Source organism: Melanerpes formicivorus, unplaced genomic scaffold (genome assembly GCF_026170545.1).
Source record: "Melanerpes formicivorus ecotype bairdi unplaced genomic scaffold, bMelFor1.0.p_v2 SCAF_55, whole genome shotgun sequence".
NCBI lineage: Eukaryota > Metazoa > Chordata > Aves > Piciformes > Picidae > Melanerpes > Melanerpes formicivorus.
In genome coordinates, this window is record NW_027142407.1 from 4,772,041 (window position 1) to 4,844,129 (window position 72,089).

General features: G+C 41.4%; 1 protein-coding gene across 2 annotated transcripts; it reads right to left on the reverse strand.

The window, feature by feature from the left end:
* Positions 1-7,631: 7,631 nt before the first annotated feature.
* On the reverse strand, positions 7,632-27,832 carry SLC35B3 (solute carrier family 35 member B3). Of its 2 annotated transcripts, none has more exons than XM_068161023.1 (10): positions 27,716-27,832; positions 24,540-24,803; positions 23,597-23,718; positions 22,446-22,600; positions 20,956-21,063; positions 16,918-17,015; positions 14,124-14,216; positions 13,585-13,696; positions 9,556-9,625; positions 7,632-8,305 (listed from the first exon to the last, which is right to left on the reverse strand). In XM_068161023.1, exons 2-10 carry the CDS (start codon positions 24,738-24,740, stop codon positions 8,155-8,157), a joined length of 1,110 nt encoding a protein of 369 aa, XP_068017124.1. In that variant the 5' UTR covers positions 24,741-24,803; positions 27,716-27,832; the 3' UTR covers positions 7,632-8,154. The 2 variants fall into 2 exon arrangements, with proteins under 2 accessions (XP_068017124.1, XP_068017123.1); XM_068161022.1 differs by having other exon boundaries at positions 27,608-27,832.
* Positions 27,833-72,089: the final 44,257 nt, after the last annotated feature.

The following is a 72,089-nucleotide window of genomic DNA, read 5'->3' on the forward strand; positions in this document are numbered from 1 at the left end:
AATGAGTTTAAATCGCTGAAACTCAGCCCCAGGGGAGAGCTGGTTGATCTCCTTTGGCAGTGATTTGTGTTTTAGCTTTTCAAGGATTTCTGCAAACCTCCATTTGTATTCACAGTTTCTTTTGAAATGATTAATTGTTCTTAGTTATGCTGTATAAACACTCAATTTCATGCTAATTAAGCATAGGAGCTTATGGTAGTGCCCTGTCCTTCACTTAAAAGGAAAGGTCTCCAATACTTCCTTTTTCTTCAGGGAAGATGCTCTGTTTTGGCAGAACAGAAGGATCAGCTCCTCTGTTTCAATGAGAAATCCCCAAGAGATGTGATTCTGTTATTCTGAGGTTTCTGCTTTCCTCTGAAACCCAGGTAGCAGTTACAGTCTTCTTGCAGTGAAATACCAATAGGTCTGTGGTTGGTGCTGCTCACATGTCCACAGGCTGAGGCTGCTGAGAGTTCTTGAGCACAAGCCCTATGAGGAGAGGCTGAGGAAGCTGGGGTTGTTTAGCCTGGAGAAGAGGAAACTCAGGGGAGACCTTATTGCCGTCTACAACTGCCTGAACAGTGATCATAGCCAGGTGGGGGTTGGTCTCTTTTGTCCAGGCAACCAGAAACGTATCAAGAGGACACAGTCTCAAGCTGTGCAGGGGGAAGTTTAGACATGATCTTCACAGAGAAAGTGATTGCCCATTGGAATGGGCTGCCCAGGGAGGTGGTGTGGTCAGCATCCCTGGAGGTGTTTAAGAAGAGACTGGATGAGGCACTTAGTGCCATGGTCTAGTTGATTAGATAGGGTTGGGTGAGCGGGTGGACTTGATGATCTTGGAGGTCTCCCAACCTGGTCGATTCTGTGTGTAATATCCAGGGATGACCAGGTCCATCCCTTAGGACTCTCTATCTTTTTGAAGACTTTGTGGTCTTCTTAAAGGTACCTGAACCTCAAACCACCATGCTCACACTAAGGGTTAGCTACTTTTTGATCAGTTAGAATAGAATAGAATAACCTTTAGAATAAACCAAACCAGGTTGGAAGAGACCTTCAAGATCATTGCATCCAACCTACCAACCAATCCAACCCACCTAAACAACTGAACCATGGCACCAAGCACCCCATCAAGTCTCCTCCTGAAAACCTCCAATGATGGCGACTCCATCACCTCCCCGGGCAGCCCATTCCAGTGGGCAATCACTCTCTCTGTGTAGAACTTCTTCCTAACATCCAACCTGAACCTCCCCTGGCACAGCCTGAGACTGTGTCCTCTTGTTCTGGTGCTGGCTGCCTGGGAGAAGAGACCATCATCCGCCTGTCTACAACCTCCCTTCAGGTAGTTGTAGAAGAGTGATAAGGTCACCCCTGAGTCTCCTCCAGGCTGAGGAACCCCAGCTCCCTCAGTCTTTCCTCATAGTTGTTACCTGGGTAGTGATGTAGAATTTGATTATTTTTTTTTTTTGCTACAATCAAGGGGGGTGATATGACCTAATGTCATGAACAGTGTTCATTTGAAGAGGCCACGCACTCAGGTTTCACTTAACAGCTGCTCTGCACAGGGTGGTGTAAACCAGGGATAGAACAGTACCAGCTGTTAACTTGAACTGCTTCTTAAGGGCAGTTTTTATTTCATTCCTCGCTAAAATGATTTTCTGGTACCAAAATTTGGGTAGTACACAAAATAAATAATCCTAAATTTGGGCTAGAGCAACAAAAGATTAAAGGGATGTTAAAGCCTAAAGAGCTTAAATTCTGCTTAGCCACTGCCTGAAGGTTGTATGAACTCTGCTTTATGCATCAAAGCCTTTCAGGGACTTCAAATACTCTTCGTGGACAGAGAAACATAAACCATTTGGGTTGGAAGGGACCTTTAAAGGTCATCCAGTCCAGCTCCCACTACACCAAGCAGGAATGGGACATCAATTGGATCAGGTTGCTCAAAGCCCCATCCAACCTGACCTGGAATATTTCTAGAGAGGGGGCATCTACCACCTCTCTGGTCAGCATCTTACCACATTCAGTGTAAGCAATTTCTTCCTTTGATCTAGTTTAAATCTCCCCTCTTTTAGTTCAAAATCATCACCCCTTGTCCTGTTGCAACAGGCCCTGCTAAAAAGTCTGTCCCCATCTTTCTCATAGTCCCCCTTTAATTACTGAAGGGGTGTAATAAAGTCTCCCTGGAGCTGTCTCTTCTCCAGGTTGAACACTCCCAGTTCTTAACAGCTCTTCCTCCTAGGAGAGATGCTTCAGGCCCTTCACCATCTTTGTGTCCCTTTGCTGGGCTCTCTCCCCTAGCCCCATATCTCTCTTGCCCAGAGGAACCCAGAACTAGACATGGCACTACATGTGTAATGAAAATTCCAAGGTAGAACTTTACACACACACACAAAAAAAAAGGAGAAGAGGAAGCACAGAACTGAGAAAGTGAAGACAGAAATGAGTATTTAACTATCCAAAAGTGGAGAGAAGCAATACATGACTATCACACCTCAAGGTAAAACAGCAGAAATTGGTGCAGGTATGGAAAAGCAGCATGAAGTCAGCATTGTATTGTAAACTCAGTGTTTGTGCAGGAATGTTCTTTATTGTGTCACTGATTTTGCTTCTCTACAAGTGAGTGGCAAAAACACAGATCTAGCACACCACCATTACGCACAGTTCCTCACAGTTTCCCCAGTGGTGGCAGCTTTGGACCAGTAGCAAGGTGAACTTCAATTTGGACCAGTCACCTGCACCTGAAGGACATTATGGATCTCTTATGACTGCTGCTCTCTCTGGCTTGTTTCCACAACAGTGTTCACAGAGAACAGACCAAATCTGGGCAGTGCACACACAGCAAAGATGCTTCACACAAAATGCAGGAAGCCCAGTATATGGCTGTCTCAATTTCACTTTTAAATTATGCTAGGATAAAACACAAAACAGTAATTACAATTTAACAGCTCTCATACTGGGCTAGAAGAAAATTGAGCTTACATTGCTACCTCTTCGTTTCAGCTACAGAAAGGCTCTGATGGACTTGAGGCACAGAATATTTGACAGTATTAACATCTCCTTGCTTATCAGACTTACTAAGCCAACTTTGGTGAAGTTACCATCTCTGCTTCATCAGTGAAATGGAGAGAGGATTTTTCTGCCTCATAGGCAAGGCTAAAATTAATCTCTGTAAGCTGCCTGAATAGTCAGGAGTTTTATATTAAATATTAAAATTAATATAAAGATTTTTAAAGAGGTAAAATGTAAAAGGAAAAAAAAAAACCACCACCTTCTGCTAACAAATTCAGAGCTATTACCTAAACCATATATAAAATCCCTCCAGGAGAAAAAAGGAAAAGTGTGAATACATTTAGTTATTTCTCTAACTTATCATTTCCTGCTCTTCAGAGCACACACACAATTCCATACCTCTTTTCAGAACAGTAAATAACCCCAAAAGTTTCTGTGACTGAACAAGCAGTGGTGAAACACGAGACAAGGGCTTGTTTGTGCCTGGCAGCATGGGAAGCAGAAAGAAGAGAAATGATTAAGACAAACCAGGTTAGTAAGGAAGGCACTTATTAAAATAAAAAAAGAGCACTTGCAATAATTTATTTCCTCTTCCTTTTAGTTCTCAAAGGCAAAAAAAAGGAGAAGAGAGATTTTCTTGGAAGATGGAATGAGGTCAAGGAGTTAACTCATACATGCACTCATCAAGACCTTGCCAAAAATAATGGAAAGTATAAAAGGGAAGATTTTTTTTTTCTCCCATGGAGAAAAAAGGATTTAAAAGAATCACTCAGTCGTAAGTGATAGGAAGCAGAAAATACAGAACGTGGCCGATCTGGAACAGCAAGATGTGAGCCCTTATATGCAGGTATAGAAACATGAAATGATCCACAGTGCATCAAGAGAGCACATTAAGAAGGAGTCAGCATCCAAAAGTAACACAGACAAGTAAGGAAATAAGGAGGGCAAGTAGGAATAATGTTTGTCTGCTCAGCACTGGTGAGGCCACACCTTGAGTACCGTGTTCAGTTTTGGGCACCTTACTACAACACACCGAGGTGCTGACGCGGGTCCACAGAGGGGCAATGAATCTGGTGAAGGATCTGGAGAACAGGTCTTCTGAGAATAGAATAGAATAGACCAGACCAGGTTGGAAAAGACCTTTGAGATCATGAAGTCCAACCTATCACCCAACACCATCTAATCAACTAAACTATGGCACCATGGATGTGCTGAGGGAACTGAGGTTGTTTAGTATGAAGAAAAGGAGGTTGAGGGGAATCATAGAATCAATAAGGTTGGAAAAGACCTCAGAGATCATCAAGTCCAACCTGTCACCCAAGACCTGATGACTGCTAAACCATGGCACCAAGTGCCACGACCAATCCTCTCTTGAAAACCTCCAGGGATGGTGACTCAACCACTTCCCTGGGCAGCCCATTGCAACAGCTAACAACTCACTCTGTGAAGACCTTTCTCCTCACCTCAAGCCTAACCTTCCCCTGGTGCAGTTTGAGACTGTGTCCTCTTGTTCTGGTACTGGTTGCCTGGGAGAAGACACCAAACCCCTCCTAGCTACAACCTCCCTTCAGATAGTTGTAGAGAGCAATAAGGTCTCCACTAAGCCTCTTCTCCAGGTTAAACAACCCCAGCTCCCTCAGCCTCTCTTCATAGGGCTCTCAACAGCCTCATTGCCCTTCTCTGGACATGGTCAAGACCTTCGTGCTCTCTATTCTAAATGCACAAATTGAGGAAAGCAGAGCTGCTTCCATTCTCCAAAGGATGAAATAAGAAAGGGTGTCATAGAGGTAGGTCACTGACGTCAAGGGAGACCTTGAGCAGCCTTAATTTTTAGTGTGAACTTAAATCCCATCACAACTAACTCGTATCATAGTTTTTCTGTAGAGAGGAGGAAGTTGTGTAGCACAAGAATAAGAAGCAACTCATTGACTTTGTATCAAGATAATCAATTTTATGGTGACAGAATGAATGCTGTTTCTGTAGTTTCATGGTGCTTAGTGTTGAACCCAGGAGCCAAGAAGTATAAATTGCAACAGTTATTACAGTCAGCCTACACAGCAGCAGTAGTAAGGGTTAACACCCTCATATAAGTGCTCTTACAGGTAAAATGAAGAATGTAGTCACTTTTTGGCAAAGCCCTTATTCATATTTCTCAGACAACACAAACCCAAAGCAAATATACAGTACAAAACATTCTATACCAAGATTTTGTAGGAAGAACTCTTGGAGGTTTGTAAGGTTCTCCTGCATGCACTAGAAAAGAACCCAAACCATGCACAGCAATTCACTGAAATGAAGGTTTTCTTAGTGCCTGAATGAAGCATGAAAGTGTGCAGGTCATGAACTACTCTCTCTTGTGTGTACATCCTCTTTAACACACTTAGGTGTTGTTAGCTTGTGCTAGACTCACAGCTATGAAAACAAAAATGTGGCTCTTAAGTTAATGCTATTCACACTAAACCTACAGTCGGTGTATAAAAATATATTTTGAAGTATACCTGTAACCCAAAACATTCATCTCTACAGTTAAAAAACTTAATTAAAAACTAATTCCAAACTTCCCTATAGGAGTGCTCCATTAATTCAGACTTGTGTACAGCAGAGAATAAATTAAAAGGTAAATTATTGTGAATGCTACACTCTCCAAAGAGAGAAAACAGAGAACTGGATTATAGAATGAATTCATCAACCTACATACTGTGCCTGAATTCTAGTCAGAAGCTTTGGAAGCAACCTCTCATTTCTTTATATAACACAGACATCAAATGAATTGTATTTACTATGGATGTAGAGTAGCTGTCACATAATTTGGCTTCCTGAAGTTTGACAAAGTTTAGCAACAGAGTTTACGGATGGCAAAAGTGAGACTGAAAGGCTCTCCAGGGAGGTGGTTGAATCACCATTTCTGGAGGTGTTTAGAAGAGACAGGGTGCTGAGGGACGTGGTTTAGCAGTTAGATAATGGTTGGACTTGATGATCTTAAAGGTCTTTTCCAACTGAAACAGTTCTAAGATTCTATGAAAAAATGTCCAAATGATGCTCAAATGCCAATTATCAAGTTCCATCAAATTAATGAAGAGAGCAATGAATGTTCTGTAATTGCTTTCTTTTCAGTGGTTCCAAAACTGTCCCTCTGCTAATCTTGATGCATAACTTAACCTCACTGGAAAGAGCAACTTCATTTCACAGAATCCCAGCATGGTGACGGTTAGAAGGAATGTCTGGAGATCATCCAGGCCAACCCCCTTGCTAAAGTGGGGTCATCCAGAGCAGGTTGCTCAGGTTCAAATCCAGGTGGGTTTGGAATCTCTCAAGGAGGAGAGTCCAAAACCCCTCTGGGCAGCCTGTCCCAGTGCTCCATGAAGAAGTATGCCTCTCTAGTGAAAAGGATGCAAGGGAATAGAGAAGTTGATAAATAATACGGGGAAAAAATGTGCATCAACCCCCTTGAACTGGGCAGATGCCATCTGGCATGAAATTTTAAATTGTAACCCTTTCTCCTAACTTATTACAAAACTCTACTGGAACATGAAAATGAATAACCTTGGATAACCGTGGCAGGCCATCCTTCTCTTTCAAGGTGTATCTGTTACATTCACATCCACTTTACCCAGGACACAACCACTCAGGATGCAGCTTGGAATTTAGAAGCCAAAACTGTCACATGCAATAATTTCTCCTAACTTGGGTGTAGGTGGGTTGAAAGGCTTTGCTGGCATATCAGAGCAGACTGACTGCTGGAAATGGTGTGATTATATGAGTGCACCTTTCCCCTCCTCTCATTTTGCCATCATGCTGAGATGCCTACACTTTTCTATGTTCTATTTGATAGCATATTTAAATGGCATATGCTGGCTACCAACTCAATAAACAAATGTAAGGCACATTGTGTGTCTGTGCTTTGATCACAAGAATAGGAATTCTTCCTAAATGCCGGCAAACCACTTTGCACCTTTTGAATACTTTCAAATACTTTATCCAATTTGCTTTTGTCTAAGCTGAACAAACACACACCAAGATGCACAACAACAAAAACCTCATGGCCACAGGACAATGAGCTTTAAGGTGATTAGTACTTTTAAAGTGCTATTGTTAGAGATATAAAGTGAAGGAGATTGCAAGCGATTTGAAAGCAAGTTGACCATGAAAGCAAGAAAGATAAATGCACTTAGTCTGTCTAAATTCATGATGAAAAAGACAGATGGATGTTATGTTGTCTTCTCCTCTCATTAAATAAGGAAAATGGTAATCTGTGCTCTAATCCTCTTAAATTAACACAAAGACTGATACAATATACCCTCCAAATTCATCAGCAGATGCTGTTACTCTTTACTCAAATACTGAAGTTTTGATTTGAGGATACTATTCAGAAGGCTTCCACGTCTCTTTACACTACAGTATGGAGAGCCACTACAATTCTGTATCTCACCACAGAATAAGCAAGGAACTTCTTGCTTCACTGTTCCCATTTCATTCTGTGCTCTCACCCTGTCCAGTGCTAAACCTTCCCACCTTGAAAGAGCAAGAGTGTTAACTGCATAACTCAATCTCATTTTTGCAAGCAATAATTGAAGAGTAACACCCAAAGGTTTCCACAAAATCAATGGCTACAATAAATACCAAGGTCTGTGATGATCTAATCAATAATTTAAAAATAAAATAACAAACCAACATTTTTATTTAAAATTAAAAAGAGTGACAACACACCACATTGCAAACCTTCCACCTTTAAAACTGCAGTTTGGTCAATCAACCAGTTGTTGATTAGGTCCCGTTAAATGCTGATATAGTATCACATTGAAATTACCCCTCCTAGACAGTTAACAAAGAACCACTAACCTCAGATCAGCCACATGGCCAGTATTATCAAAATGCCCAAATTAGTCTTCTACAGTGTCCCACTTGTGCAGCTTCTCAGCAGCTTGCCAGGAGCTGCAGTCCTTCATAAAGCCATCTGACAATGGCCTATACCACCTTTAACGATGAATTCAAGTGCTCTGAAGAAAGGGCTCACAAAAATGTGCACTTGTCGCAATCTGCAAGCAGACAATATGTCTTCAGCTCCTTTGGTTTTGATAATGTTCCCTTTGGAAAATGTGACTCAGTTGAAGGCTGTTCCAATAAAATTCTAAGTCATAGTCCAGCCAAGGCAGAAACTGCTCTCTACACAGTTTGTGACAACGTCCTTGTTTTTCGCTCTTCAACCCTTTTTTTCCAAAACCCTTGCAGTGAAGGCAGTTTGATTTTATCCATATTCTTACTGTAAACATTAAGAAATATACCAAGGACGACCAGCAAGCCTGACCACACGTACCTAAAAGGGAGAGAATGGGGGAAAAAAAGGTTACCATTAGCCCTTTATAGCAATTCCATAAAGTAGTTATAGATCAAATCAAAATAAAGTTCTCGCATTAAGAGGAGGGAAGATTTTTAAGGAGAAAACCCCTACATAACCAGAGAAACCCCTACAAATCAGACTCTGAGGAAGAATTTGTTTGAATCTTTATTGTTACTATCACAGAAACATAGAATTGTTTCAGTTGAAAAAGACCTTTAAGATCAAGTCCAACATTATATAACTCTTCCAACTGTGGTGCTAAACCACATCCCTGAGCATTACAGCTGTACATCTTTTCAACACCTTCAGGGATGGGGATTCAACCACCTCCCTGTGGAGCCTTCTTCCCTTCATTTTCCTGTCCTGTCTGGAAAGCTTGTTAAAATGCATTTATAGTTAAATAATAACTAAACAGTAGCTCTTCTTTCTCACATGAATTGGCCAGTCCCGAGGGGATTTATCTTTCCTTCGTATGGTTATGGCAGCAAAGCTCTATTACTGGTCTCAAATGTATTCTCTCACTCAGTTCCTTATAGCCATACTTCCCAGAGTAAGCATATTTTTGTTTCATCTCTCTATCATTTTAAGCCTTGAGATCATTAGCTGCAGCAAATTCCATTTGCTGTCTACTTTGTTCTTTAATCTCCAGTAAATTTATACAGAGAAATAAATGTTAATACTATTTTTGTTTCAAACCAGAAGCAATTAGGCAGAAGCAATTAGGATCAACATAGCTGAGTTTTTCAGTGTTAAGTTCTTCCTTAAAATTAAAAACAAAAGGGAAGAAACCTGAGCTCAAAAATCTTGCAATTTAGTATCTCAAGGTAATGCAAGCTAGGAACTCAGACCTGAGTTTATAAAAGGAGAAACAATAATGTAATGAAGGAAATACCTTCCCTAAGCCAAATCTTCCTCCACAGAGAAATAATTTAAGTATCATAAGCACTAGATATAAGATTTTTCTTGAAAGCACAACAAAAAAAATGCCAACATATTGAATAGTTTATCCTCCAGACCTTTAGTAAAATAAAAACTAGTTTCCCTATAGCATGATTAGCATCAACAAGCTGGTCAATACTTAGAGCAGATTGGTAACATTTGCAGAAGAGAGAAAATGAAAGCCAGTAAAGCCTGAATATGATTAATTACTGTTGTGATGTTTCCATGATCAGACCATGGTTTTTAATAAAGTATATAAAAGTGTGTTTAAAACTAGAAATACTTACTGTAACGTGAAGGGCTTTGCAAAGAACAAGAAAGAAAGTACAATGGTCATTGCTTTTCTTCCTGTGGTAACTGGAGGAGACAACAGATATTTACTTCTTTAAGAATTCACTTACATAGGAACATAACACAGGCTTCAGAATTAGTAATGACCTCATTACATAATTAAGTGCCTGGCTAAAACAATGGTCGTCCTTGGTACAAACACACACTGTAGATCATAATTGCTTTGGGTTGGAAGAGACCTTTGAAGGTCACCTAGTCCAACCCCCTGCAGTCAGCAGGGGCATCTTCAACCATATCTGGTTGCCCAGAGCCCCATCCAACCTAACCTGGAATATTTCCACTGATGGTGAACCTACTACCTCTCTGTGCAATCTGGGCCTGTGTTTCACCACAGTCAGTGTAAAAACTTTCTTCTATCTAGTCTGAATCTCCCTTTATTTAGTTTTAAACCATCACCCTTTGTCCTGTCTCAACAGGCCCTGATAAAGTCTGTGGCCATCTTTCTCCTAACCCCCCTTTAAATACTGAAAGGCCACCATAAGGTTTCCCTGGAGCCTTCTCTTCTTCAGGCTGCACAACCCCAGCTCTCTCAGTCTGTCTTCATGGATGTGCTCTGGATGCACCAGTCCAGGGCAGAACAGTGTTAGAACCACATGCTTTTTGAAACAAATACAGTGCATCAGTACTATCAGCTCTACTATTACAGCAGAGAAACTTACAGAACAAGACCTGCTATTTAATAACTTCACACCAATCAATTCCCAATATCTGAAAGCCATGAACAATGCTTGAAATTAACTGCTGGTAGAGATGTTAAAGGAGAAAATAGTGGCATTGCTATTTGGATACACCAAGTCTCCTGGCATTTCTACCTCAGGTTATTACAGTGTAGCACAGTTTTGGGCTTTATAAGAGGAATGGGATCATCATGTTGTCACTCCTTTGAAGGTACTGAAGATTTATATCTCAGTGCAGAGAAACACAATTTTGATTAGAAACCTAAGAGACCAAAGATGTCTGATTCCAATGATTTAATTAGGAAGTTTTCATCAAAGCCATTAAGAGACCTTCTATGTGTGATCTTATCAATCAAGGTAGTAAGAACTGCTCAGAACACAATCCTGTGATCAAAATGGAAGGAAACTGTTTGGATTAGGTTCAAATTAACTAAAGCTCCAATCGTTATTTCCAAAATGTCAGTGCTATCTGCTTTACACTCTCCTACACTGGGACTCCTTACTTGGATCACTACATCCGCATCATAGTATCAGTCAGGATTGGAAGGGACCACAAGGATCATCTAGTTCCAAGCCCCCTGCCATGGGCAGGGACACCCCACACTAGAGCAGGCTGGCCAGAGCCTCATCCAGCCTGGTCTTAAACACCTCCAGGGATGGGGCCTCAACCACCCTGGACAACCCATTCCAGGGCTTCACCACTCTCATGGGGAAGAACCTCCTCCTCACATGTAGCCTGAATCTCCCCACCTCCAGCTTCATTCCATTCCCCCTAGTCCTATCACTACCTGAGATCCTGTGAAGTCCTTCCCCAGCCTTCCTGTAGGCCCCCTTCAGATACTGGAAGGCCACAATTAGGTCACCTGGGAGCCTTCTCTTCTGCAGACTGAACAGCCCCAACTCCTTCAGTCTATCCTCATAGGAGAGGTGCTCCAGCCCTCTGATCATCCTCGTGGCCCTTCTCTGGACACCTTCCAGCACGTCCATATCCCTCTTGTAATAGGGGCTCCAGAACTGGAGGCAGTACTCCAGGTGGGGTCTCACCAGATCTGAGTAGAGGGGGAGAATCACCTCCCTTGACCTGCTGGCCACACTTCTCCTGATGCAGCCCAGGATCTGATTGGCTTTGCGGGCTGCAAGTGCACACTGAGAGCTCATGTTGAGCTTTTTGTCCACCAGCACCCCCAAGTCTCTCTCCTCAGGGCTACTTTCCAGCCAGTCACTGCCCAGCCTGTATTTGTGCCTGGCACTGCCTCGACCCAGATGCAGGACCCTGCACATGCTCTTATTGAACCTCATGAGGTTGGCCTGTGCCCACCTCTCCAGCCTGTCAAGGTCCCTCTGGATGGATCAGCCTTACTGTAACACACTGCCAACAGAAACCAGCGCCTACCGATGGATTTTCACGCTGTTATGGTTGGAAAAGGAAGTTTCATTCTCCTCAACCCTTCCCACAAGCAAATATTTACTTAAAAGCACGTTTGTTAGTGGAAGAAAGCCTTCACACCATTGCTTCATCTGCCCCAGTCCCATCTTTTTAGTATCCATTTTCGTTGCATTTTAAGAAATCTATGCACGAATTATTTTCTATTACATGAAAAATTAAAGGGGAATGAAAAAGAAAATTGAGTTTTAATTAGAAAACAGTTTACAGATGAATAATTTAAAAATAGGGTTGCATTACTTCAGTTTTTCTAATTATGATTATTTCTGTTCTTTCAAATCAGTTATTAATTAAAATATTTATGTAACCATTCCCTCCTAAATTAAGTGCCTTTTCTTCTTTTCCCAATTAAGTCTGATAATTTCTCATTCTGCTAATAGAAATACAATTTTCATTAAACTCTTTCACCCCACTCCCTCCCCAACCCCGAAGAAGGGGGAGGTTGGATGGGGGGTGGGAGGGCCAGTAATGAATGTGGTGTTCTTTCAAGGCACAATAAACATTTCCACATTGCTGAAGGCAAGAAAGGGCTCAAGTGGTAGGATTGTCAAGGTCAGACAGAAGAAAACCTGGGAAGGGTTTGCTATTCTATAGCATCATGAAATGGTTTTTATCACTTTTATTTTATGAAGTGCAATTTAATAGATTGACCAACCCTCCCATCTGGGCCAACATCCAGGAGATGTGTTGAGCTTTGTTAAAAACAAATGGGAAACAGAAGAGCTGCTGAGGAAATAATTAACAGGAAAGCAGAGCGTTAAAAATTGTCAGGTCAGAATACCTTTGTCTTCCTCTTGCCTGTTACCAGTGATGTAGGGTAGCACATGATAGAAAACAGCTTTTAGGAGTAGAGGGAAGAGAAGAAAAGTATCTCAATGACACTTTCCCCCACCAGGTCCTTGGGACTGTTTGTAGTTTTAAGAAGAGGTATCCTGAGGAAGGCATGAGCCTAATGTAACTGTGTCTTGACATGGTAATGACTCTAGAAAAGGCAGAAGGAGCTAAACAGGCAATGACTGGTTTTTGAGAACTATGCTTCTATGTTTTTAGTTTGGAAGCAACCATTTTCTACAGACAAAATAATTTTACCTTCTATGACAGTTGTATATATTGAAGAGCAATGAATTTAGGGACAACCTGAAACAGGCGTGTAGGAAGCTGGTGAAAAATGAAGGAGAAAAGCCTGGCTCCATCTTCTTGATGCTCACCATTTAGCTATTGATAAGCATTAATAAGATCCCCTCTCTGTCTGCTCTACTCCAGGCTGAACAGTCCCAGGTCTCTTTGCCTTTCTTCTAAGAGAGATGCTTCATCATCTCTGTAGCCTCTGTTGGACTCTCTCTTAAAGTTCCCCATCTCTCTTGAACTAGGCAGCCCAGAGCCCAGATGGGGCCTCACTAGGACAGAGTAGAGGGGGATGAGAACCTCCCTCAACCTGCTGGCCACACTATTCTCAATGCACCCCAAGATACCATTGGCGTTCCTGGCCACATGAGCACACTGCTGGCTCATGGTGAACTACTTGTCCACTGGGAGTCCCAGGACATTTATACTGCAATTGCTCTGTTTAGAAGAGTGTAGTTTCTCCAGTGAAGCACAGCACAGGCTATATGCAGGATACTTAACAAGCTCTTCAAGGTTGGAACTGTGGCAGAGAAAGAACTAGGGAGCTCTCAAACACCACTAGTGCGATCCACTTCTACTAGTGACAATCCACAAAACATATTGAATCAGAGCAAGGAACAAAAGGCCACAGTAAGAACATTTATCAAAACCTCTGTCCTAAATTATTACTACTTGATGTTTTTACACCAAAAAGCAGTGAAGCTATGATTTGTTCATACCTGTTACAGCAAGAAGGGCACCAAATATTTTGATCAACGCTAGAACAAAGGATATGCCAAAATACCCAGTCAGGGAGAAGAGGAATGCATAACCGTATGTCTGAACTGGATGCTGCAACAACAACAACAACAAAAAGCCTGTTCAGAAAATGTAAAACAAACCCTGAGGTATTGTAAAATGACAGAAAACTACAGACTTTAATCAAGTTGGGCAATAATAAGCTGCTCAACAATGCATTCATGCAAAGATCCTTATTTAATTCTAGTTAAAGAAAGGAAAAGTAATAATGAAATTATAAGCTCGTAAGCCTGATCCTGTGATTTCGGCTTGTGCTTTAGAACATCACCCTGTTTTATACATCAAAGACTGAAACAACTTGCTTCCTGTGTGAATTAGACAAGTTAACCAGTTTACACAATGCAAATGTAAATCTAGAGAAGTGGTGAATGTTCTAAGCCCCACAGAGCAATGATTTCCAATGAGGTTCTTCAGAGAAAAGAGAAGATAAAGAGAAAAAAAAGGAAATCTTTATACCTACCTTGGAGCAAAATGTGACAGCAGGGCTCAATCCACTAGTGCACGTTAATCCAAACAAAATATACACAAACCCTATTGAATAGGAATACAAAACCTAGAATGGTTTAGAAGAAAACAATTACCAGGTGGTACTGTACAGAAGGATAAAGTTAAATCCTTTCAAATGCCTGGCCCTGTTAAAACATTCAACTTCTCGGAGCTGACTTTGCAGTGTTTGAAGATATTTTAACTAGGACATCCAGACAAGCTGATGTGCAGTGTCAAGTGAATCCTAAGTGTTAGAGACATTCTTTCTACCCACAGCTACACAGATATTTTGTAATCTGGTCAGTCTGTGATACCTTGAGGTCAATGCTGACTGTGGTTGAATTGTTCAATTCAGGATTTCACAGCATAAATAGAATAACAAACCAGGTTGGAAGAGACCTTCAAGATCATCGTGTCCAACCCATCAACCAATCCAACCCACCCAAACAACTAAACCATGGCATCAAGCACCCCATCAAATCTCCTCCTGAACACCTCCAATGATGGTGACTCCACCACCTCCCCGGGCAGCCCATTCCAATGGGCAATCATAAAAACAAAACTTTGCACAAGTATATACTGTAATAGTTTGAATACTATGTTAAACTGATTTTGTTTTCTGCTACTTCTGTTGCCAAGGGAAGATCCACGTTACATGAAACGTGCAAAGGGGAGCACACAATCAATCACCATGAAGTGCCAGAAGTAATGTGTGTGTCATCTGTGTCACTTCATGTACATGCCACACCTGCACTATCGATACAAGATACAAGATTCTCACACAGGACCATCTCTCAGCAGTCAGAACAGACTGTAACAGGTAAGATCTTTGTTTTGTCTGCACTCTTATTTAATTCATAGCTTCCACCGGTAACAAAAGAATCTTCATCTTGTGCTTTACAAAGTAGAGGCAGCAAGAGAAGCTGAACTGCCCATCCATACACCCTCCAATGCTGCTGGAGTAATTCAGCTATTTGGGCAATATTTATTGGCCTTTTCTTGGGTAAAAGGAGAGAGTGAGCAGAACTATTCTAAACATTTCTACCTAGAACACCCTGATCAGCAGATCACTTTCAAGACTCAGTGTCAATTACAGGCTACTTATTTTGACACAGGTTTCATTGATTGTTTTCTTGTTATGCTATCTCAACTATTTGCAGAAAGAAATCTATTAATGATTAATAACAATGTCAGGAGACAAAAGAACACTTAGGACTACTCTACAGGATGAATATACATAATGGATAGATTTGGTGATCTTATAGGTCTTTTCCATCTGAAATGATTCTATGATTCTACATTTCAAGAGCAGAATTGCTTTTAAACCCTTAAACCCCAATGGCCTGATCTTCAGAGCTTTTATTTTACAGGGTTTATACACACAGAAGTCTCTAGTTCTTAAATTTGCCTCTGCATCCAGCTTTTTTCCTGAACTACCCACAGACCTCACTTTTCACAACCAAGAATGAGCACCACATTGCCACTTCCTTGTTAGGCAGTGTGACGTAAATCACATACAAGGCAGACCCAGGTATAACCTTCCAAAGCAGTGGTTGCTATTTCAGACACAAAACATTGTTCCTCTTTTCATAATTGCTTAATCCAGGAAAAGTTCCAAATATGGCAACAAAACAGTGACCTTGTGGGTGGCAGGTCCCTTTTGCTATTCAATTTTCTTTCCAGATCACTGTCCACTAAACATGATCTCTGATTCTGAAGACCTCTTAAATTTTCACCCACAGTCTCATGTCTAGAAAAATTACTTCTGAAATCCTACACTGAATTCTCTGAACAAAATCCTGGAGTGTAATATCTAGGCCTCAAACTGACAAAACCTTTATATCCTTAATCACTATTCTCTACAAGTAGTACAAGTACAGAATATGAAGACTAACATTTGGCAGATTAACACAGAGTAGAAACCAAAATTCTGGAGACAACAGGAGCTCTGTAGGTAAGGCACTTCCCAACTGTCAGATTACTGCATGATGCAAACTGGGCAAGAAAACAAATACAGATTGTATGTTCATCTGAATTTCAGAGATTACAGCTACAGAAGGCTACACTGAGTCAAGTGAGGTTCACCTACCTAAAATGTCTGCCTCCAGCAGCAATCAACAGTGAACACTAAGAAAAGGACAAAAATAAACCCAAGAATACAGTGACTTTTCGGGTATATTCTTCCACTTCCCAGAAAATGACAGCTCAAACCTCTTGAGCAAACCTAAATCACTTTCAGCCTTAAATGAAGCTCCCTTCTAACTAGTTTCTTCTTCATTTCTGAAGCTTTTCTCACAAATGAGAAACTAGACCTTCTAGTTAAATGCCAACTATATTTAACCACCCTAAAAGTCAGAGTTTTATGATTTCAAACATCTTAAGGCTGCCTCTCAGGTGCCAGCACTCTAGAACTGGAAATTGAACAAGGAAAGCCACATGTTCCATGTAACACATGCTCATCTACACCAGAGGAAGAGTATATATTTTTCAGAGATCAAATACCATACAGAGACCATACAGAGAACACTGTTGATTTTGGGCCTGCAGGGTAGAAGTGAGTGTTTCTGTAGCTGCAATACACATTGGAAGTTTCACACAGAAAGCAGCACCCTTGAAAGGTTAAAAACCAAAAGCAAACCACAGAAAGCCCCCAAACAAACAAAAAGACCCCAAGAACAGTATGCTCAAGAGGCCTCTTTTACATATGCAGCTTAAGTTTTGTATTTGGATGGAACATGGGCTTTGAAAATTGTAGATCTGGTACTTACCATTTCTGAGTTAGAGCCATTGTGCAGCTTCATAGCTTTCTCCTGCACGTTTCCTATCACTGCATCCGCGCAGAGGGCAAGGGATATCAGCACCACACCTAATGTCAGAAGAAAACCCAAGCAATAAAAAAAACCTGTTCAGAAGATTTGTCAGCAGAGTAGTGATGGAAACCACTCTGCACTTGTCCTGAAATAAAATAAATCTCAGAAATATAAAAAGAAATAATTAAGCCTGCCTCTACATCATATTCTACATAGGAGAATCCCTTGGGAAACAGCCCTTAAAAACAAAGGGGTCCAGGAAGGTTGGTCCTACTTCAAGAAAGAAATCTTGAAGGTGCAGGCACAGGCTGTGCCAATGTGCTGGAAGATGGCTGGCATGGATGGGCAAGGAACTTTTGAAGGAATTAAAGGAAAAAAAAGAGGCCTTCTGAGCTGGTAGATGGGGTCAGGGAGCAGTGCAGCCCCCCTGTAATCCAGGAGGAAGCAGTTAGACCTGCTGACCTACTCAGATCCTCACAAGTCTATGGGACCAGATGGGATCCATCCTAGGGTGCTGAGAGCTGGCAGATGAGCTGGCCAAGCTGCTCTCCATCATTTTTCAACAGTCCTGGCTCACTGGAGAGGTCCCAGATGACTGGAAGCTGGCCAACGTGATGCCCATCCACAAGAAGGGCCAGAAGGAGGAGCCAGGGAATTGCAGGCTGTCAGCCTGCCCTCAGTGCCAGGCAAGATTATGGAACAGTTCTGTAGCTGTAATCTCTGATGAGGCACTTAGTGCCATGGTTTAGTTGATAAGATGGTGTTACCTAATTGGCTGGGCTCGATGATCTTAAAGGTCTTCTCCAACCTGGTTAATTCTGTGATTCTGTAACTTCCTCCAAATGGTCATACTCTGAGCTTCAATACATACAGACTTGTTTAAGTGTGCAAAAGAAGTTAATAATCAAGGACAACCCTGTTGATTCCCTGAAGACATGTAAAAGTTTATCTGGTACAAGTCTTCCAGATCTTTGCTGCACTTTTACCTTATCCCATTCAGCTGAAGAATCAATGTTCCAAATCTTTATAGAAGAAAGTCATGGCAGAGTTTTAAAAGAATTCCAGTTTTACAAAAGGAATATAGTAATATGTGAATGTGCTTAGAGGCTGTAATAAAAACAGCTCTAATGGTAACATATATCTATACATTACAGAAAATCACAGAATCCCACAGGGGTGGGTGTTGGAAGGGACCTCTGGAGACCATCTGACAAACTCCCTTGCAGAAGTGGAGTCACCCAGAGTAGGCTGCACAGGATCGCAATGTCCAGGTGGGTTTGGATTCTCTCCAGAGGAGACTCCACATCTCTGGGAATCCTGGTGCAGGGCTCCTGTGTCCTTACAGGAAAGAAGTTTCCTCTCATGTTGAGGTGGAACCTCCTGGGTTCCCGTTTGTGCTTGCTGTCCCTCATTCTCTCACTGTGCACCACTGAAAAGAGTCTGGCCCCATTCTCTTGACACTTGCCCTTTAGATACGGATAAGCATTCATAAGATCTCCTCTCAGTCTTCTCTTCTCCAGGCTAAACAGTCCCAGGCCTCTCAGCCTTTCCTGCTAAGAGAGATGCTGCAGCCCCCTCATCTTTGTAGCTCTTCATTGGACTCTCTCTGGTAGTTCTCTGTTTCTTTTGAACTGGGGAGCCCAGAACTGGATGCGGTACTGCAGATGTGGCCTTACTTGGGCAGAGCAGAGGGGGAGGAGGAAAGACATCAGGAACACCAGACTCTCATTGCATGTTTACCAATGTCACCCTGCACTCAAAATGTTTTTCAAATAGCCACTCAGTTACACCACACATCAACACATTAAATGCACAGCAGGTTGTATAATTCACAGCTTATTCTAATTTCTTAAACTACCACTAGCACTGAAATGACATTAAAAATAATAACAATTAATTTATGAGCAAGGCTAAAGATACACAGAGTTTAGAGCTGATCAACAAATTGATCATTACTAACACTAAATAATAATATCTTGGAGGACTAAAAGTCTTTCCCTTAAGAGTGAGGACTTACTCTTATTTTTACCATCAGTACCATCTTTAAGAGATAAAGGTTTCAGCCACGTCATAGGAATTGTTGTATCACAGTATCGCCAAGGTTGGAAGAGACCTCAAGGATCATGGAGTCCAACCTGTCACCACAGACCTCATGACTAGACCATAGCACCAAGTGCCACATCCCACCTCCAGGGATGGTGACTCCACCACCTCCCTGGGCAGCACATTCCAATGACAAACAACTCGCTCGATGAAGAATTTTCTCCTCACCTCGAGCCTAAACTTCCCCTGGCACAGCTTGAGACTGTGTCCCCTTGTTCTGGTGCTGAGTGCCTGGGAGAAGAGACCAACCCCTTCCTGGCTACAACCACTTTTCAGGTAGTTGTAGAGGGCAATGAGGTCACCCCTGAGCCTCCTCTTCTCCAGGCTAAACAATCCCAGCTCCCTCAGCCTCTCCTCATAGGGCTTGTGCTCAAGGCCTCTCCCCAGCCTTGTTGCCCTTCTCTGGACACGTTCAAGTGTTTCGATGTCCTTCTTAAACTGAGGGGCCCAGAACTGGACACAGTATTCAAGGTGCAGCCTAACCAATTCAAGAGTACAGGGGCACAATGACCTCCCTGCTCCTGCTGGCCACACTATTCCTAACACAGGCCAGGATGCCATTGGCCCATCTCAGCCCATCTCAGAATCTTAGCAAACACACTGCAAGTTGAATATCAGAAGTTTTTCAAGGTTCAGTATTAATCCAAACACTGGCCAAATAAATAACATGGATTGTTGTCCCTTATCATTTGAGAAATAAATGCAACTGCTTTTAAATCCAAGGGTAACTCCTCCCCTTTTTTGTTTTCTTTCTGATTTTACACAGTACAGAGAAGTTTGGACTTTACAGAAGACTAAAAAGTACAACAAATTTGAGACTGGTAGTTAATATAAAGCACATCCTTCTGAAATGAGAAAAGACTAATGTTTTGAAGTGTTAAAGTTATCAGATTGGGTTTTATCATACTCATTTTAACATATCTACTGGGGAGCAAGTATTTCTGGAGAACAAGCATGAGGCATTTTAACCTAATACGTGGGTCAGGGCAATCCCAAGTACAAATAAAGGCCAGATGGAAGAATGGCTTGAGAGCAGTCATGAGGAGGAGTTGGGAGTGTCAGCTGATGAAAAACTCAGCATGACCTAGCAATGTGTACTTGCAGCCCAGAAAGCCAACTGTGTCCTGGGCTGCATCAAAAGAAGTGTGACCAGCAGGACGAGGGAGGCGATTCTCCTCCTCTGCTTCTATGAGATCCCACCTGGAATGATATGTCCAGTTCTGGGGCCCCCAACAGAAGAAGGACATCAATCTGTTGGAGCAAGTCCAGAGGAGGCCATGAGGGTGATCAAAAGGCTGAAGCACCTTCCCTATGGGGACAGGCTGAGAGAGCTGGAGCTGTTCAGCCTGCAGAAGGCTCTGGGGAGGGCTTATAGCAGCCCTGCAGAACCTGAAAGGGGACTACAAAAAAGCTGGGAAGGGACTTTTACAAGGGCTTGTAGTGGTAGGATGAAGGGGAATGGACTGAAGCTTGAGGAGTGCAAATTTAGACTAGGTATTAGGAAGCAATTCTTTACAGTGAGGGTAGTGAGACACTGGGACAGGTTGCACAAGGAGGTCGTGGATGCCCCCTTCCTGGAGGCGCTCCAGGCTGGTTTGGATGAGACCTTGAGCAGCCTGGTTTAGTGGAAGATGCCCCTGCCAATGCCAGGGGGGTTGGAACTAGATGATCTTTAAGGTCCCTACCAACCCAAACCATTCTATGAATCTATGAATTTCCAGACATTTTAAGAGCCTAAAAACTAACACTTAGAATAAAGGTCTCTAACTCTGCTACTGCACAGCCCCAATGAAACCTGCATTTTCATATGACACCTGAAGAACTCTAAGAACCCCTATGGAATGTTTGTTGTAGGCAAACCCAAGCATTTTGTTAAACTCTACAATACTTTACCTGTCAAGTTGAAGTTTGGTGCAACTGTGCTGTCAGCTAAAGTAAACCATATTAATCCAAGACTCATGCAGAGGGCAGCAGACACATCTGCAATGTTATAACGTTTTCCTACAAAGGCAATACAAACAACACATGTGGACTATTAACATCTTCAGCATTCCATGATTATCCTGTTTAGTAGACTAGAAGGCAAAGAGAGAACTGTTCCAACATCATTCTTTTACTTAAGGAAGATTTAATGCTCTGGCCTTTCAGGACTGGAATTAGTTTCTTTTACAGCAGCAGTTACTAAGATGGAGGAGGATCTTAATAGGTAGCATCTGAATCTTGTGGTCAGTTTTACTTTCATAGAGCACATTCTCAATGACTTAAAGCACATCCTCCCTGACAAAGCACTATCTCAGCAACTTCAGGACAGCTTAGATGTGTTTTTAAGACTTCTCCCTCATGCAAGACATTTTGAGTGTTCTTACTGATTAGCGGGAAGGCATTGCTCAACACTAACAGACAATTTGACTACTTTAAACCCCTAGATTTGCCTTTTCTTTTGGGAAAGACGGGATGTGGAGTGAGGTGGAAAAAGCAGAGAAGTGAGAAGACAGGAGGTGGTATATCTTGTTTGAAATAACAGGTTCCTTTCCCAAAAGCTGTACTTCTGGGAAAGTTTCCTTCCAAGGGAAGATGCGAGCTTTCAAGGAAACTTTTTAAAGCCAGTAATTGTAACTGAAAAGTAGTTTCTGTTTCAATTAGGAGCCCAGAATTAAGTACAGAAACAAGCAAAAAAAAAGCATTTCTAGAGTCCACTCCATAGCACTTGCCCACACAGACCTTTATTGATTTAATCTATCCTGGTGTAATGATGCAATCCTTGTGTGATGTTTTAAACTTTGATAGCAGCCTTCTAAATTCAGAAATACTGTCCAATGTTTATTTGCACAACTCCAACCTTCATCTGCTCTCTAGAACCCTTATTTTGTCCTTGGAATAGGAACTATGACTTTAGGACTAACCAACGACATGTAAAGCCTCACTGTTTAATCAAAATATAGGAATTTTAGTTAAAATTTAGGAATCAAGCTTTTCAGTCAAGAAGAGTCAGGTATTGCTTCACAAACTCTGGCTGGATTGTGATTTATTTTTCCTGTTTCCTTTATGAATTGATTTGGCTTAGAAAGCAAAATTGCATTACTTGGATCTTGAAGGTCTCTTCCAACCTGTTTTTTTATTATTATTATAAAGATTGCATTAAAAAAAAAAAAGAGAAGTTTTGCAAGTGATCTAAACAACTTCTCTTTCTCAATGTTTTCTGTTCATCTAAATTTCTGAGAAGATGATTCTGAGGGTCATATTTTCCCTTTTAGAGGAAAAAAAAATCCCTCTCTCTCCAAGAGCCTCAGTGGAATTTACTAGCATACAGAATTCCACACAGGACTGCCTGCCTCCCAAAGAAACAACAAAAAGTCGTCTACCAGGAAGACTAACACACTTACCTTGTATAAAAACCCCGCCTATCATAACTGGGATCAGCTTACAGCACTTGAAGATGACTTGAGTGGGGTAATTCAGATATCCTAAGGAGGTATTTGACAAACCCATAGTTCCCACTGTTAAAAACGCTATTATCATGTAGGTTTTGCCAGGAATTCTACAAAATATAAACATATGAATCTTGGTATTACAGACTCATCCAGAGGAGATTTAGCTTGGAAAATTTAGATGAAGGAATGTGTTTGCAATACAACTTGATCATCTTTCTCATTGATTTTCATTCTGCAATAGAAATTTAAAATGGCACTTAAAGGATTGATTTCAAATTTCATTTCTTTCAATTACTACTGAAAAAAAAAACAAAACAGCATTCAAATACAAGACAAGAAAAAAAATGTTGGCTCATGAAGTATTCAAGCAGTAATTCTTTAACCTCCTTCTGAGGAGGTCTATTATTTACAGAAGAATCAAGGCAAAGGCTTTGGGTTGTTTGTCAAAGGGAACATAGAATTCTGGTCAGTATGCCAACATACTCTGAATCTTAGCTCTGTCATGCTGACTGTGAAGTTTTTGCATTAACACTGACACTTTTGGAATAAAGAATCCCAGAATCCCAGCACAGTAAGGAGTTGGAAGAGGCTTCTGGGAATCATCCAGTCCAACCTCCTGCTAAAGTAGGGTCACCTACAACAGGATTGCAATATCCAGGTGGGTTTGGAATCTCTCTAGAGGAGACTCTACAACCTCTCTGGGCAGCCTGGGCCAGTACTCCATCATCCTCAGAGGAAATAAGTTCCCGTGTTCTAGTTTGTGCCTGTTCCCCTTGTACTATAACTGTGTGAATTGTTGTGAAATGTAGTTTACCCTATTCTAGATGTGATAATCTCAAGCAACACATACATGAATTGCTCTGTATCAGCTACCTTAAGGATAATGCTCTGTTAAGCAGGACAAGGTGACAGCAGACAAGAAGACAGCTCTGAAATCTAAGTGGGTGCTTATGAAACATTTTCTAACATCATTCAGTAAATTCACATTATTTCAAGTAGCAAACTGCTTTCACATTTTCAAGCAACAGAACTTAAATTTCCCATAAATGTGAACTGCTTCTTATTTTATAGACAGTGGATAAAATGCTTGGAAAAACACATACCTTCTTCTTTTGTCCTGAATTAACTGCAGCTCTATTAGTCCAAAAATGGAATAAAATCCAAATTGCACTAACGTGAGGTACCAGCCAAAAGGTTTAAAACCTTCCACTGAAAATATCAATTCCTAGAAAAAACAGAAATCCACCGAGGTCACACACATACATCAAAATGTTAAATCAAAACAGGAGCAACAGGGGGGTTGCCTTTATATACAGCAAATCCGGGTTTGCAGCTGCCAGTTACTAGCCAGGATTTACCTGTCATGTGGAACTTGCAAAGTATTGAAAAAGACAATTTAGATTCTCCAAAATTCAGAGAGCAAATTCACAGTATCACAGTATATTAGAGGTTGGAAGGGACCTCAAGAGAATAGCGAGTCCACCCCCCTGCCAAAGCAGGATCGCATAGGGTAGACCGCGCAGGAATGCATCCAGGTGGCTTCTGAAAGTCTCCAGAGAAGGAGGCTCGCAACCTCCCTGGGCAGCCTGTTCCAGTGCTCTGTCACCCTCACTGTAAAGAAGTTTCTCCTCATGTTGAGGTGAAATTTTCTATGTTCAAACTTGTAGCTGTTGTTCCTCGTCGTATTACAGCGCACCACTGAAGAGAGATTAGCCCCCTCAACTTGACACCCACCCCTTTTCCTGTCACAACAGTCCCTGTGAAAAAGTCTGACCCCATCTTTCTTATAGGCCCCCTAATGTACTGAAAGGCTGCAAAAGACCAAGTTATCAAAGTCCAACTGAACCAGACCTTGTAGGCACGTGAACTATAAGGGAACCTGACATTGTACTATTTCTTACTGCTCTTGAATTCTGAAAGCTTCATGCTGCAACCAAGATCTACTTTGAACGTCTACATATATTAAAATGCATCCTATATAGTGATGCTACTGAAAAAGAAAAGGAGCAGGAGGAATTGACCTAGGGCAGAAGTTCACAGACTTACCTGTAAATATCCATAGATTAGATAAAACATAAAAACTCCAGAAACGCAGATGAAAAACTGAGTAGGTTTGTTAAACTTGCTGAGATTCATGCCAAGAACTACCACATCATCTACTGATTTGATATGGGGAGACATCGTTTGAGATTTGGAAGGTACACTGATGGAAATGTATTTTCTTGATGAAGTGAATTTCAGATCCATGATTCCTTGTTGGCTGCATTCGGTGCTCTGGTTGTCTTGCTTCTGTTCTCCTCTGTCTGGAAGCTGAAAGACAGGCTGAAATCAGAGCAGACATAACACACAGCCTCCTAACAATAACAGCAGCAAGTGTGACATAGACATGGAAAATAGAAAGGTTAAGAGTTTTGTCAGTTTGTTTGTACTCACTAATTTTGTTTACCTTTTCTGATATCCAAGGTTACCATCAGGTAATATAAAAGGCCAACAACACTTTCATAAAGTGTTACTTTTGCTTCATGTTGAAAGTAGTGTTGCTACACTCTACAAACCAAACAAATCAGTTCCAAAATACCAACAATGGAAAACTAGTTTCAGTTTCACAGTAGCTCAAACAAGCCCTTAGCCCTGAGGAAGAGAAGTTACACCCATCACAGGGATTAACACTAAAGAAGAAAAATCACTCTCAAGTACAGGAGAATGAGAGCAAATGAAGTGGCCATGACCAAACATTCCTAGAAACTGCTTTTTCATCCTCAGAGCATCTGTATTCTACAGTAGCCTGAAACTGAAAGAAGGAACAATTGAACTGTTTTGAGGTTTATCAAAGCAGTTGTGCAGAGCTATCAAGGTTTGGCACAATGACCGAACAGTCCCCTTTAGTCCTATTTACAGCATTTCACCACCTGAGAGTGGAGTAAAGGTGCCTATAGAAGATACTTGGTGATCATCACTTGGTCACTAAACCACACTTTCTCTGCAGGAACAAGAGCTGCACAAGCAATCTCAGCCTCATGTTGCACCCAGGCTGAAACACAGAGTCATGTACTGTCATGTATGCTTCAGGATTCCAAAAATGGAGTGACTTGGATAGTTTTGTTACCTACATTTTCCACTCTGACCACTAACGTAGATATTATCTGTGTAATATCCATGTCAAGATCATAAGAAGTATAAGGAAGAAGAAACAAAAGGTGTACTTATGCATTTGGTCTAGCTTGGATGGTGTTAATTTTCTACATAGCATCTTATCTGGTGCTGTGTTTTAGATCTGTGACCAAAACAATGATGCTATGACATTAATTTTTTAGCTGCTGCTGAGCAGAGCCTGCACAGCATCAAGGCTTTTCACCTGCTTCTCCCTCTGCTCCCCTCACTAAGTGACTTCACTGGGGTGTATGGCAGAGGATAGGAAGGGATACAACCAGATAGATAACCTGAACTGAGCAGAGATATTTCATGCTATGAAGTGCCATGCTCAGCAATAAGATCAAGAGAAGGGGTTTTGGATAAGTTAGCCATCTTCTGCTTGGGAACTGGCTGGGCACTAGTCTACCAGTGGGAAGTGTGATTGCCTTTCCATCACCTGTTTAGTTTTCTCTTTTTTCCACTTTTCCTTCACTTCTTAAACAATTTTTATCTCAACCCATAGGCCTTCTTTACTCTTCCTTTTCTTTTTCCTTATCCCTCTAGGGATTGGGGGAAAACCAGCAAGCAGCTGCTTACTGGCATTAACCTGCACCACAGTTAACACACATCTTTTGATTTTCAGCTATTTCCTCAGGAACACTTATCAGTTTTTACAGTCCCTCCATTTTATTGCTTGCAGATTACTGAGTCTACCACTGAAGTAGGAAGAAATGACACTGGCAGCTCTGGTCATACTCAAGGATGTCCATAAGGCGGTGCACAGCAATTGTTTTTCCTCTATTATGTTCCAAAGGAAAAAACCAAAAAACCACAGTCAAGAAACATTTCAGTGAACATTATTTAACAACTGAAGAGACTGTAAGCATGTGCATCCATTTGAAACACTCTCCACCACGTAATTTCATTACCAGCAGTGACAGAACTCCTCTGGTGACTTCTCCACTATTTTTCTAAGTATCAAAACTGCTTTTCATGATCACCTCAAAATAAAAAAATGGAAAAATAAATAATCCCTCAAACAACTGAACAAATATGCAGCAAACCCCTGCTGTATGAAAAGTAAAGTGCCTTAAGAGTGGTCCTGACATGTGTAAATTAGCACATTCCTCTCCTTTTTTTTATCTTGTGTAAAAATATAAGCAACACCATCCTTAGGTCAAATATTTTTTTGTTCCCTTTATTCTGAAAAAAAAAAAAAGCCTCTTGCAGACTAAGATTTTAACCTACAAGTAAAATTGTTACACACACACAAAAGAATCAAATGAACAAACAGCTTGAAAAGCAAAATTTCTTTGGCCTCTAAAAAGATTATGATTTGTACAGAGCATGGAAAAAACATTATGAAGGAGCTGGGGCTTTTTGACTTAATCCTGAACAACATCCAGTAAAAACATCAGTTGGGCAGGAACCAGCACCTCTGTACGCTCACAAAAATTGCTGGCATAAGCCACGCAAGGAAAATCGCACACTGGCCCAGGGCAAGATCCATTTCCTTTGGAGCCAATCCCACAAGTGTTTGGTGGCAGGACAGGGATGCCCCAGGTCGTTGTCAGAAACCCGAGCAAGGTCCTCCTACCCCGGAGGTAAAAGAGAGAAGGGAGACGGGGACCAGCTGATCCTTGAAGCTTTCTTCCTGCCCACTCGCATGCGCCCAGCCCTCTGCCAGGAGAGCTGCCGGGGCCTGGCCCACTCCACACCCCGAGACAGGAGCAGACGTGGCTCTGCCCGGGCACCTGCCGGCTGCTCCCGAGCCGCCACAGGCGGCCTTATCTCCTGTGGAAGGCAAAGTCTCACTGTTTATGGACCTTGTATGCCCAGCACCGTGGACATCGCCTCCTCGGGCCCTCCCGCAGGCAGAACCAGCCTCCTCCTACTCCTGTCCCCGCCCGGCCCCGGCCCCGGCCCCGGCCCCGGCCCCGGCCCCGGCCCCGGCCCCGGCCCCGGCCCCCAGCCCTCCTCACCGTCGCGCTCATAGGCCCCAGTTACTAGGTGACACTTCCCAGGAGGACACCCCGTCTTCTCCCCGCTCACCCCCGGTGCTCGGGGGAGGAGCATGCCCGCCTTCGTACCTGTTTGACGGGGAAGGAGGGGCACGGCGGCAAGGGCTAACCGCCCTCCTCCGCCAACCCCGCCACCTCCTTCCAGCCGCCCGCGCTGCCGGAAGTGGCGATGGGGGTGCCAAGGGTCGGTGCGACCATCGAGTGCATCGATCGAGCGCATTGACAGCGCGCCGCTCGCTCGCTCGGCGTTCCCCTACTCGGCCTGAGGCATGTAAGCGGCGCCCTTCAGGTTCCGCCTCCCCCCGCCTGGGAGCGAGGCCTCTTCAATGGGGGGCGTGGTCTCTTCTATGGGAAGTGTGGCCTTCTCAGTGGGAGGCGTGGCCTTTCCACCAGGAGACAGGCTCTGGGTTAGAAGGCGTGGCCACTTCACCAGGAGACGCAGTCTCTTTATTCAGGGGCGTGGCCTCAGGGCGGGCGTGGGTTCTGCGGGACTGGGAGGGGAGTTCGGTCTCAGGTGCGGACATCCGCGGGTTTCCCAGCATGTCCCCGGAGGCGCAAAAGGGGTGGCCCCGCACCGCCCCGCCGGAACACAACCGGCGGTGCTACTCTCCCGGTGTGGGGAAAGAGCTTAGCGGGGCAAGCAGCCAGTAACCTTCGCCTGGGACGTGCCGGGCAGGGGGTCCTCGCCTGCCCCTGTTGGGGGGGAAGGTGGGGTGAGGAGGGGCTGCTGGTTGAGGCACCTGGAGGAGGGCGCGAGCGCAGCAGGCTAACGGTTGCCTCCAACGGTTGCCCTCGCGATCCTTGCGCGCTCTGTCCTCCCGCACCGCCGGCTGCAGAGCGGGTGGGGAGGGGGCTGCTGGCTGAGGCGCCTGGGGGAGGGCGCGAGCGCAGCAGGCTAACGGTTGCCTCCTAACGGTTGCCCTCGCGACCCGTGCGCACGTCCGTCCTCTCACAGAGGACTGAGGAAAAGGCAGGGGGAGGAGGCAGCTGTGAAACCGAAACAGTTTGGAATCCTTGGCGAGGAGGACGGGTTTTTTTCTCCTTTTGCTGAGGGTCGAGTAATGCATTACTGCCCGAATGTGAGTAGCACTTCACCCGCCAGGAGCTGCTGCCTCTCTAAAGACGGCAAAAGCTGCGCTTCGCTCCTGCTGCTTCCGAGCTCTTCGTGCGAGGCTGCAGGAAGAAAATAGTAAATATACATAATAATGACACGCAGGAAGTTAAATGAGAGCAATAACAGCAGAATGCCTGGAGAACATAGCGAGGGAAACAGGTAAAAAGCTCTGGAGGAGGAGCAGCTACAGGCGGGTTTTGGGAAATGCACGAATTGGAGGTAACTTAAACACAAACACTCACTGTTGATCCTGGCAGGCTGCGAGGGGAGAGCACTGCGTTTCTGGTAGCGCTCAGCAGAAGTGTTTAACGTTATACATACGTGCATATCGTCCTGTGGTGGTGAGGGGATCCGAGCTCGTGTTCATGCACTGCTGTGAAAGTTCACCTTTCACTGTACTAGTGAAGTGAAACTCTGCTGGGAGCAGCAGCAACCACTGCGCCAGCGCTTAACACCGTGTCTGTGGGGATGCCGAAAACGAGGCGTCTGCTTGAGGCTGGCTTGGCAACAAGAATATTGCACACGCATGCATGCACGCACAGACACATGCACGCTTGCATACACAACACATGCTCACACATACATGCACATGCACAGGCACTTTTACATGCATACATTTGCACACGTGCACATGCACACAACACACTCACATTTGCACGTGTGAACATGCACACACGCACACACACATTTGCACGCATGCACGTGCACACACGCACAGACACACATTTGCACATGTTTGCACATGCACAAACAACATGTTCACATGTGCACACACTCATGCACACACGCTCGCACACACACTCTTAACACACACACACACACACACACACACACACAAGGACGAGAGCCACGTGTACACCAAGGCACTGCTGGCTTACGCCTTTGCCCTGGCAGGCAAGGAGGAGAAGTGCAAAGCATTGCTTGGCTCACTTGAAAAGGAAGCTGTGAAGAAGGGTGAGTGTTCCAGATGGGACACCTTCTTTGCTGGCCTTACGTCTTCCCTTGAGAAAGTGGCTTCTGGTGGTGGTGCAATGGCTTCAATGGGTGGGTGAGGAAAGGTGGAGGGAGAGGAAAAACTTGTGCACAGGGCTTGCATTTCTCCGAACTTCTGCTTAGTGCCCAGTGCTGCTGGCACTTACACACACTTACTTACACACACCCCCTTTCAAAATAACTGTTTCTGAAGAAAGGGATTAGTGGTTGTTGAGGAAAATACTGCAGCCATCTTGAGCGGTTCCGGTGCTGCTTGAGTTGAGTTTCTTCTATCTGAGTTGAGGGATTTCACATTTAGCAAGCAATTCTGGTTTGGTGGGGTTTTTGCAGCAATATGGATGGTGCTTTTCACTGTCTCTGTGATAGAAGTAACTACCCTAATAACTCAAGTAAACAAATTCAAGCTTGGATGTGGTCAGCGGGGATTTTCTAGCTTCCTATAAGTAAATTTCCTGGGTGTGTTTTCTGTAATAAACTACTTTTACGGATATAAGTGGAGTGATTATTGGTCCACAATGTTATTTTTCGAGCTACTGCTGGATGAGAAATAGGTATCAAGCGGTATCAACTTTGTGAAGTTTGAAGGTAAGTTGAAATATGCAGGAGGTGAGATTTGGGGTCGAGTGTTCCTGTGTGACTCAGTGCAGCAGGCAGATAGGAGAAAAAGTCAAACGCTGCCACTAAATGGGATTCACTAAGTAACCCATAACTGAAATGAGGAACCTGGTGGAGCTCTTTGCTAGGAAGAGAGCTGAGGAGAGACACGCTGGCAGATGGGATTCTGATGTTCTTTAGTATCTGAGACTTTGCAGTCTTGTTGCTGCCTCACTGTAACTTATTTTTAATACAGAAGTGTGAAATTTAAGACTGCTTGATTTCATTATGGAGGTCTCCTGCCTGTTGGTAAAGAACATGCAGTTTGATATTTTCAATGTGTTTCTCTTTTTCCATCATTCCATCATTTAAAGGAGAACGCATAGAGCAGGCTCTGTGCTGGGCAATACTCTCTTTAAATATAGCGGAATGAGAGCGGGATGTTTGCTATTGATCTCACATATGCTTCTGCAGTCTGCAATAAGAACACGTATGAATTACTGGTAAAGCTGGAAAGCAAATTACATTTTCTCTTACTGTTTTTAAAAATGAAGTTAGAGCTTATGAAAGGTCCTGGATTTGGACTCCAGGGACTTCGCTTCTCTGTTTAGCCAGGAAATAGATGTTGTACATCACAAGCAGAGGCAGTGGAAGTATTAAAGATCTCAAAGTTCTCATGCTGCCTGTGTGTACCTGTCCTTGACCAACTCCATGTAACAACAGGGCAGCTCACTCTGTGCTTAAACTTAATCTTGTGTCTTTCTTCGCGAATACAAAAGTGAAGATGCACAATAATGCTGCTGGCTGTAGTTATATTGACAGCAACTTGTGTTCACAACAAACTAACTCGGACATGCCAGCTGTGGGGTTTTTTTTTTGTTTGGTTAGTCCATTGTTACTGGATTGCTCTCCAGTTCCTTGAACATGAGTATTTCTCATTTTCCACCTGTGTAATGGTGTGCCTGGACCCATGCCCTATATGGTAGGTTGAGAATTAACCACAGCAGAAGTGTTCTACATTTCTTGTTTGTGGAAGGGAACACAAATAGGGAATATTTTTAACAGATGAACATCTTGCCTTTTGCTAGTGATGATCAAAGGGCTGGAGCACCTCTTCGAGGAAGACAGAACTGAGGTTGTTCATATTAGAGAAATGAAGGCTCTGGGAAGACCTTATAGCATCCTTCACATATTCAAAGGGTGCTACTTCAGAGCTGGAGAGGGACTTTGCAAAAAGTGATAGAACAAGGGATAATTACTTCAAACTGGAAGAAGCTTGATTGAGATTAGACACTAGGAAGAACATCTTCCCTGTGAGGGTAGTGAGGTGCTGAAACAGGTTGCTCAGAGAAGCTGTGGAGGCTGTGAAGTTTTCAAGTCCAGCTTGGATGGGGCTATGACCAAGCTGGTCTAATAGGAGGTGTCCCTCATGGCAGAGGGTTTTGAACTAGATGATCTTTAAGGTCCCTTCTAACACAAACCATTCCAGGATTCTGATATCTTTGTAGCACAGCATGTGTTTCTGTTAAGAATTAAAAGGAGTGAAAAATATTTCCTGTGTGTGCAAAGATAATTCAGTACTGGTATGTTTCCACATGCAGCATTTGCTATTAGTAACACAAGTAACCACAAACATTTTCTCCTGGCTGGTAAATAAAATGGAGTTAATGAAGCAAGAGTAAGGGAGTTTATGTGGTGAAATCCTCACAAAAGTCAAATTAAAAAGGCACTTTCAAAACTTTTGTCCCACTTTTCAGAGCTGTGTGGATTTAGCTTTTAGTATTTGATATTTTGTATGATAAATATGAGTTTAGGAAAGATGTTGAGTTGCTGGAACGTGTCCAGAGAAGGGCAGCAAAGCTGGGGAGGGGTTTGGAGCACAGCCCTATGAGGAGAGGCTGAGGTAGCTGGGGTTGCTCAGCTTGGAGAAGAGGAGACTCAGGGGTGACCTTGTCACTCTCTACAACTACCTGAAGGGAGGTTGTAGACAGGCGGATGATGGTCTCTTCTCCCAGGCAACCAGCACCAGAACAAGAGGACACAGTCTCAAGCTGTGCCAGGGGAAGTTTAGACTGGATGTTAGGAAGAAATTCTTCACAGAAAGAGTGATTGGCCATTGGAATGGGCTGCCCAGGGAGGTGGTAGAGTCACCATCTCTGGAAGTGTTTAAGAGGAGACTGGATGAGGCACTTGGTGCCATGGTTTAGTTGATTAGATGGTGTTGGTTGATACATTGGACTCTATGATCTTAAATGTCTTTTCCAACCTGGTCTGGTCTGGTCTATTCTATTCTATTCTATTCTATTCTTGCAAATAAGGATGCAGTTTGTGAGTCTTGATACAGCTAAGCCAAATATAACTTACTGGTTTATGTGTTTGCCAAAACCAGTGGGGTATTACATCCATATTTTCTATTTTCCTGTGAGTTGTACTTTAACATTTGCATTCAACTAAGTATTATGAAAAAGTAAGTGCTCTGGTTAGATGAAAATGCATTTTGGCTGTTTTAACCTGTCATCTAGTGAATTTGTGGGAGTTCGATAAACCTAGAAACTTGACTAACTAAAGAAGAGAGGCTGTTTACCTCTGTAACATGGGGAAGATAGGGATGAACAACAGTTCTCTTGACAAATACAGTGGCATCCTGGATTGACCTAGAACAGAACAATTCTGTTCAGCGATTTGACTTTTCAGCTGAATCTCTGCTCAGTGACAGCACTTTGTGAAGTTAACACATGCAGTGGCTGCTTTTAGCAGCGATAACACTGATGGTTAGATTTGCTGCCAGGGGTTGGGGGTGTAGAAAGGCTCTTCCTTAGACTCGCTAACATGCAGACCATGGTCACTGCTAAATCTTGTGTGCCACTTTGGGCTGCACTAAGAAAGAGGTAGCACCTGCAGAGAGGAACAGACAGGACAGGTAACCCTAAACTGGCCAACAAGGAATTTCTTTCTATCTATGTCATATTCAGTACCAAGCTGAGGGATCACCAGAGTTAAGTGTCTTTTTCAAAGGCTGATGTCCAAAGAGGACTCTGTTCTGTCTTTGATCATGATCTGTGTGTCCCTGAATCCTGTTCCCTTCTGCCACTGAGTCCAGTCTGGGACTTCTCCAGTGCCTGCCCACAGCATCAGTAGTGACATCATTGCCGTCAGGGGGGTTGTGCTTGATACTGGTTTGTATTTATTTGTATCTATTTGATTTTATTGTTATTATTTTCATTAAGCCATTTTAGTTTTCTTTCCCAACCCATCAGTCTCTCTCCCTTATTCCTTTTCCCTTTGGGAATTGCGAGAGGCTTATAGAGAGCATCTGTCACTTGTCTAGTGGCCAACCCAGCCCTAACCCTTGACAGATGGTGATACTGATAATTTAATACCGTATGTTTCACAGGAAGATTTTCCTGCCAGCTTTGTACAGATCTTTATTGTTGTTGCTCTGAGATGCTGTGGAATGAGAACAAAATAAATAAGGGACACGTAGATGAGAGACTTGGCTGGCTTCTTGCTAAGCATGCTTTTTAAATTAGGAGTATGTTCCCATCCAAACTGGGGATCACTGGTTAAATATCACAATATCAATACAATTAAAGCATGTGTTTTACCTTAAAATATATATTTTTGATTTAGTCTTCTCAGATAAATATTTTCTGAATTCTTTCCTATAGTTTTCTGTACTTACTCCAGCCACAATAGTTTTCCTCAGCCTAATTTTTAAACCTTTCCTAACATATTCCTTGTGCTGCTTTTTACTGCCGCAGAAACTAAGCTGCAGTTTTAACGCTAACAGAAAGCTCTATGACTGCAGAATACCCAGCCTGAAATATGTGATGCATCATATTCAAGGGAAAAGCTAGTGTGTCTAGAATTACAAAGTTAAATGAAGGTTCTGCCTCTGACATTACAAAGTACTGTAATACTGATTTTTAAATTTTTAAATTGCACTTAAACCAGGGAACATCTGAGCAGACAGAGCATGGATCAATGTGGATAACTGTCTGGATACAACCTCATTAGTTCTCTTGCCACTGGAGCATGTATGTGACAGAAACACGTGGACACAAACTGAAGAATTTTTGCAGAGTGACTGAAATGTGTGTTGTACTACTTCTTTGGAATATCATCAGAGGGAATTTTGCACTCATAACTGCTTGATTGAAGGAAAATAGTGCTTAAGCTGAGATATACTCAAATTATTTTGTACTTATTAATTTGAGGGGCTTAAAGTAACTCCACCAGTCAGCTGAGGTCACAGGCAGCCTTCTTTAGAATAACTTCTTTTAATTCATAAGCAGTTCTCAACAGGTGTTTGACCCCAGGTTAACAGGTGACAGTGATGACACTCAAAAGATGAAGCGGAAAAGCTGCCTCAGCTGTGCCTGCTGGTCTTTGATCACACAAGAGATAGTGGCACAGTGAGTACCAGTGAAGCAGTATGAATGACAGGATGTTTTGTCTGTAAAAATTTCTCTTCTATAGCATGATTCTGTAAAAGTTTAGGTTCTTCTAGACTTACCAGGGTGTGTCATGGCTGGGCAAAGTTTGAATTCAGGCCCTACTTCTGAGAAGTGAAGGCTCTTGAAGTGTAAAATTGGGGAGGTCTGCTGAGTAAGGATCAGGCTTTTTATACATCTTGTGGTTATGTGATGTCTGCTTTGAAATTATCTGGTCTTGAGCGCTAACCTGAGAACAGATCATAGAATCACTTTAGTTGGAAAAGACCTTCAAAATTGATTCCAACTGTGATCAAACTCTACCAAGCCTGGTGCTAAACTGTGTCCTGCAACACCACATCTCTGCATATTTTAAAGACCTCCAGGAATGGCAATTCAACCATCTCCCTGGGGAGCTACCACACTGTCAATCTTCCTTTGAAACCATTTAAATTCTTGGCCTTTGTTCAGTAAAAGAGCTACTGTAGGGAGTTTGAACAGATTCTCAACTGCAGTGTATCTGCGACTGAAGAGTACTGTAAAGGTCATGGAATGGATCAGTGGAGGCATTGCACGGTAATTCAAGGTACATGAAGTTGGAATGTAGGTGTTTGACAAGCAAAGTTTGTTCCTGGAAGACAAACCAAATAGTTTTATTTGGTGTCAGGTAAGTACTAGAATGGGAGGAGTAATATCTCTCAGAAGAAGGAAAGGACAATATGAGACTGTGAGGGTGAGAAAAGCAGGACAATATTTTATAGTGTTGAAATAAATTTGAATAAAAACTCCTGAATTTCTGAAGTTCGTTCATCATTACATCTTAATGCCTCTTAAAAGAGGGTGGAGGTAATTTTTACAGTTCAGTGGTTTCTTCTGCTGAATTAGTTAATAGTACCTTGAGTCAAAGAATTCTGTATGCTTTGCTGATGTGCTAGAAATACAAAGTCCCCTGGGAATTAGCCACAACTGCAGTTAAAAGCATTCATTACTAAGGACCTGGCAGGATAAATCATGGATTTTCTGTGTATTCTCACCTTCATGGCATAATGTAACCTGAAGAAATTAGCATTATGCATGAGAAGGTTCTGAAATAAATTCTCACGTCACTTGTTTTGTACTCATGGATGTTTTTATGGTATTTTGTGGTGTCTTAGGAGTATCTTTCAAATGTGAATTGATAAACCTGCACTCCTGTGAGGTTTTTGTCACTTCTTTGTGGGCATCAGAACTGTTAACGCTGCATGATACAATGATATGTCCAGGTTTGTCTGGACTTCAGGGACTAAGATAAAAGGACAATTCAGATCTCACTTGTGTTAGCTCTTCCCCATGTTTCACAAGGGTTGAGAACTTGTCATCTGCATGCCAAAACATTTTAATGAAAAGTACTCTTAGGATATCCGGATCTCCGCCTTGCAGTTGTCTGAATATGGATCCATGAGGCATTAAAGAGTATCCACTGAAAGTGTTTATGATTGAGCCTATGTCTCCCTGCCCCAAATCAACATTAAATCATGTCTTCCATGCATGAAAATGCACTCTGGAGAATACAGAGAATTTATTAGAGTAGCCAGAGAGTCATCATCAGAGATGTCATTGGATGGAGTAGTCTCTTCCAATGTGACATGTGCCAGGTTCAGTCCTGTTAGTGAGAAATGTAGTTCATTTTCTGCAATAGGCAGGTAGCAGAGCTATTAAAGCCAGAGATCACTACCAGCTTTACCCTTTGAAGTTGCATTCTGAGTTAGCTTCTAGCATTTGGTGTTATCAGTACTGTTTTCTTTTACAGGAGATGTCTCATCTCTGGTTTAACACAGTGTGGAACTGATGAAATAAAAGTGATGTGTTGAGCAGATCTTTCCTTCTGTACAATCTCACCATTGTTTGATATATATTAACAGACCATAGGAAATCTTGTGTAGTCTGATGGTCCTTGTATAATGGTCAAGTGTTTGGACCAGTGGTGCTGGTCCTGTAAGAGCATTGCTTAGCTTCTAAGTATGTGTCTTACTCTGAGACCCTAGTACTCAAGATGTTACCTGTTCTTTTATAATTAAATGGTGTGAAGGCAATGAAAACAACTGAAAACCTTTAGAAATGCTAGATGTTCATGCTTGTAGCTGAGAAGACTAGAGGCAACTGTAGAGCAGACATTTGTATTCCCCTAATGAAGAGTATTGCTTCCTTCAAGAATGTTGCACTTCAGCTCCCGAATGCTATATTAACTTTTGGTATCACCTATGTGATTTCAGTATTACAGTGAAGTACAGAAACAGCAAGTAAGTAGCTACTATCTGAAAGAAGGGTGTAGCAAGGTGGTCTCTTCTTAGTAAGAAGTGATAGGATGAGAGTAAATGGCCTCAAGTTTCATAGTTTCATAGTTTCATAGTTTCATTCAGGGTTGGAAGGGACCACAAGGATCATCTAGTTCCAACCCCCCTGCCATGGGCAGGGACACCCCACACTAGATCAGGCTGGACAGAGCCTCATCCAGCCTGCTCTTAAACACCCCCAGGGACGGGGCCTCGACCACCTCCCTGGACAACACATTCCAGGGCTTCACCACTCTCATGGTGAAGAACCTCCTCCTCACATCCAGCCTGAATCTCCCCACCTCCAGCTTCATTCCATTCCCCCTAATCCTATCACTACCTGAGATCCTGAGAAGTCCTTCCCCAGCCTTCCTGTAGGCCCCCTTCAGATACTGGAAGGCGACAATTAGGTCTCCTCGGAGCCTTCTCTTCTGCAGACTGAACAGCCCCAACTCCTTCAGTCTGTCCTCATAGGAGAGGTGCTCCAGCCCTCTGATCATCCTCGTGGCCCTTCTCTGGACACGTTCCAGCACCTCCACATCCCTCTTGTAATAGGGGCTCCAGAACTGGACACAGTACTCCAGGTGGGGTCTCACCAGGGCTGAGTAGAGGGGGAGGATCACCTCCCTCGACCTGCTAGCCACACTTCTCCTGATGCAGCCCAGGATCTGATTGGCTTTGCGGGCTGCAAGTGCACACTGAGAGCTCATGTTGAGCTTTTTGTCCACCAGCACCCCCAAGTCTCTCTCCTCAGGGCTACCCTCCAGCCAGTCACTGCCCAGCCTGTATTTGTGCCTGGGATTGCCTCGACCCAGATGCAGGACCCTGCACTTGCTCTTATTGAACTTCATGAGGTTGGCCTGTGCCCACCTCTCCAGCCTGTCAAGGTCCCTCTGGATGGCCTCCCTTCCCTCCAGCGTGTCTGCTGCACCACACAGCTTGGTGTCATCAGCAAACTTGCTGAGGGTGCACTCAATGCCACTGTCCATGTCACTGACAAAGATGTTGAATAAGACAGGTCCCAGGACTGATCCCTGAGGGACTCCACTTGTCACTGGCCTCCACTGGGACATGGAGCCATTGACAGCCACTCTTTGGGTGCGACCATCAAGCCAGTTCCTTATCCATCTAGTGGTCCACCCATCAAACCCATGTGTCACCAGTTTGGAGACCAGGATGTGGTGTGGGACAGTGTCAAAGGCTTTGCTCAGGTCCAGGTAAACGACATCAGTTGCTCGCCCCTCATCTATTAATTTTGTCACCTGCTCACAGAAGGCCACCAGGTTGGTCAGGCAGGATTTGCCCTTGGCAAAGCCATGCTGACTGTTCCCAATCACCTCTTCACTATTCTTTTGAGCGAGTAGTGACTCCAGGAGGATCTGTTCCATGATCTTTCCAGGCACAGAGGTGAGACTGACTGGCCTGTAGTTCCCTGGTTAAGTTGAGCCAAGGGAGGTGTGGATGTTAGAAGAGACTTCATTGAAAGGGTTATCAAACACTGGAATAGGCTTCCCGGGGTGTTGTTGAATTACTGTTCCTGAAAGTGTTTATAAAATGGAGATGTGGTGCTAAGGGACATAGTTTAGCAGTGGACTTGGCAGAGTTAGATAATGGTTGGACTAAATGATCTTAAAGCTCTTGTCCACCAAAAACCATTTCATGATTCTGCCATGCAGGGAGAGAGTGCAAACATCACACATAACTTTCCAGTATACAGCAGTTACCAACTGCTAACAGGCATAGCGAATAGCTGGGACTAATGCGACATGAGGTGAAGCATTAATATCTCACCACTTTCAGTGTAGAGCTTTCTAGAATGTGTGGAAGAATTGGTCTTTGTGGTTCTTCAGAAATGGATCACTGTAACTCTATCAAGTGACTCTTTTGACTCCTCTTTGTTGTTGTTTGGTGGTTTGTTTGTTGTTATGCTGGCTTTTGCACTATGTAATGTTGGTCTTTTTCACTTAGGCTAGCATTACTATTTCAGAAACTTCAGTTTAGTTTGTATTTTCCCTTTTACTCTCCTGCCTGGCTTTAGCTTCCATGGGCTTTCAGAATTTAGTAGACCCAAATAAACATTGCACGGTGCACTGGTAAAAACCTGTCCTTGGCTTACCAATATCTGAGCTCCTGGGCTGTGGATTGCTTCAAGAAAGACCCAGTTAAGAAGCCTGGTTAGGTCCTTCAGTGTGCTGACAAACATCAGCTTGTGATTATGTGATTTTAAAACCCAACCAAACAGAAATCAAAGTTTCTACACATTTTGGTAAATAACTGGCAGAATAAAAATTGTGTGTATCCCTTCAAGGCAAAGAGCACAGCTGTGTCTAAAAGTTGAGCTATATCAGCATTATTTGTGTTATGTTGATTTCTTTTTATTAGGATTAGGTATATTGGTAAACTTTCTTTTCTCATTCTAAAGGGGTGGCTTTTTGAAATAGGGTAAGGTACAATGTATCTGGAGTGTATTGAATGGAAAAATGTTTTATTGCCTAATGAAACTGACAAAGATATATTGATATTTAGACAGTGAACATCAGTGTCCTAAAAATTCTTGTGTCGTATGAATTCATTGCCTTTGTGGGAAGTCACAGAATCATGGAATCATTTTGATTGGAAGACACCTTTAAGATCATTGAGTCAAACCATTAAGTCAACACTGCCAGGTCACCATGTCTCTCAGTGCCATATCTGCATGCCTTTTAAATCCCACCAGGGATGGGGACTTGGCCACTTCCCTAGGAGGCCTGTTCCAGGGCTTAACAACCCTTTTGGGCAAGAAAGTTTTTCTAATATACAAGCTAAATCTCCCCTGGCACAACTTGAGGGTGTTTACTCTTGTCCTGTCACTTCCTACGTGGGAGAAGAGACTGACACTCACCCTGCTACAACATTCTTTCAGGGAGTTGTAGAGCCAACTACACAGAGATGCTGCCCAACTTTGGGTGATAAGCTACATAAATGTTCAGGAGAGGACAGTGTAAAAATGTTTGCAGTCCTAGGAAATAGCAAGTGATCAGAAAATCAGTCATAAAAGCTTTTGGATATTATTTATATTAAACTCTTGAGTGTTCTGGTTTATGATTCCATTTGCTTAATTTTTATTTGTGGTTAGAAATCTGCCCAGCAGAGAAAGACCTGGGGGTGCTGGTTGACAAGCAGCTGAGTATGAGCCAATATGTGGCTGATAAGGCAAACAAAATCATGGCCTGTATCAGCAAAGTGTGGCCAGCAGGACCAGGGCAGTTACTGTGCCCCTGTATTGAGCATTGGTGATGTCACACCTGGAATACTGTGTTTAGTTTTGGGCCCCTCACCACATAGAAGTCCTGGAGAGTGTCCAAAGAAAGGAAATCAAGCTGGTGGAAGGTCTAGATCACAAGTCTTCTGAGGAGTGGCTGAGGAAACTGGGGTTGTTTAGCCTGGAGAGAAGGAGGCTGAAGGGACACCTTGTAAATCTCTACAAGTCCCTGCAAGGAGCTTGGATCACAGTGGGTGTTGGTCTTTTCTAGATATTAATGCATGATAGGATGAGAGGAAATGGCTTCAAGTTACAGTAGGGGAGGTTTAATTTGGATATTAGAAGAAAATTCTTCACTGAAAGGGTTCTCAAACACTGGAAAAGGCTCCTCAGGGAGGGGATTGAATCCCTGCTGAGGGACATGGTTCAGTACCAGCCTTGGTAGTGTTAGGTGGTTGGACTCAACGATCATAAATGTCTCTAACAACAAAAACAATTCTGTGAGCCACTGAGTTACTCTTGTAGCATTAAATAATTAAAAAGCTTTACATTCCTTCCAGTGCTTATTGAGTCATCATAGGTGTGTCCTTTTAATTTCATTTTTATTAACAACTCATGCACTAAATAGAGGGGAAAAGTTTGCTGATTTTGCATGAAATTGCTAATTCCACACTCTGTGAGTGCCCATGCCACCATGAAGCCCAGAACACAATACTTTGCAACCTTCCGCAAAAATGAATACATTAGTTTTTTGAAAAACCACCACAATTTTGCCCTTCAACTTTTTCTCTGCAAATTTGTGGTTGCAGTAAAATAGCATGGTGTCTCCACCCACAGTGAAATGTCAGCCTGGGCACTGCTGTGCCAGAGAGGTATAAAGAAACTAGTTCTGTTTTCCTGGATAAACAACCAAGAACATTTTGATTATGAATATGTAAGCATCATTTAGATGTGGGGTGACTGACTTTTTTCCTTATATGTCAAATCTATCTAGATTAAGAGGCTGATGGAAATGTCAATATGAATCCAGGTATGACAGCTCTATTTATTCCTAACCACGATGTACAGCACAGTGCCTGTTTCTGTAACCAAGTATGCCTAGAAATTAAGTATGTCATGCATTCATTTAAAGAAACAGCCTACAATCTGCTAAAGACATCATCTAAAGAAAAACATGCTTTTCAAGGAGGGAATTTGTTACTTGGCTATTTTAATGTGAATGGTTTCTTCTTTGCAGCATATCTACTATGTCTTTGGTAGCCAACCTGATTACCCCATATCATAAAAATTTAGTACCTTTCTACTGCAGTAGTTACTGGGTTATTGTTCATTTTGAAGGTATAATCAAGTCCATAAATTGCTAACTCTGCTGCTGAACTTAGGCCAATAATCTAAAGTCTTTTTTTTCCCCCATGGTCCACCTCACAGGCTGTTTTCCTTTGCTAAGCACTTTGCTATTTACAAATAAGTTAAGTAGCATTACAACATGCTCATTATTCTTAGTTTATTACAGCTGTATTTCAATTGCTAGGTTATGTTGAAGGCGGTTCATTTTTATGTTTTCTTTTAAAATCCTTTTTCTGAGCCTACACACCTTTGTTATTTGGGCTGATGCAACCAATTCTGCCAAAACCTTCAGCATGTTCTTTACAGACCCCAATCATGCTGCTACATGGCTACGTCCCGTGTCGCCGGTCTCTGTTCACAGAATCACAGAATATATCTGGTTGGAAGAGACCTCAAAGATCATCCAGCCCAAATCTTAACCCAGCACTCAAGGATCAACACTAAACCTTGTCCCTAAGCATGAGGTCCACATACTGCTTGAACACCCCCAGGGACGGTGACTCTACTACCACTGTCCTGGGCAGACTGTTCCAGTGCTTGACCACTCTTTTGGTAAAGGTTGTGTCCATGTAGACATTTAAATTCTATGAGTACAATGCTGAACTGAGTAGGAATTCAGTCTAAAGTGATCAAGGGTGGTGGTAGACATGACCTTAAGCAATGAAAATGATGTTTCATGACTTACACCATCCATTTATAACATTTTCCATTACAAAAGAATGAAAACCATTCTGTTTGCTGAAGTGAAAAGTCACCTACATAGATGTGTGGTCTTTTAGTCCAGCCTTTATCTGGAATACTTTGAACTTAGCACAGTGTTTGATAACTTGTGAAGATGACATAGTCTTTCACAAGTAGTCTTTCAGCACCATGCTGCTTTTGTTCTAGCTCCTGTTTCTTGGTGAGAAAATTGAAGGAGTGAGTGAAGCATTTACAACACAGTGGGCAGAAGTACTTGAACTGTTAGAGCTCATTAATCTCCTTCACAGCCCAGTGATCATTGTCCCAGAATGCTTCCACTTTGAGGAGAGTTTGACTTCATTTTGCAGTCTAAAATGTGGGCTGCTTTCTTTTTTTGTTGTTGAAGCTTTGTCTTTGCTATCAAAATGTTGCTGTTTCAATGCAATCTTTACTTCAGCTGGATGAAATTCAGGAGTTAATGAGGATTAGGAAGGCTTCTCTGATCATGAATGTAAATAGGACTATAGGTTAAGTAAATTTTCCTCCCATTTGTGGATTGAAGTGCTCATTTCATAAACAGAAGGTGAAGCCTCTGTATTAAATTGTAAGGACAAAAATGTAACTGAACTACAAACCAAGCTATTTGTACAGGTGTCAAGTTTTGTTATGTTTGTTGAGGAGCCAAGTGTCAATTGCCCACCAAACTAAAAGAGAGGCTGAAAAACTGATCTTTGGTCTGGCTCTTTTTGTGGCCCTGTGCTCAGACACCATTAGGCCCAGCAGATATTGCACTGAATTTGATATTCTCTGGCAAAACTATTTTTCTTTTCAAGCAATTGGAATATCAATGTGAGGTTACTGAAAATGATGACGTGTTTTCATCTGATACTGAACTGAAAGGGTGAGAGCAGGACGAGTGGTGTCTGTGCCCCTGCTGCACACAACGCTTGGCAGCCTTTGCCTGGACTTCCACAAGATTTCATTGTGCTTGAGCCTTGCTCGGTGCTCACTGCTGCTCTACAGAGCTGGAGAAAGACTTTTTCATTTCAATTTCATTAGTTTTGTTGCAGATACTTTTTTTAGCTGAAAGTGCTTTTTAAATCTGCTTAGTGCTACACAGTTTGGTTCCTTGTTTTCTTGGGTAATAGCTTTGGATCCATTATTTGTTGTTCTTCAAAGTTGGAATGTGACTAAACTAATTTCAGCTTTGAAAGTGTTCTCCATGTTGTATGTTCACTTAGGTGCTTTGGATATTGATTGAACAAAAAGAATAGGAAGATTGGAGCAGCATTTTTCCATGCCCTGCAGAGATGCTCCTAGAGGCAGCTTTTGTATGTTTTCTGTTGGCGAGTAGAAGTGGATTCAATAGTGACAGACCCAACTATTTTGTCATGAACTGATTAGAGAGTATGGACAATTTGAAGGAGCAGAGAAAGGTAGTTCGGTGGTTATATTCCTAATATGATATCTTTGTTATATAAGCATGCCCGGAGCTTTCCAAACTTGTTCAACTCTGGCTATTTTTGATCTGCTGAATCTTATAATCATTTTGGCTGGAAAAGACCTTTAAGATCATCAAGTGCAACAATTAAATTGACACTGTTGTGTCACCACTAAACCACGTCCCTTAACACTCCATCTATATGGCTTTTTAATCCCACCAGGGATGAGGACTCCACTGTTTTCCTGGGCAGCCTGTTCCAGGGCTTGAGAATTTCAGGGAATAACTTTTTCTTGATATCCAACCTGGTGCAGTTTCAGGCCATTTCTTCTTGTTCTATTGCTTGTTCCTTGGGAGAATAGACAGACCTCACCTTGCCAAAACTTATTTTCAGGTATTTGTAAAGAGCAAGATAATCTCCCCTCAGCGTCTTTTTCTCCTGATTAAACAGCCTCAGTTCCCTCAGCTGCTCCTCACAAGACTTGTGCTGTAGATCCTCTGCCAACTTTGTTGCCCTTCTCTGGACACACTCCAGCACCTCAACGTCTTTCTTAGAGTGAGGAACCCAGATCTGAACCCACTATTTGTGGTGTGGCCTCACTTTCTGAGCAGAATTTGTGGAAGAGAACACATTCACCATAACTAGTAAATCCTTCATTTATTAAGTTAGTTTTTAAATTTCTATACCTTTCTAATGTTGTTAAATTCTCTGTGTAAAATTGAACACACTGTTTCACAGAAGTTTGTCTAAGAAGAGGTATTTACTGAAGGGTCAGTTACAGGGTTTTTATCTTGCCTTGTTCACTCAGCAAGAAGACCAACTTCAGTGCAGGCAAGCCTGACTGGAGAAGGAAATTGCAGTGAAAAGGGCCAGCAAAAGTTTTTGAGGGGAGGCTTTTTGAAGCTGGGAAGAGCAGCTGGCCTGTTCTGGGGGCTGGCAGCTCACTAAGGGGCTGTTGAGGTGGTGCTGGCTCTGCCAACAGTGGCAGATTAAAAGGAAGTGTCAGTGTGCTAATGGCCACTCTCTGAGACTTTAAGGCACTAGGGCTATTGGTTGAAGGATCAGGAACACAGATAGTGTTTTCCTCAGTCCTTTCAGTGGCAGGGAAGAATACTGAAAGGAACAGGAAAACACACCTGATTTAACATGTGGCTCAAAGGCTGGTACCACTGGTGGAATTTTGATTACAGGCTCATGGACTGGAGATTAGCAAATATGATGCTCACCTACAAGAAGGGCCAGAAGAAGGAGTTAGGGAACTACAGATTGACCTCAGTGCCAGGGAAGTTCATGGAACAAGTAATCATGAGTGCTGTAACACAGCATTCATGGGACAGTTAGGTGACTAGACCCAGTCAGCATGGGTTTATGAAGGTCATGTCCAGTTTAGTGAACCCCATCTCCTATGACAAGGTGACCTGCTTGATGGATGAAGGAAAGGCTGTGGATCTTGTTTACCTGGACTTTAGTAAAGCCTTTGATACCATGATACTGTCCTCCATGTCTGTTAATGAAAAAAATGGCTACCCTAGGGCTGGATGAGTGTACACTCTGCTGGATCAAACATTTTCTGGGTGGCCACATCCCCAGAATGGTAGTGAATGGAGTTAAATCCAGTTGATAGACAGTCATAGTGGTGTTCCCCAGGGCTCAGTGCTGGACCCACTCCTGTTACCTATCTTTACCAATGATCTTGACAAGAAGATTGAGATCACCCTCATTAAGTTTGCAGCCAACAGCAAGTTAGGTGGGAATGTTGAGTGGTCCACAGAAAATGTTGTCTTTTATAAAGATAAGGAAAAAAAAATTGCCTACTTGTACATGACAAAAGTACATTGTATGACAGAAGTATACTGTATGACTTTCACTGCCTCTTGCTTGACTAGCATGTTACTAAAGACATTTAGGTCAAAGCAACCTTGTTAGACTTGGTATGGACTATTTCCTCTGTCCTATAATCCTCCTGTATGGCTGTGTCAGTTCCAGCAGTGCAGATATCTGCAGCTGCTTGTTTACAGGAAATGCCAGCATAGCTTCATAGAGAATTGACAGCAAGGAAACAGATTAGACAGTACTGTAATACAGACTTACATATAAGTGCAACGTGGTCTAGAAGTCTTTCATCCCTTCCTGATCATTAGTTGCCACAGAAGACTGCCCATGTTCTACCACAAGGGTGGAAGCAAAGAATATTAATGCTGGATGGTTAGTCAGCACCAGGACCTGAAGAACTTTAAAAGTATGAATAACTGTATTCCAATTACAGGCTAATGCAGGTAATGGGTTTATGGTACTTAGAGGGCTGGATCTGTTCCTTGACAGCCTGCAGACATTAGGGGCCCCTCATGACCAGCCTGCAATGTAGGCATTATGGAGTGATTTTTACTTTACTGCCTTTTCCATCAGATCATCCCCTTTCTTTCACACACAAGGTTAATTCACTTCTTGATCACATTATTTCCTCGCTGCTCTTTGACAATATAAAAATTCTGAGTGGACAGCTCAATCCCTCTTCCATCTCAGATTTGATTGTTATGGTATTGCCTGGCGTCCCTCAGAGGCCTCCAGCAGCCTTTGCTGCACTTTATGACACTTAAATGGCTGGGCTACAATTTCTCCATCTATTCACGAAATGCTGTTAATAACTCATTTCCAAAGAGGCCCTTCTTTATGTCTTGGCATTAAAGGATTTTTTATTAGGTGCCAGCATAGGTGACACACAGCCCCAGTAACCAAAGAGTTAATTAATCTGTGGAAATTTATTGCCTTTTATACTGCACTCAGTGTGACAGTCCCTAAGAGAAACAGATACTATATTTACAACCCAGCTGAAATATTCAGTAATATAGTCTGCATACTGCCCCACTCCATCAGTGTAAGCCTTTTGCTGGACTACCCATTAATCAGCTAAGATGGATTTGTGTAATCTGTCTTCTTTCTTATTCTGAGATTCCAATAAATATTGAAATAATAATTTATTGATTACTCTGAAATATAAATGTGGAGCAAAGGCTTCCAAGGTATTTGCATAATACTGCATTTCAGAGCTCTTGGTGTTCTGTGGGTATGGGGAAGAGAAAGGTTGTAAAGGTGGTGAAGAATGATAGAATTCCTTTGGAATGCAGGATGCCAGGTTCAGTGTTAGTAGGATGTGATGGTCCTCTGAGGTAGTTTCTGAGACTGGTGAAGTATAAACTGTAATAGGGTTATAGCTGTTCTCTAAAATCTGGGTATTAAGGGGAAGCCTGTGTTTTGTTACTGGTCTTTTATCTGGGTAATAATAACTGCAGCAGCATGTGACTGTTTCGTGTTGTAAACAAAAATGTTTCAATTCTCTTCAAGTGAGGTGTTTATCAGAATATACTGGCTTTGTTCTTTCATAGAATAGAATCATTTGGATTGGAAAAGACCTTTAAGATCATTGAGTCCAACCATTATCTAACTCTACCAAGACTGCTGCTAAACTATGTCCCTCAGAACCACATCTCTGTGTCTTTTAAACAGCTCCAGGGATGAGGCTTCAACTGCCTCCCTGGACAGCCTATTCCAGTGCTCAATGACCCTTTAAGTTAAGAAATTTCTTTTAATATCTATCTAGACCTCCTCAGGCGCAACTTGAAGCCATTTCCTTTCATCCTGTCACATGCTACTAGGGAGAAGAGACCAACACCCACAACCTTCAGCCTCCTTTTCTCCAAGGAAAAGGACCCTAGATCCCTCAACAAAACCCACCCTGTGCACTGACTGCCTGCTGTGTAGGAGTCCTGCTGTAAAAGATGGGGAGTCCTGCAAAGTACATGCCCCAGCAGAGCAGATTATTTGATGCAGTTCTCCTGAGAGGTGAAATAGAGAGGGCTCTGTCAAGAAAGGGATTATGACAGCTTCTGCTGTAAATTAGAGTTTCTGGGGAGTGCTCTAATTCATAGCAAACTTTCTTTGGCCGGTGGGGTGGAGTACACTCTCTATGTGCTATATGACTGAGATCAAAGGCTTCCACAGACCTAATCATGTTTTGTACTATGGCATACCATGGACTATAAGGCAATTCTTCTTGACTCTGTGGAGGTTCCTTCCAACCCAATGCAAACATTTCTCCTGATCTTCTTGTGTTTTCCTCATTTGTCTTGTTTTTTCACTTTAGTGGTGGATAAAGGCTGTGGAGAATCCCAAAGCAGCCCTACACAAACACTGAAGCTTCGTGTATAAGTTAAACCCTTCACATTCATTTACAGAACCAATCTTTGTTGTTGATAACCTTGTTTGGTACATGGGATGAAACAGGACAAAACCAGAATTGGTTTTAAAATTTTCTGCATTGAAAAGTTAAGGAAAGACAAGCTACTTTGAGTATTACCTGCTGAATATTGAATGACTCTGGTGAGGTAGTCACAATTTACTTCTTTATAAGCTTTCTCTTTTTTTCATTTCTTTCTGATACCGAGAGCTAGAATCAGCCTTTCAATAGACCCTAAGAGTGTGGTGTTTCTGCTGGAGAAAGCTATGAGAGAAAGGCTGACTAAGTTTTTTCTGAACCCTTCTGAAGTGGCTCTTTGACTAACTCCAACTAGAGTTCTCCCCCTCACTTCCTAAAGGCTTCTGTCTTTGAAGACAGTGGAGCAATGATAAGGTAAGATTTCATGCCTGGTGTTTAGGAAAACCAGATTGTTGTTGGTCCTTTGAGAATCCTTCAAGAAAAGAAAATATCTTCTCTAGCAAATCTCTTTCCCTAATGAAACAGAAGAACCTGCACTTTACTTCCTAACACAGCCTCAATTTGTTTTAAAGTTTCAGTGGCCTATTCAATGCCCTGACTCTAATGTTTCAAAACTTGTGAAGGATCAATTTGCATAGAATTAACAGAGAACAACATCCCTCTAATAAAGCAGCTCTCTTACAAAGAGGTTACTTATGGTTATCAGCATGACTCTGTCATGTAGTGTATGACGTTTCATTTTGTTTATTTCTTATGTTGTAAATACAAGTGTGGTGGGTTAACACCTTTTTTCTGAAAAACAAAAGAAGAAAGCAGGGTGGAGGGCTTGCGGGTACTTTACACTCCCTGAAGGGCGTCTCCCCCCTGGGAAAGCTGAGTCTGTTCCACTCCCCCCTCCCTGCCCAGCAAGGGTATAAAAAGCAGGACCTCATAGCTGTTGGATCTGCTTTTTGGCTCCTGCCTCTGCTGGATGAGAGCTACTGCAGCTGCTCTCCTGATCCTCAGCCACGTGGCCGGACCTGATCCTTCTCCCTGCTGCCTCTGCGCCTCCTCAGAGACAGACTGGTTTTGTATTATTCTTTTTCTATCCCCCTCCCATCCATTCTTGTTCCTTGCCCTTGTGAACCTTTTTCCCTGTTATTGCTATATATATATATATTTTGAATGAAAAAAAATTATTTGCCTCTCTACTTCCAAGCTGACTCCAGATTGTTGCTTAGTGGATTTGCTCCTTACCTTTTTTTTTTTTTTTTTCCCTCCTCTCCCTGTTTGGAGGGAGGAGGTGGGGGGGAAGTGGGGAAGAGATTCTCAGCCTTTTCCCCATTTGAGCTTTTAACTCTCAGTTAAGGCTCAAACCACTACAACAAGTTTTCTCTCTCTCATGTATATAAATAAATAACCACTCTGTGAGACTTTGACTTCTGTTATGTAAGATAAACACATCTTCTTTTCCCTGTTTTGCTATTTATTATTCTTAGATCCCAAATAATTACCACAATGAATGTTTGGATTTGTTTGCCTATGAAAAACTTTGTGTGCTCAGACCTCTTGTCTCCCAATATCTTGATACCAAACAATATTATCTGTCTCGTATCTCATGTAGCATGTTCTCCCTTATGAAAACTGGGATCCATGAGTGGAGTTTAGAGGAATAAATTTTTCCCTTGAAAAGTGCAGGAGCCCTTGGTGGAATTCAGTCACAAGTTGTTTATGCAGCACATTTCAAGTCTCCATAACAATTTTTCATGATTTTGGGTAACTGCTTGTGATCAGAATAGCTGAAGTGTAGATAAAATTGAGCAGTGCAGGATTTGTTTTCTGGTGTCTTGCTGATAAGGTTAACCAGATGGTGAAGTATAATCATCTAGGCAGTACCATAGATCATAAAAAACCCCACCAACCCAAAAGACAAAAATTAGGGAAGATGATGAATTTTCTGTTACTTTTCTTGCTACATGAATTGAAAAAGACTTAAAACCTACAGAAGCCAACCCTTTAAAACTAAACAAACCTGGCCATCATTTCTGTCTACAGCACAATATCCCAAGGAGTTCTAAACCTGTAGTTGCACTTTTACTCTTTACTGAAATTTCACCTATTGTGAATTTAATATCAATTTTCAGGAATTCATATTCAATTCTGTTGTTCACAACATGAAGTGACTTAAGATCAAACACAGGGGTTTAAAATATGAACAACCTAATGTAATTATTTTTTCTACCACATTGAGGGATCTGAAGTCAAGATCACAGAATTAAGCTGCTTTGCAGCATGATTTGGCTGATAACCGTCTATTGTATAGTGCTATAAATATAGAATGTTTTTGGTTTTTAATTATTTGATTCCTGATCTCAGGAGCAAGGACTTCAGTGATAGAGATTCTAGTGATAACAGATACCATTATGATTCTAGGGTACGTAGGTGAGACCTCTCAGTGAGAACATTCATTCACCAATTGTTTCTTTAGTCAATAGTGCTCCCTGGGCCTGTCTAGTGATTATTCAGCTTTGATATAAACATGATTGCAGGTGCACATCACTCAGTAACTTGCTTCTTCAGTCACAAATTAAGTTCTGTATCATAGAACCATGGAATTGTTTAAGTTGGAAAAAACCTTTAACATCGTTATGTCCAACCACTTCATGAAGTCCAACCCAAGATAAAGGTTAAGCCAAAATATCCTGGGCAGAGAAATACTGAAATCCACTGAAGTCCAGAGACTCCTGCCAGCTAGGCCGTTTGTGTGAAAATGTGTCACTGATGCAAGAAAGTGGAATTTCTGGTTCATTCAGAAAGGGCACAAAAGAGGTTGTCCCCAGTTGGGATCTGAAAGAATGTGGTCAAAACTAGCAGGCTGGGGACAAGGAGAAGCCCAAATTCATCCCCTGATCCCAAACTGGGATTGAGTCCACCCTGGGCAGCAAGGGACAACACTGGCTGCTTGACTGTACCTGTTGGCTGCGATAGACATTGGGTGTTACAAGACATGTTACTGCTTTTGCTCAGTACAGTGGGGATTTTGGCTCCTGAAGCAGTTTTGGGAACACAAGATCAGGTCTGATGTCACTTTTGTAAATATTGATACTGTTAAATATTGTGAGACTGGAGTTTGCAAAGTTTTCAGGGCTATGAACTTGCTTTCTACTGCAAGATTGACCTAAACCACACTGCCTAAGTGCCATACCAGTGTGAATGAGAAACAAAATGAATACAAACAAACTATAGCAAATTGCAAGAAGTTAAGTGAGTTAGCTGCTGGGAATGTGCTGGGCATTGACAAGACTGAGAGGAGTCAGAGGAGTGATGCAGGGTTAGATGTGAGAATTGTGCAGCTGCAGGTTGTGTTCTGTTGGCATATCGGTGATTTAGATTGTCAGAGAATTGATACAGGGGTTAGATTTTGAGACCATTAGTTTAAGTAGATAGGGATTATTTACACTCCTAGTCTCTCTTTTTGTTTGATTTACACTCCTAGTCTCTCTTTTTGTTTGATTTGCTCTCAGGTCAGAATTGGCACTGTTAGAATGACTAGAATGGAAATTCAGCATTATTAGGGCATTGCAGACAGTTACTACTACAAACTCCTGGGCTGAAGGAATCTCATGTCTCTTTTAGCAGATATGTTCGAAAAATCTTACGGCTGAGTTGTCTGCACATTGTAGGTGCTCATAAGTTGAGTAAGAATGCAGATATAACAATATACCTTTGGAAAAACATAAAGTACTGATGGATATACTGCTGTTTCACAATGATTTCTAGGAGACCAGGTATTTACCTTTCAGATAATTGTATGTCTACCCCCTCTCCCCCCTCCATTTTTTAATGCAGAAATTCTTCATTGTTGTTCCTACTAAGATTGAAAAATCCATTATGACTTCAGAAATTTGTCTGTCTTCTAATATTTTCAGCAGTTGCTATCTATTATTCAACTTAAGGCTGAAAAATCTTTCTCTAACCAACTCTTTTTGTAGAGGATTTACTCTTTCGATTTCCAAGTGTGTCTTGAGATGACGTTTTTATTTTTATTTACTTCTAGAGAAATCACAGTGTAATAAGAATCACTGTAGGAGATTGAACCCATTATTTAGGCACTGCAATTGTGTCTATGTTTCAAGTGAGGATATTCAGGCAAAAACCATTCAGTGGCTTAAAGGTGATTTCTGCTTTACTCTACTTCCAGTGTTTTCGCAATAACCTTGAAAGAAATGAAGGTTATAGAGATAACCTTCATATGTCTTTAGTGTTATGCCTGTGATTAACTCAAACATGAAGGTTTTAAAGTTGAAATTCATTTGGGAGCATGCACAGCTCTGGTGTAAGGAAGTGTTACACCAGTCAAAGTCATGCCCTTCTGTGCCAGGCCTGACTGCAGCCTGTCTGTTTAGCCATTCTATATTAATATCATTTGGATATTCCCAGAGGTTGTGTTTTCTTGCAGGCTCCATATAGCTTGGCAACTTGTGACAGGTGCATTCTGGTTCCCATATGTCTTATGCAAAAGTGCTGGAAAATATATCTGTGCTTTTCACATCAATATGCCAAGATGTCAAGAGTCACCTCTCGGCATAAAGACCCTCAGAAATAGGAGAGAAAAGTGCTTGGTGTCACCCCTCATAACTGCAGGGCTGTCTGAGCACCTGTCTGTAGAAATATGTCTGTCAGTCATCGCAGAGTATTGTGTGTGAGGGAACACCATGCAAAGCTTAGACATTGCACCTTCCTTCCATGTAACAGTGCTTCTGGCATCAATGCAAAATTAAGTGATGCTCAAGGTGAGTCTGTCATTTGCTGTGATTTTCTATTAAGCCACTTTGTAAAGGTGTAGAATTAAAGCTGGGCAAAGCATAATGTATCATCTATAAGCCTATAAATGATGCCTTAACAGATCTTCACCTTGCTTAGGATTGCCTCCTTTAAATGTTGGAAATTTTGATGGGTGATGTGAATTTTAATGGTGAACTCAATGATTGTTTAGACTGGAATATAATGCTTCTGATCTTTGTTCAAAGCACAACCTCAGAAGCTGGTGCCATCTAGAATTACACTAGACTCTCTTTGGCAAAAAAACTCATGAAGGTGTGTGGTATTTGATTGGTCTCTTACACAGCTCTTGAATTGGTTTTGGTTTGTTACATTTCTCTGTAGTGGCTACTAATTAAGAATAACTTATATTGCATTAAGTTTAGACAGCAAAAAGCAACACATAATATTTAATTTACATGTGTGTATAAAGAAATTAAACAAATAGAGTCAAGCTGTGATTTATGCTGATAGCATCAGGAATTAGAAGTTTAATTATACCAAACTTAAATCCATTAACTTGTCTGAAAGGTGAATTCTCATTATTTAATTCAGGTTCGAACCTTTTAATTTTATCTGTACATCTGGGTTTTGGGTGTTTTTTTGAAGGTGTGGTTTAACTTTTTCTTGAAAACGATGAAGAAACTGAAGTCTGGAACATATAAGGGACAAGCAGAGTCAGAATTACTAATAACATTTCAAATTGAATATTGATTGAGAGAGCCTTTTCGTGGAAAGCTGCTTTATTTTAGGCTATGGAGGCAGATCTATTACCAAGTTTTTATCATTCCCAGAAATCCACTACTTGTGTCACTCAAGAATGGCTTTGGATGGAAAAGACCTTTAAGATCAAGTTCAACTATTATCTTGCTCTACCAAATCTGGTGCTAAACTCTGTCCCATAGCACCACATCTCTGTATCTTTTTAAACACCTCCAGGGTGTTGAAAAGCCTTCTGTTCATGTGATCACCTCCCTCCCCACTAAAGTCTTCACATACTAAAAATAGGCTTTGACAAAAATAAATATTAACAGTCTTGCTTATGGGAAGTGTGTGGAAATTTCAGATTGCTCAGGTGTAATTTTGTCTTCTGGATTTGTTGTTCAAAATTATGGCAGTAAAATTGTCTGTTTGGGGAAATGGCAATATCAACAGTAATACATTCTAATTGATTGTTTTTCCTGTACCAAGGAAAAGCTAGAAAGTAGATAAAAAAGTGTATAAACCACCAATGCCCCTCATTCATTTAGAAATGTCTAAATTTGGGGCTTAGTTTGCTTAGGTTTACTTTTGCTAACACTTTTGTGCCCTTATTGATCTCCAGTAAATACCTAACATTGATGTACTGCTTGTCATTTTTGGAATTGGTAGAAATTTTCTCTTAATTCCTCTTTATTCAACTGGACTCTGTGTGTGAGGAAAGACTGTATGTCCTCTAGTAACACTGACATTATTAATGTGACCATTTTTGGGGAGTGAAGATTCAGTTAGGAAATAGTCTGAGCCAAAAGGAATTTGCTAAAGCTTGGTTTAGCATCTAAAACATTCTGATTCTCTGTGCCCTTTAAAAACTATATAACAATACTGAGTGATGAAACCAAACCTACACAAATACTAAAGAATAATTTTATTTATAGATTTATTCCAAAAAGTAATATTTTCAAGCTTACCATTGTAAGAAAATCTTGGTGCTTTCTAGCTAGCATAATTTAAGGAAAAGCTTTTAGTGCTTGATTACTCTAACATTAAATTCACTGCAATTCAGCATGAGAGAAACATGATGGGACTTAAATCAGTATAATTTTGGCCTGTAATGTAAATTTCACCTGCAAAATATGTGGGTTTTTTTGTTTGGTTAGTTTAGGTTGTCTTTTTCTTTTCTAGCTTTTCTGTATACTTCTTAACTTTAAATGAAAAATATTGTATTTATCAAATTATGGTTTACTTTGAACTTCCAGGACAAAATCATTAGGGGAAGCCACATGGAGTGTGCTTTCTTTTCCTCCTGACTTGGGGGTTTGGTGTTTTTTTCCCCTAGGAAAAAAAAAAACAACTGTGATGTGTATGCTACTGTTTATGGTGAGACTGACAAGTCTCTAATAGTCCAGAAACAATTCTAACTAAGGAGCTTTTAAATAGTTTGCTCATATAAATATTAATCAATTAACATTCATAGCACCCCTGTGAATGCTGTAGCAGAGCTGCTTAGTAAAACTGCAGCTGAATTCAGCTTTATTTTCAGATCAGTCTGCTTCAGGAAATGATATATTTTTCTGAAAACTTAGTTTGTAAAACAAGATACTTGGATAGTGGCAACATACTGCTGTGGTAGGAAACATTTTGATTGGTTTGTTTTATTTATTTTGTAGAGAGACAGCCCACACTAGATGGGAGACATTCAAGGCAAAGAAGTTTGTTATAGGAATGAATTCAGACTTGTCCCTCTGTGGTGTTGTGATTCTGTTGTTTATTTAAATATTTTTACTGATTACCCTGGGATTTGCTCTTTCAGTTCAGCTTTGTATTTTCTGACTTCTCAGTATATATTCATATTAAATCATTTATCTTCTTACCACAAGGTAAATACAAACTACATGCTTTCAAATGAGTACTGGCACTGGTAGTGGTGTAGTGAGGTTCTAAGGTACAATATGTAGAAAGGAGATAGTCTCATATAAGGCTTCCCTCCTCCTTTTTTATTGTTTTGAGATTTACCATTATTGAGCTGGCACTGCCATAAATAGCAGGATGTGTCTGGATTGGAGCACTGGTGGAAATTCCAAGGTTAGTCAGGGTCAGCAAGGGAATTATTTTTCTCTCCTTGAAATAGTCTACTAAATAATCTTCCACTTAGCTTTGACTGGTTTTGAGTTTGTTTTTTTTGAAGAACACATCTTCATTACGAGAACAATGAGTTTGAGAGATGTTTGAGACCTAGGCTAATATTTGCTTACCACTAAGACTTAGAATCTAAGCATGACGTTCCACAGATCAGACACATGACCTTCATTAAAGAGTTTTCTGAAAACTACCTCATCTATAGAGTGATTTCTGAAAATGTATTGTAAAAATGTTTAGATGAATTTGTTGTAGAGTAGAATTAGACTGGTGTTTCAATTTTTGATTCAGTTTATTGTCTAATTTCAATTAAATGAATGAAATCTGAATTTAGTTTCCTCCAGCTTTCACCAGAAGAGGGAACCATCTCACTGTCTCAGCCCCTTCTCTGACTGCTCTTGAAAAACTTTTCGTGCTTTTGTTTTTATCCCTGCATTGCAAATAGCTATGAATCTAAATTTCCCTAGCCTATTCATGACTCCTTCCGAATCATGAAGATATTTGTCTTAGGGGTTATTAACACCTTGCAAATCACATTGAGCTTATTGTACTCTGCATTTACTACCAGGAAAAAAATTAAAAGGGAAAAAAAAATGCTTAATATTGGATTGTTAACTTGATTGCTTCGCATGTACATTATTTGTGCACCCTAAAAGAATACAGTTTTCTATAGCAATGTCTTTAGGTGCAGTGAGTGAGAACACAAAAGTGTGTATTAATGCAGGTTTTGTTTCACAACTAGTGCACAGATCCAGAGGATTTCCAGATTGTGGGGAATGGCAAATACTCAGGAATGGCTGATAAAGTGAGGGGCTTTTTAAGCATGGGAATCTTGCTGCTGGGATCGAGTAATTTCTCTTTACTGCACAGAAACCTTCCTGTAGATAGTTGCAGATACTGGATTTCATTGATTGGAATGGACCAAGAATGATATTTTCCTTCAGCACACAATATTATTATAAAAGTTATGGTGATCTCATTTCCATTGCTTGAGTTTCAGCACAGGGAACCTCATCCTGTTCCTGCAGTTTTTCTGAGGTGGACAGCCCAGAACACCACTGGGCTATCTGGCTTCCATCAGCTTCCTGAGATAGTTACAGCACCTTCTGTGAAAGTAGAGAGATGAACAGAGAACAGCTCCATAGGCCGATTTTTCAAGTGGTGGGGGAGGACACAACATGCAGTGCAAAGTGCTTCTGGCACCTGGAAAATGAAACATGATATGGTGGAGCATTTTTGCAAGTTTTCTGGCCTTTATCTGTGCCTTAAGTAAAGCTGGTGCCTAAATACCAAGGTAACTTGTTAGAAAAGTAACAAACTCTCTTTGAACTAGTCTTTACTTGTTGAGTTCCATTGTGTTCCTGAGATTATTCACTTGTCAGGATGCCACTTTTGTCTGAGATGAGTTGCAGAAACCCTTGTGCATTGTACCCTCAGGACAGCAGGGCTTTATGTTCTTGATGACACTGCAATGCATTAGTGTGTTATGTCAAGGTGTCTTTTGGTTTCAGTTTTGTTTCAGGTTTCTCTTTACTGACTTGCCTCAGCTAATTTAAAAATACCAGTAGTAAGAAGAGGTGATCCACACTGAAATGTAGAATTGAACTGCTTTGTATGGTCAGCTCGAAACTGAAAGCAGATCAGATTGTTGGCTGCTAAAATTCTGCTATTGCATCAGCACATACCACATTTCCATCAAGAAGCAGTCTTTGGACTGAGGTTTTCTCAACATAGTGAATTAACTGAAGCTGCAATGCCTGGCATTCAGAGGGATAAAATGACTCTTAGGTCCTGAAACATGAATGTCGATCGTGCTTCAAGCCTCTAGTTATAAAAATGTTAAACGTTCTGATGAACATAACATTATGAAGTAACATAGAAATATTCATCAGAGGACTATACACTTTAAGAAAATGGAGTCCAGGAAAGGTTATGACCAACTGAAAATGCTGTTCTGAGCATAAGCAGGAGAAAATTTAATTGTCTGAGATGTACATTTCCTAGGGCACACGATTAATTGTAGTGGAAATGTTCAATTGCTTGTAATTTTGCAGAAAATTCCCTCCTGGGCTCTGAAACTTTACATGCTTAGTCATAGCCTAATGGAGCAGTTTCTTGGAAAGTTCAGCTAATTTTTTTTGTTGTAGTTAGACATATGGGAATAAAGTTTTGGGGGACTCTACTGAAAATGTCTCAACCCGACAAAAAATGGGTTTAAATGGGTTGTGTAAAGGTTGGGATTAGCTGTTTGTGTGCTTTTTTGAGTTTTTTTGTTTGTTTAGCTTTTTGTTTGAGTTTTTTTGGTTGGTTTTTTTAAGAATTCAGTGTATGCTATTGTAATGGATTGGGGTAAGTATTGGAGAGGAAGGAAAGAAGAAGTGCCAGACCGCGCCGTAAAATTTAGAGTGGTGAAGGGATTATGGTAGAAATACATAACTTCCTGTGTCCACCCACTGGGCTGGACTTCTGGACACAGGAAACACCCCCTTAGCAGAGGCCACCCAGCCCAAACTACAACAGCTATGATGTGTTGTGATGTCCCCAGAGTTTTATTCCTGTGAAGATCAAGCAGGAAGTCTAAATAAATACATGATATATGAACCACAACATCTAGTTCATAGCTACAGCAGCCTCTCCCAGTGTTACTGTGACATATGTTTATCTGTAAGCTGAAATATGTGCCCAGCATCTTCTAAAACAACTCAAAGTTGTTTTACATTTGAATATTAGCAGTATCAGCATGTAATGCTCACTCAATGTTCCTTTGTTTAAAAAAAGCCTTGGGAAGTTTTGTTTGAGTAGAGGTGCAGCACAATTTGTGTGCAACGGTCTTTGCTTATGAGAATACCTGGAATGGTGACCTTGGGTTGAGGTCTGGTCTCTGCCCCTTCAATGCCCCATGTTGCATTTTCAGATCATATCGCAGGGGAATTAGAGATGCAGTGAGTTTTCACGATTATTTTGCAGTTATTTTCTTTTCCTGGAAATTTCCTAATCTACTAATCATTCCTTTCCAGCATTTATTTCTCTCAGAACTGTTCAGTTTTCTCCTAAAAATCATTCACAGAACCACAGAATAGTTTGGTTTAGAAGGGACTTTTCAAGGTCATCTAGCTCAACTGCCTTGCACTGAGTACAGATATCTTCAACTAGGTCATGCTCAGAGCCTTGTTCAACCTGACCTGGAACATTTTCAGGCATCTATCATCTCTCTGGGCAACGTGTGCTAGTGTTTGAACACCCTCAGTGTAAAAAACTTTATCTATCATAAATCTCTCTTCTTTAAAATCATCACTCCTTGTCCAGTTACAGCAGACACTGCAAAAAGGTCTGTCCCCATCTTTCTTATTAGCTTCCTTAACATTGTGAGAAAACTGTTGGAGTTAAGGTGTACTTGTTTGCATTTATATTTGGATTTTGAAGAATATTTTCAGCATCTAAACAGATATTTCTTTTCTCCCAATGCTGTATGTAATTCATGTTTTTACTCCCCTATTACATTTATAGTATTTTACAATGCTTCTCATTGTTCATTGAAGGGCACCCACAGTACACTTGCAGACAAGTTGTGTACTTTTAATGGTAAAGTAATATTTGATTTTTTTTTTAAATCTGGACATTATGAAAGTAGTGAGAATAGAATCATTGAATTGTTCAAGCTGGAAAAAGCCTTCAAGATCATCAAGTCTAACCATTAATCTAGCACTGTCAGATCACCACTAAACCATGTCCCTCAGTACCACATCTCCATGGCTTCCCAGTCTCTTCAGGGATGGGAACACACCACTTCCCAGGACAGCCTTTTTCCGGGCCATGACAACCCATTCAGTGATGAGAGTGTTCATGATATTCAGCATAAACCTCCTCTGGGACTGCCTGAGGCTATTTCCTTTTGTCCTATCACTTGTTACTTGGGAAAAGAGACGAATGCCCACCTCACTACAACCTCATTTCAGGTAGTTGTAGAGAGTGAGAAGGTCTCTCTTTAGCCTCCTTCTCTCCAGGCTGGGATTCTAAAGAATCCCAGTTCCATCAGCCACTCCTTGTAAGACTTGTGCTCTAGACCTCTCACCAGCTTCATTAGCCTTTTGTGAACCTGTATCAGGTTCATGACAGGATTTGGAAGTTCCTTTATTTGTGGTGTATTATATCAGTTTATTATTTGGTATTATATAATTGTTCTCTTCCTTAGAGACTGTGTCCATATGGAATAATTTTTTATTATCCACTTTGGAAGTTTTCACAGTAATTTTGCTGCAACTTAGTTAAAAATGACCTTTGATGAAGCTAGTGGATTTTTTGGTCCTCCTGTGGTTACCTAAGGCAAGTTTCATTGTGTATCCTGCATCAATTCTTGATGGCAAATCTCTAGTTAATGGAAGAGAGAATTTTGCTTAAATGCCTGTAATCATAGTTGTTAAATACACATATCTTAATATATAGTTAGTTTTAAGTTTCGCCTTGCTACGTGTAGAGCTTGAGTTGCAACTTCATTATCTGGCATTTTTGTGGATTTAGGTAATGGAGGGTTTAGAGGCAAAGTTGTTGTCAGTATTTACTGGAGAAGTTAAAAGTGGCTGAATTTGTGCAGAGATTAAAGATGGAGACAGTAGCTCTGTTCACAGTGTGGGTTATTTTGCCTCTTTCTCAAGTTGTTTTTTTCCCAAGTGGGAAGCCATAGAATAAATTTTGGCCCACTGAGACATGGTGATTCATGAAGCCTCTGCAACCACCACCTCCCTTCACCATGTTGTTTATGCCTTTGTAGCACATACAGCCATAAATACTCAGCACTACACTGGCTTATAATAATATTTGCTCAGGTTCTGGAAATGCAGGAAACATTCTTCAGCTATGGCTAACATTTGTGGAAGTAAAATATTCTATAATTTGGATTGAATTTCTTTCTAAACTTCGAAAAAGCTGTTTTGCTGATTAGAAGGAAGGCTCAACACCCAGATGTATATAAAACTGTCTCCACTCCGCTTCATGTGGGTTTAAATGGCTATTAAAAGTGGCATTAGCATAAAGCAAACTTCTTTCCCCAGAGAATGTTTGTTATATGCTATCCACTGCTGAGAGTAAAATAAAGATAGAAGAAAAAAAAGAGCAAGTAAACCAGAGGATTGATGGTTGTGTAAGTTTTGCTTTTCTGTTTAAAATAAGGACCTGTAATTTATAAGGGAATCAGAAACATGCATAATAGCTATACAACATGCAGGTACATGATTTACATGCTCAAGCAGAGTGTTTGCATTTCTTTTCTTTGCTAATAGAATGACAAGTAATTCAGGAAAGCATGTTCAAAATGTCCCACTATTCCATGTGCTCAGCTTCTTGCATGCATCCACTGCAAGGCCTCAGAGTGATTTTTCACAGAAGGTGAATGATCTCAGCTCCTGTTGAGCTCAGAGCAGTGGGTACTGATTACCTTTCAAAGTTATGCTTTGGGAGTCCCAAAATGAGAATTCAGATACTAAATTACTCAAATTTAGCAAATGGTTTTAAATGCATAGAGTGTGATATCTGTCTTTCAGCTCCTTCATTTACAAGAAGGCAGAACAGCAATTCCCCTGTCTCATTAGGGTGTTAAAAGGTTTCGTTGGAAGTCTCTAGGATACTTTGAAAATGTAGAACATCATCAAGGAACAATTTAAGCCAGAATCAATTGTGTCCTGCTTGCTGACACCAGAGAATAAAGAAGCTCTTCTTCTTCTTTCCTGTAGCAAGTAGAGTTTTGCAAGCTCAAAGGAGAATGAGAGTGTGTAATGGTATAGCCCACTGAGCCAGGGGAAATCTCTGCAATGAGCTCTAGTTTGCTTTCCTCCTCCCTTGGAGATACGGAGACCTTGAAGTCACCATTACCTCCAATTTTTCTATATAAACTCATCATAGAGCTTCTGTATTATTTATTATTTTACATAAAGATTCGAGAAAAGAAAGTATTGACCAAAATCTAAACCTTTTGTCTTGAGAGCTCAGGGTGGAACTCATCTTTAGATTACATTGTAGAACTGTGAACCTGACCATGGACTTGTCTTGAACTTCATCTTTTATGTGAGTTAAATAGAACCTAGAATTGCCATTGGCTGGTCCATGAGCAGACATCTACATTGTGAGTGCTTAGAGAAGATGAACCCATTCCCCATTTTCTGGAGATCCCCTGAAGTGGAGAACTGGAAAACTGCCTGACCCATGCATCTCAGATGGGCTCAAGTATTACATGAATGCTCATTTGCTCAGACTGAGCTGTCCATTTGCAAAAGGAGAACTACAGTTGTCTGGGGGACTTCAAAGCCAAGCAGGATTGGTTTACTGGGTTTAGCTAACTAAGTGGTTGAGTGGGAATCTTCTTAAGTATGTGAATTTAAGTCTGATTTTCACATTCTTTTCCAAGCAGTGCAGCTAATATCAGTCAATACTGTGAGTTCCTGTGTGATGCTTGGCAAACTTCAGAGCTAGATCCTGCTACCTTTGCATGCTCTGCCAGGAATACATAGCTGATGGAAGCTTCCTCTCACAAGAAGGTCACAGTGGTAGTTTCTATTCAGCAGAAGTGTGTTCCTGAAGGAGGGTTAGAACTGGGCCAGCTGCTAAATTGTGTGACAGACTCTCTATAGCAGTCCCTCTCTGTTCCCAAAGTGAAGAGAAAGGGGAAAAAAAGGAAACTTATGGATTAGAAACTAAAACTTCTTTAATTAAGAAAATATTAAAATGGAATAAATACAAATAGATGCAAAACAAATATCAAATCCACCTCCCTGATGGCAATGATGTCACTGTCACCACTGATGCAGTGGCAGAAGTCTCAGACTTGTCTCAGAAGTAGATGGGAACAGGATTCAGAAGATGAATTCTGGAACTCATGAATCAGTATTGAAAGCAGGACAGTCCTCCTTGAATGCCAGCCATTGAGTAGTAAAGAGAAAAAAAGAAGAAAATGAGTAACTTAACCCTGGTCATCCTTCAGCTTTATATTGAATATGGTGTCCATGGAATGGAATACCTTGTTGATCAATTTAAGGTCACCTATCCTATCTACTCCTCCTTGCAGGTGCAGCCTTTTACACTGCACCACTAACACGGCACCAAGATTTAGCAGTGACCTTCATCTGCACAGGAACAAGTCCAAGCAAGAGCATTTCTGCACCCCAGTCTTTGGCAGAAACTCTAACCATCAGAGTTATCACTACTAGAAGCAGCCACTGTTTATGAAAACATGCCTTTAACTTCAGAAAGTGCTGGCACTGACAAGAAACTGAGTTGGAAAGTTATATCACATAACAGAATTAGGTCTGTACTAACTTAAAGCAGGACAGACACCATGTCCCACATAATGTCCCTTTTATGCTGATGCAAAAATCATTGAATGTGTGGTTATTTAGTGTCAGAGAGAAAGGCAGATTCTGTTCCTTGAAGGATGGAACAAAAGCAATTTTGCTAAATCAAATGAGAGCTGATGACAGTGAGGTGTGACATGGAAAGATAGCCATTAAATGTTGACATTAAATCAAAAGAGAGGAGGAAAAAGTTTGAAATCGTAAAGAATTCTTTTTCACTCCTCTGATACCTTCTGTGGAACAGTCAGATCATTTTATTATTGCAAATACTGTGGCAGTAATCTTTTACTGCTTGCAGTGTAGGCCTACAGCATTAAGTTAGTATAAAATTACATATAGTTTAATATATCTGTACAACACCTTTAAACAAGCTTCTCTAGGCGGGAAGGTTATCCGTCTTATAAATCTATTATTTCATTGTACATCTTGATAGCCTAGCATTGCTCCTAGCCATGTTTAAGCATTAAATAGTGCATTATTATTTCACATAAATCACACCGAGATGTGGGAATTCATAAATTTTGCATTCGTACAGACAGTATTTTAAACGGTTTACGGCTTCGTGGGAACCTGCTGGAAGAGCCTGTATACAAATCAGTGGCCAGGAAATTTCAATGCACTTGTGTAGCACAGTTGCTGCTTTTCAGAGTCATTTCTTCCATGTTTTAGAAGTGTTTTAACAGGGTGTAGAAATAAAAACAACACTTGCGAACAATATCTTTGGTCAGATGTTGCTGGGTAGCTCCTTTGCTGTAGTAGAGGGGCTGATTAATTTTTATTTGATATGTATAGTCCTTCTCTTGCCATTTCTGTTGATTTTCCTGCTTTATTTGTGGGTTTTTAAGTGCTCCAACTTCTTGGGTTTTCTTGTCTTCTCAGTTTTTCTAGCTCACATGAGATTTAACACATCCAAGTGCCAGGTTCTGCACATCAGCCACAACAACCCTATGCAGTACTACAGGCTAGGGTCAGAGTGGCTGGAGAGCAGCCAGACAGAGAGGGACCAGGGGGTGCTGGTTGATGGTAGGATGAATATGAGCCTGCAGTGTGCCCAGGCGGCCAGGAGGGCCAATGGCATCCTGTCCTGCATCAAGAACAGTGTGGCCAGCAGGAGCAGGGAGGTCATTCTGCCCCTGTACAGTGCACTAGTTAGGCCACACCTCGAGTACTGTGTCCAGTTCTGGGCCCCTCAGTTTAGGAAGGATGTTGACTTGCTGGAGTGTGTCCAGAGAAGGGCAATGAAGTTGGTGAGGGGCTTGGAATACAAGCCCTATGAGGAGAGGCTGAGGGAGCTGGGGCTGCTTAGCCTGGAGAGGAGGAGACTCAGGGGTGACCTTATTGCTCTCTACAACTACCTGAAGGGGGGTTGTAGACAGGCAGAGGTTGGTCTCTTCTCCCAGGCAGCCAGCACCAGAACAAGAGGCCACAGTCTCAGGCTGCACCAGGGGAGGTTCAGGCTGGAGGTCAGGAGGAAGTTTTACACAGAGAGAGTGATTGCCCATTGGAATGGGCTGCCTGGGGAGGTGGTGGAGTCGCCATCACTGGAGGTGTTCAGGAGGAGACTTGACAGGGTGCTTGGTTGCATGGTTTAGTTGATTAGGTGATGTTGGGTGATAGGTTGGACGCGATGATCTTGAAGGTCTCTTCCAACCTGGTTTGGTCTATTCTATTCTGTTCTGTTCTGTTCTGTTCTATTCTATTCTACAGAATCGTGCTAAGCCTGATTGTTTTTATTTGAGAAACTGTATTGATGGGAATTTAGGTATCTGTGTGAGGTTTTCCAGGTTTGATTAAAAACCTTCAAAATACCTTCTCAAGAGGTTTTATTTTCCTACATTGTGTTATATATTTATTGAGTCCAATGTAAATATTCTGGGGTTAAAAATGACAGTGTCAAGAAAGGACTAAGAAAAGGCAAGAACCATGTATCATGTATTATGATAGTGCTTGTGTTATGGGTAAGATCCCAATGTTTGCCTCAGAGACCAGGACTCTTACTAGAAGTATTTGGCAAAATTAACATCTGCCTCTCTTTCGGATGCCCCAATAAAGCCTTTCTGACAGAAGTTCAGAAAGTTAAAACAATCAAATGGTTTAATTTATTAATGTGACAGTTACAACAGGTTTGGGCTAGCCAGTGATAAATGTGCTAATAGCAAGATGATCTCAGGTTAATAAATCCTGGGTAACATCTGGCAAAGTCAGAGAGGCAAGCCTATGCAATAGCTCCAGTAGAAACCAGAAAGCAACAAAAGTTAAGCTGTATATTAAACATGAAATTCTCATCAAGAATGATGTCCCTGTCGTGGGTGGAGGAAAAGGAGCACAGCCCATCAGCTGTTACTGTCTCTGAATTTCCCTTCCAGATGCTGATGCTGGTGTAGGTGCTGGGCTGTGCTGTACCTGAGCTGGTGCTGGTATTGGTGTCTGCACACCAAGAGATGTTCCTCTCTAGGGTTTTATACTCTTGCCATGGTTGTCCCTGCCTTCTAGGTGATGTTTAGCATGATTTGGGAGGAGAGTTGAGTAACATAGTCATATATGTTTAACATTTACTGAGTTTGCTCATGAGCATACTGAGGGGTGTTTAAAATTGCAGTTAATTAAGCAAAGGTCTTTGTTCAGGCACCTTGGCTCTCAAAATCCATTTTGAAGTTGGGTGTTTGCTTTTTTTTTGCCTTGCTTCATCAGTTTGGACCAAAACAATCTTCATAAAGGTCCTTCCTTCAGCTCTGTGGCAGGCCAGCTTCACAGATCTTCGTTTAACACAAACACCTGCTGATTGTAAATGACCTTGGTCTTGAAATATACTAAATCAAATTGCCTACCAGTCCCATGATTATGCCACACCATTGTATCACATCATAAGGCAGCTTCAGGAAAAATAGAGGCTGTGTTATCCCATAACTGTTCTGCCACAGGAATTACCTTGACTTCTTTTTGATAACCCAAAGAGCCATGATAGGGAATGAAGCTCTGATCTCCAAATACACTCTTTCACACTTTGCAGGGTAATACAGATGTCTGTTTCTTCTACTGCTGAGATGCTTTCTCCTGATCCTTGTAGGCATTTACAAACCTCACCTCCAATGTCAGGCTGAATCAGGCTACAACTACTTTACTCTGAGATTACAAGATATATTGCAGAGCCGGCAGTGAAATCTGCATTTAGAAAGACAGTTCTGTTTGATCTTCATGGATCTGTAATCTTTTTCTTCCTTAACACTATCCCATGTTAAAGTGAATGGTAATTTTGCTTAAAATTAATGGAAGTACAATAAAATCTTGTTGTTATACTTTGTGTCTGTGCAGAAATCGTTGATAACTAGAGCGGTTTTGACTTGACTTTTTTTGTTGGCTTGTTTGTTTTTCTTTTTCATTCTTCCTTATGGCTTGGAAGTCTTTTTGTTCCTTGCAAATTGTTGCTTATGCAAATTCTACCTTCATGTAGTTAGTTTAATATTCTTTGCTTCAGTCATTTTATCTGTGGTCACAAATCTGGTTAGATTTTTAGTTACCAGCTTGGAAAGCTTTTTATGTGACTTTCCCACAAATAATAAATATCTGAAGGGAATTTAATAAAATGCTAAAATATTCCAACTTTGAGTTTAAAGACATAGCATGGAAACTTTTGCCCCAAAAGATAGGTGATTTTTAGAGCATGGGAAACTGGTTTGGGTGTTCATTAGAACAGATGTAACTGACCATATTGTAGACTATTGGCTACACATGCAGTACAGAATTAACTTTCTACAGGATGGAGATTGTGGAGCAAATCTGGTACAGACTCTGCTGTTGTGTAACTCTGGGCAACTCTTCCATGTTCTACTGACTAAATGCACAGTAAGAGTGAATTTGCTTGAAGATTTTATCCAGTCTGCCTATTCTGTGAAGCAGGAGTCTTCATTTGTAATATTTGGGCAAAGTAAAGTGTGACTCCTCAAAATATTTCTTCTGAATACGCTGGCCCTTCCTTTTTGTGTCTTCCCAGCATTTGTATGGATGCTGGTGAGGAGAGAGAGGAAAACATAATCAGCATATACACATTTGAATGGGATTGAGTTTGCTTCTAAGAAAAAGCAAGCCATATCTGTGTGGTTGGCACAGCATGAGAAACTGAATAACTGAATTTGGAAGTGTGGATCCACCTAGGATGTTATAAAGGGAAATTCACTCTGGGAACATGGGTTGTAGATGATATTCTGAAGTAGAATAGTGAAAAATTTCATAATTTTTCCAGTTGAAAGTTTTGTTTGTGCTATTGAAATTTCTCTATTTCTTTTATTCTCAATTTTTTTCCCCTCCAAAATTTGTATTGTGTCAAGTGGACTGAAAAGGATCTCTGCCTGTCTGACAGACAAACAAGATTATTGAATGCAGGTCTCTGTTGCATGCAACTCTAAGGATCTGAAAGATACTGAACAGAAAAACTCTGCAGTTAGCAGTTTTGCCATGCACCACATTAAATGTCTCACCAGCAGTTCTGTGGAGGAGCACTACACTAGCTCATGGGAAAAGCTTGGATTTGGAAGCAATAGAGCTAGTTTTGTTGTGGATTCCCCCTCCCCCCCCCCCCCCCCCCCCCCCCCCCGGCTATCTAGCAAAGATTATTTTCAGCCAAGGGAAATGAAAGGATAGAAGTGACAGAAGTTTCATAGAGAGGTGAGTCCTGGAGTTTCTATTAAGGGAGAAATATATGAGCAGCTGAACATAAGAGCAGTGATTCTAGAAAAACTTACTGCCTCATCTCAGAGAAAGAGCCTCTCTTTTTCTGCCATACAGAGAAGACAAATAATACATTTTCTGTTATGCTACTGACCTGCACAACCATCTGTGTTATGGAGTGCACCTGAAACCCTGACACTGTAGTTTTCTACTCTGGCAGCAGCTATAATTGTATTAACATAAATGGAGGTGGTTTGGTATAAAATGGGGCAGTGATGTAGAGAACAGGGCTGTCTCACCTAGGCTGCCATTTGACATCTATAATGTGCTGCAGTGAAAAATTGCTTCAAGTGCAGAGTCCCAACAAATCAGGTCCCTGTTGTTTTTGAAGGCAAGGCATATTTTGTGGTACTGCTCATTACTGGGCGAGAACAACAAAGAAGTTCAAGACTAAGATTAATGGTATCAGCAGATCATTGTCTAAAGATTAATCTTTTTAAAATGATGAGAAAGGGATAGACACAGTGAGCCTCTTGCTGCCTACAGCTACAAAGAGTAATAATAACCATTACTATGGCAGGGCTTGCTCTGGAATACTAACAGAAGCATATCTAGTTCTCATCAGGAAACACTAATGGTGGCTTTCTGTTGTTCTTTGGCTACTGATGACTATTGGAATGGTGTGGCTTTTTTCCCGCCTTCCTCAAGCAACAATTGTGTGCTTTCTTTTGATGTCTGACTATTTAATATTCATTTGTTTGAGATCAACTCTATCTTTCATGCTGTTGCCTCTGTACTATTTTCTCTTTCAAAAACTTCTACATTATTGCCTGGGTCTAAAACTATCAGGGATTTAAGAAAAAAAAAAAAGGTTCATTACAGAAATTACATTTGCTCTGTAAACCCAGGAGGCATTGTCTTTTGGTTAGCTGCTCTATAAGTAATCTTTCGTTCATGGACATTTTTTGTGTCTTCATGCTCTTTTTACATTTAGCAGAACACAGGAGCTCCATGTAGCAATTGCATAAATCTGTTTATTTTTATAAGGCTATATGTCAGCAACTGATGGTGCAGGAATGGCATGTATAAGCTAAAGCACATAAATACCCTTTCTTTAAATCTCACCACTATTTATGCATATATATTGGCAATACTGCACGCTTCGTGGTTTAAAAATGAATTGCTAATTCATGTTCAGAATGATTGGGGCTGAGATGTCTGCAAAGCTTGGAGTTCAATTTGCTTCCATATCTGACAAGGAGTGACAATGACAGTGATGACTTGAATGTGAGTGAGGGTTAGGTACTGCCATCCTTACTGTGGCCGGTTGACGTTGCCCCCTTAAGAAAGGGAATATGGTGGACGGAAGTTGGTAAACGGAAAGAATAATCTAAACTATTTCATTGGTAAAGTGGGAGGAAGCACCTTCTGAACTGGGAGTGAGCTGGGACTATCCTGGGCACTCCGGCACCCTATCTTCAGTCTTGCTTCCGCCTCTTCTTCGTGCAGCAGCTCTGTTTTGTGCTGGGCTTTCTGCCAAGGCCTCGGCCTTGAAAACCAGATAAAGGCCTGTATTAACTCCCTTCCAATTAACACGAACTGCTTCTAACCTTTTTTTCCTCTCTTTTCTTTCTCTTTCTATCCCATTCTGGGGAAAGGGGGGGAAGAGAGGGGAGAGCGGAGGTGGGGAACCCCTCTCTGTCCGAGGGGGGTTACTCTCATTTCTGTGTTACTCTGTTGTATATCTTTGTATATATTGTAGATATTGTAAATTTGTAAATATTCCCCTGCATACCCTACATTGCTTTGTAAATATAGCTCCACTGCTTTGCTAATTCAGCTTGTGAGTTTTTTTTTCTTTCCCTTCAAGTTTCTTTCCCTTTACCTTACAAGGGGGAAGGGAGGAGGCTTCTTGGCCTTACCCTTCCAAACCCACCACACTTACTCAAACTGATCAGTAGGCTATTGCTTTGTAGTGAATATGTCCATGAAATGGAATCCCTTGTTGATCAGTTCAGGGTGACCTGACTTGTCTGCTCCCCTCTGCAGGTGCAGGCTTTTGCTCTGCACTGCCACCACGGCACACAAGATTTAACAGTGACCTCCATCTGCACAGGAGCAAGTCTAAGCAAGAACCTTTCTGCACTCCAACCCTTGACAGTAACTCTAACCACCAGTGTCATCACTGCTAGAAGCAGCCACTGTCTGTAGAAACATGCTGTTAACAGCAGAAAGTGCTGTTACTGAGAAGAGCCTGAGCTGAAAAGTCAAATGTCATACAGAACTCTTTCAGTTCTAACTCAAACCAAGACAGTCAGTATGATTTAGTAGTTGTTGCTGTGGGCACCTATATAATTCTGTGACATGACCAAGTATAGAGATTATTTTGCTAATTTGCTTCAATGCTTCTCACATTAAGAAAAAAGTTTGACTTGGGTTTAAAATTTGAGCTTGGTTCAGCCAGATGTTTATGTATTATGAAGCTTGAGTGTTATCTGTCTGTTGTCCTGGGGGCTGAATAGTGTTCACTGCTTTCCAGAATTAGACTACAGAAAGTTGTAGAATGATCAGCTTCAAGTATGGGAATATGTGAATGAATATGGGCAGGTGAAAGTAATCAGTGTGGTACTTGTGTACATATACTGTATCACTGTATGTTATCCATCAGGGCTTGCATTGTTCCCCAAATACAGGAATGCTGCTGAGGAGGATGACAAAGCAGGAAAATTTCAATACTTGGTCCAGAGCAGCTGTTGGAAAACCACCTCTTTTCTCCAGGGTTGGATGGAGGCTGTTGCTTCCTTTGGAATAACCTGGACCTCAAATAGAACCTTGTTTTGTTTTTGAACAAGAAAAGATAGATTCAAGTCGGCTTGGTTATGCATGACTAACCCAAAGGAGGTACCTGATAGAAAACTTCTTTTATTTCATTTAAACAATCTTTACATTTATTTGGGATGGACATACTAGCTGCAATAATCATAATGTTGGGAAAGCATGTCCAGATCATTCCAAACCTAACACAGTCGTTCCTTTGGTTCATAGGTCTTTAATATTTACTCTATGTTCTTTCAGGGATATCAGTGAAGTTGTATGATACAAACTAATGAAGTAATACAGTCCTCATGATCCTCTGTGTCAGAAACCTTTACTAAGTAGAAAGAAAAGACTAAAAATGTTTACAAGAACCACACAAGTGTTTGAGGAGCTCAGATCAGTTTTGTCTTCTGTCAAACTTGTTTATAACCTTTGACTATTACCCTTTATAACCTTTATAACCTTTGACTATTATGAATTCAAACTCATACAGTCCTTCTACAGCTCAGTGCAGAGCTCTGTTACAATATGTAATTGTCTTCATGGCAATACTGTCATGTTCCTATAATTTCCATGCTGGTAATTAGACAGATTGGGATGACCAACCACATTAAAAAAAGAAAAAAGAGAAAAAAAAGGGGGGAAAAAGGAGAAAAGGGGGGGGGGGGGGGGGGGGGAGAGAAAGGGCAAAACCTTGTGAAAAATTGCAATTAGGAGTTACACGTTAGGCCAGAAGTTTTCTGAGTGATCCCACCCTCAACTGTGAAAGGCACTTCAGTGTGTAAGTGTTCATTGCCTGAGATACTGTGTATCACTTTTAAAAACTCCTAAGCATTTATATTTAGAAAATATCTCCCTAATTGTATATATTGTTCTGGGTCATTATTTTCTCATTGTTTAAATTACAGCTCATTTATTTCAAAGAATACTTGTCAAAGGAAAGCTTTAAGTACTGATTTAAGAAAGCAGTGTTAAATAATTGAAATGACTGTGATAAAATTGCCTTAGTTTAAACAGACCAGTTTTATCAGTCTGTTTAATGAATTGTGCTTTTATAGGGTGAGATAAATCTAATGTGAATTCAAGTGGTTGCACTAGAAATACGGCTCTAGGTGGGATCTCCTAGTGGATTTAGCTAGCAGAATGAAAGAAAAGACAGTTGTACTCCTGCATTCATTTCAGGAATGTTTTATGTGTTATAATGCTGATGTCTTGCAGAGTGTTGTACTACCTATGTACTTGTGATGTCTGAATACTTACATATGGATTGTACAAAGCATCTTGGTTGTTATTTGGGAAGTATGTATACCTCTGTGTTATGGTTTGAGCTAGAACAGAAATGATTCTATTCAGTGATTTGACTTTTCAGCTCAGGCTCTTAGTGATGGCACTTCCTGCTGTTAACAGCATGTTTTCACAGACAGTGGCTGCTTCTAGCAGTGATAATGCTGATGGTTAGAGTTACTGCCAAGGCTTGGGGTGCAGAAAAGCTCTTGCTTAGACTTGTGCCTGTGCAGATGAAGGTCACTGCTAAATCTTGTGTGCCATTATGGCAGAGCGAATAAAAGGCCACACACCTTCAGAGAGGAACAGACAGGACAGATGACCCTAAA

Excerpts from the sequence above, each read along its gene's own strand:
- SLC35B3 (XM_068161022.1), bottom strand. Across the intron at positions 23,719-24,539 it reads TAATCTATGGATATTTACAG|GAATTGATATTTTCAGTGGA; the intron begins GTAAGTCTGTGA and ends TGTTTTTTCTAG. Across the intron at positions 9,626-13,584 it reads TGCCCTTCTTGCTGTAACAG|TTACCACAGGAAGAAAAGCA; the intron begins GTATGAACAAAT and ends TGTCTCCTCCAG.